This window comes from Myotis nattereri (assembly GCF_964212035.1).
Source record: "Myotis nattereri genome assembly, chromosome: 1".
NCBI classification, from domain to species: Eukaryota; Metazoa; Chordata; class Mammalia; order Chiroptera; family Vespertilionidae; genus Myotis; species Myotis nattereri.
Genome location: NC_138075.1, coordinates 207462375 through 207534463, shown reverse-complemented (window position 1 = coordinate 207534463; position 72089 = coordinate 207462375). Strand labels below are relative to the sequence as shown.

Sequence of the window (72089 nt, the reverse complement as noted above, 5' to 3'; positions counted from 1 at the left end):
TCAGAGAAGTGAAGTAACTTCCCCAAGACTACACAGCTGGTGAATGGCAGAGGCAAGATTCAAATTCTTATCATTAGGATTTTTCCTTAACACACTCTGAGAGAGTTCTTGTACATGTACATCACTGGGTTATTACAGAGAATATGAGAATTTGATACTAAGGAAACTTTGCTAAAAGAAGGTGGTTTGGATCAAATTTTACTATTTATTGGGGAATAATTTCTGGGGACATGTTTATGTTTTATAGTTTTTTATGTGTCAGAATTTGAACTTGGAATTTATAATTAAATTTGCAACTCTTAAAAATACTATCTGCTCTAATATAAAGCTATCTTCATGTTTTTCTTTCTTTATATATTTTATGGCATCGCTCTGGAATTGAAAGTGAAAAAAGAACTTCTATTTTAGCATGTTCTCTGCACCTTCAAAATTTCTTAGCTATTACTAGTAACTCCTATAAAAACAAACATGCGAGAAATCACTAAAGTGGAAATTCAGTTTTGAAAAACACAGCTAATCACAACAAAGAAAAATAGGCACTGGAAGGTACTTTCTAGAAGACAATATTAATATATAATTATTCTAGTAAAAACTATAAATCTGTTTAAAGCAACAACAAAAAAGTTAAATAACCTAATCAGATCACTTAGAGAAATAAAGACTTTTCTCTGCCCTACCCTAAGATCATATTGCTATTTAACCTGCTTTTAAACAAACACTAATTTTTAAACATTTTCTATCCTCTAAGCAAATGTTTTTTGCTTGGCTACATGACAGTGTTCAAGACATGCCTACCACAGCAGCATAAAAAACCCATGGCAACGTTCCAGGAGAAATTCACCCTGCATAATGGGTTCCAGCAGAAGCTCAATAGCTTTCTGGTGAACCTGCTGGCTTAGGGCGCTCTTGAACAGGATCTGAGAGAACAAAAGAAAAACTGATAGACATTTTCCTTTCTGCTAGTCTGGCAAAGGAGCCCTCCGCTCCTTTTAGCAAACTTTCCAAGCTTGGAAAAATGAACGCGAGTATGGCTGCCCTGGGCTGGTTTTACTACCTTTGATTCCCTGAAATTCAAGTATAATTATATTGTTTGTCTCTTCATCCAATAAAATGTGCATTAGCATTTGGTTCACTTTGGAGTGTATTTGTTTAAGTGAGTGTATTCTTTCAAATGACTAGCCGTGCGGTTGTAATGACGCTGCTTTAAGATGATACATAAACTCTTAGTATAATATCAAAAAGAGGGAGAGTAGAGGGACAAACCTCTTCAAAGCACTTCAAAAGTGGGTTCATCATTGGACAACGCTACTAACTTCTCCAGATATGTATGCAAGAATTTCACCGGGCGCAAAAGTAAAGACTTTAAAATCCATTTCCCTACTGTAAAGTGAAATAGATGTACATTGTAATATTTTTGTGCAACTTTTTCTTAGGATGAACATTTCCCACTTGAAAAAGAAAATGGTTGGACCTGTTACAGGTCTATGAAACTGCCATGATACATTTGGCCCTGATTCTCTCCCCGGGCATGGGGGAGGCTGGGTTGGGCTGGGCTGGGCTGGCACAGGGCGTGTACTGAGAGCCTGTTTGACCTTAAATGCCCTGAGGGGAAGAAGGACAGGATGGTTGGAAAGGTAAAAACTTATCTATTTGACGTTGTTGGACAACTGCATCCTGCTGAAACCAAACCCACTCTGCAAAAGAGACACTGTAGACCCAGATGTCACGCCTGGGAGAGAACTTAGCCCTGGGGAAGGGTTAAGGCACTAGGATTGCCCTTCCCCCGCCCTTCCATCACCGTCCCTCAGCCTGTTCCGTGCAGGGCTTTTCCTGGTTCCCTGAGCCTCTTAGAGCAATGCAACTGGAAGACCGTTGGCTCAAGACTTAAAACAGACTTCTGATGGTATCACGGAGACACACCGACAGGATTAAAGAGAAAGGGCTCATCGCACAGCGTGAATGGCTAAATATAAACATTTACAGTGTACTGTGCGGGTCGTAACATTCCTTTGGCATTTCTTCATTCACGTTGTGCTGGAAGCCTTCAAAAACAATGGGAGAGACCCAGCTCTCAGGCCCAGGAAGTCATGTGGTCTATCAGGAGAAGACTGTTTTCTGCAGCAGAAAGCTGGGCCGCTAGACTCCCAGTTATCAGAGCAAAACATCAGAAGCAAAACCAGCACAAAACAGATGAAACTAAAGATATCTTTGACTGGCACCCTTATCCTGATCTCCCTTCCCTCCCCAAAGGTAGCCCTGATTATGAATTCAGTGTGTCTCCTTCCAGTTCCTTAAAAAGAAACACACACATGCACACACAGACACACACACAAATACAAACATGCACAGCATAAATGAAGTTATTTTATGTGTGTGTGTCTTACAATTTTTATATAAGTCTGTGATATCCTAAAAATGCTTTAACTTAACAATAGTTTGAGACTTGTCCATGTGGCTACATAGACTTATTTCATTACTTTTGGCTGTTGAATAGTACTCCATCATTTGAAACCACCATTTTCACTTAACCATTCCCCTATTGAAGGATATTCGGTATTTACATGTTGACAATGTGATGCTTTCTCCTAGCCTACTTGATCTTTCCTTTCTCAGAAGTTTAACTGCACTTTGTTTTCCTTAGTTGTTTCATTATATGAGGTCTGTCTCCCAGACTAGGAGGTAAATGTCTAGAGAGCAACCTCTATGTCCAGCATCTAATATGCATGAGATAATAATTTGGTAAGTGAATGAACTTCGGGTTTTTCACTCCCTTACAAAGCTTGATAGCAGGTTTGAACTCACAGAGGCTCAACAAATTCTATGTGTTTATTTCCTTCCCTTTCTTAAAAGAGAAGTTTTGTATTTTCAAATCAGGTTCAAGTAAAATTCACTTCCTTTCCCATCCTAGATTTATGGTGGCCAACATCTCCTACAGATGTTGTAAATCCTAACACTGGTGATACAACAAAGGTTATGCCTTTTAAAGGAGAGAGAGAGAGAGAGAGAGAGAGAGAGAGAGAGAGAGAGAGAGAGAGAGAGAGAAAGAGAGAGAGAGAGAGAAAGAGAGAGAGAGAGAGAAAGAAGAAGAAGAAGAAGAAGAAGAAGGAGGAGGAGGAGGAGGAGGAGGAGGAGGAGGAGGAGGAGGAGGAGGGGGAAGAGAATGAATGAAGCTAATCCCGCCTTGGGTGTGGCCCTGTGGGGCCGTTCTGGCCTGGAGGCAAAGCCGAATACAAAGGACTGATTGTTTTTGCAGATGAAATCTGGAAAACAAGTACTTTTCATTTCTTTTGAAAATCTCAACCTGCCACTTTTACTTTGCACTTTGAAGTTGCTGATATCAAAATCAGTTTTATTTCTTTCTCTGGAAACCTTATTATGGACACCTTAGCCTTCCTTAAAAAAAAAAAAAAAAAAAAAATGCCCTTTCTAGGGACAATGGAAAAAGTGCAGTCTCCACACCCACTAACCAGAGAGCTAGTCTGAAACCATGAGACCTAACCATTACATTGCTTGTTGAGGAAGGAGGAAGGTGTGGAAGCATTAAAGCTGCAGGAGCAAATGGTACTGGGGGACCTCCCTGTGTTTGTGTTGTGCCATTTTTTCACCTCATGAAGTCATTTTAATTCTTTCCTAGTCCAAGACACCTTCAGCAGCAGTTTTTGGTTTTTCTGAGTCTGATCACTTTGCTTTGTGTCCCCTCAAAATGTACATATGCTCATATGCATGCAATTCTGCAAAGAATTCCAAGGACTTTAAAATCCCCTGAGATCTAGCAGAGCCCAGAGTAAGAGAATCTAAGCTGAGGTGGGATTGCCAAGAATCCAGATGTTTGCAGAAATAGCAGAAGTGGCAGGCACTATAAGTATTGACAGTAGCTGCAAAATAAAGGCCATCTCCATATTTAAGTATTGGGAGGAAAACTGCTAATGCCGAGTGGGTCTTTTCAGACACAACTTTATCTATTATGGAGAGCAAAAGTAGCAATATGTCATCAATATACCATTGCCTTTGAATACTAAGAATGACTCTGTGTCTAGAACAGTGGTTCTCAACCTTCCAAAAGCCGCGATCCTTTAATACAGTTCCTCATGTTGTGGTGACCCCCAACCATAAAATTATTTTCGTTGCTACTTCATAACTGTAATTTTGCTACTGTTATGAATCATAATGTAAATATCTGATACGCAGGATGTATTTTCATTGTTACAAATGGAACATAATTAAAGCATAGTGATTAATCACAAAAACAATATGTAATTATATATGTGTTTTTTCGATGGTCTGAGGCGACCCCTGTGAAAGGGTCGTTCAACCCCCAAAGGGGTCACTACCCACAGGTTGAGAATCGCTGGTCTAGAAGCTAAAATACGGGGAAGACACAAGACCATACTGATGAGAAGGAGATTTTCCCATCAAAAATATCTATACCTGTAACCAGTGCTAGAAATAAGTGAGTAAATAAACTTGTCCATCAGAGCTCTTCCCCTTGATTTCTTATTACATCCGTTACATCGTTTCTTTCAGTAGGCACTATACACTCAAAGTCATTCTTAGTCCTTCAGCTTCAAAGACTTCTTCATCTGTTGCCTTCCTTAGATGTAACCTACTCCAAACCCTTAGCTATTCCAAAAACCCATACACAACGGGTCCTCCACTGACATCATTTCATTGAAATCGTTTTGTTATAACATTGATGAGATGCCATAGGAACTTAGCTCTTATTTATATCAATTCGCCAATGATAACACAGGTTTTGTCACACATCGTTTTGCTTAAAGTCGCAGAACCTATCCACAGCAATGTTAAGTGAGAACTAACCATACTCATAAGATTACTGTCACCATACTGACTTTCATATTTACAGAGTGATTGCTGTGTCGCACTTAAAATATACTATGTATATGTATTAAATCCTTACAACCACCCTGCTGCTGAGATAGTAGTATTTCCATCCTATATAATAAAGAAGGAATATGCAAATTGACCATCACTCTGCCACAAAGATGGCAGTGCCCACAGCAGAGGCGTGGGTTTCTGTAACACAAGGTGGCTGCACCCACAGTGGAGGCCAAGTTCCCGTAACGAGCCTTAATCAGCAATCATCAGGGACCTGGGGCTGCGCCCCCCCTGCCCCTGTGGGGCTTGACAGGGGACCTCAGGCTGTGCCCCCCACCTAACAGGGCTTGACGGGGACCTCAGGCCACTCCCCTCCCCCCCCAGGCAGGGCTTGACGGGGGACCTTAGGCCATGCCTCCAGCCCCAGTGCCAGACCGGGTAACCTCAGGTCACACCCCCCACCCAGTGGGGCTTGATAAGGGACCTCAAGGCTCGACCTCGCCCCGGCCTGGGCTGGGGGACCTCAGGCCATGCCCCCTGCCCTGGCACCGGGTCAGGGGACTTGAGGCTGTGCCCCCCGTCAAACGGGGCTTGACAAGGGTAGGACAGGCCGGGTCTGGATCTAGCCCAGTGCGGGGGTGCTGGCCAGGTCTGGGTCTTGCGTGATTTTGAGGCACACGTGGGTGGGCGGAGACTTGACTCTGGGTCCCGTGGTGTGCCCCAGACCCTGACAGGAGGAATATTTTCATATACATTTTACTAATTTTCTTTCATCTCTGGCACTTCTATTATAGAGAAAGGGCAAATAGCAATATTAAAATATTTCCTCTAATTAATCCCCTTTTAATGTGCACAAATTTTGTGCACCGGGCCACTAGTTTTAAAGATAAGACAACTAAGGCTCAGAGAGAACTAATGTACTAAAGGTAACAGAACAAAGCATTGGAAGAGCTGGGTTCAACTTTAATTCCAACCTTATCTCAGTCCCTTGGCTGGTGCCAGAATCCCATTTTTCCACATTCTTAAAATTACTTAATTTGCAGTTTATATGTGTTCTTGGTCTTCTTTGGCTCACAGAATAGTCAAGCAGAAAAAGAAGGCAGAGGCAAACGTGTCTGACCCTCACATTTCACAAAGAAGGACCATGACATTCAACTAGAATGGGTTCCTGGTCCAACCCTGGCCTTCCCTTTTCTGGTTCTGAGAGGGCAGGGACCACATCTTCAGGAAGTAATTTCATGCTTCCCCTAGCATAGCTCTAAGTGCACCAAAAGTCTTAGCAGAAACTTAAGTCCAGGACACCTGAATGACCAGAGCAAAGGAGGGCCAAGCTCAGATGGCATCTACATCAAAGGGAACAGAACAATCCAACATGCACCCCTTTCAACTCCCCTACAGGAAGCCAAGGATGTTGTCCGGTCTGCACAGTTACTGTAGCAATGAAAACGAGGCGTGTAAACTCCCAGCAAAGGAGGCCCAGGAACCCAACACCTGCATTCCAAAGCCACTTCTGCAGAGAGCAGTGACGTGCAGCCAAAAACACACACAGATCATTTCAAAGCCGTTCACTTCAAGACAGTATAAGCCGGAATGAGGAGTGAAAGGACAAGTTGGTGCTTGAAAGGTTGCCTTTAGGTTTGTTATCAAGCTAGAATGACAGATGTGTTTAAAAAGCCTTAAATCAGATAACTACTATGCTTTGCATTGTCCTCGAAAATGCAAAAATAGAAAAGAAAGAAATTATCTAAGGGCAATAAAGCAGGGAAGCAGAGACTAGGTGGGGTGTGGGCTGCAGATGATTATTACTGATGCTTATAAACTCTTACTGCCTGACAATAGTTGACAAGCCCTGTTAAGAACAGAGAAGGAAACACAATTCCAGTCTCTCTCCTGGAGAGAGAAATAATAATAGAGCAAGAAAACAAAGAATGTAACAGTTTAATTGGCATTTTATTTTCTGAAGAAGCAGTTTCGGTGGCCCTAATGCTTTTAACATTAATTTCTGTCACTTAATTATATGTTAAGGAACGTTAAAAACACAAAGTACTCACTTCAGCCGGTTTGGCTTAGTGTATAGAGCATCGGCCTGAGGAATGGAAGGTCCCAGGTTCGATTCCATTCAAGGGCATGTACCTCCGTTGCAGGCTCGATCCAGTCAATGTGTCTCTCTCACATCTACATTTCTCCCTCTCTGTCTCTCCCCCTCCCTTCCACTCTCTGTAAAAATCAATGGAAAAATATCATCGGGTGAGGATTAATAACAACAACACACAAAGTACCTTAGTTAATAGATCACATGTAAAAAAGAGAAAGCACACTGGTTGGATCAATGGCCTAAGCTTGCCTGAATTAGTTTTGACTGATTCACTTAACATGTTAAAACCTATCAGGGCTATTTTGTAAATAAGTATGCTTAAATACAAGGTGCTACATAAATGTTCAATGTAAGTACGTACAAATGCACATGTATATTGAATATTTGCATACATATATGTAAATGTACATACATATATATTTGAATGTATTGTGACCACCTGTGACCACCTGATACAGCCCGGTACTGAGCCTGCTGCCCAGCTGAATAAGTTAGTTCGGTGGGTCTCAACATGTAAATCCTGAACCTTTTCAGGGCATATTCACTGTTTGCTCAATCTGTAAACACGTAATTATTTAACTTGCCTTCTAAAGTAACACCACACCCTGGATATGATGCAAAACCCAGCATTACAAGATAAGCTCTGTCTCAAGTTTCTGCTCGTTATAGTGCCTGGAGTATTTGCTCATATGCTCAGGGACTGAAGCAGAAGTAAACAGTCAGGCCAGTATTGTAGGGACACCTGTGTTACAACATCGACTTTCTTACATTGTGAAAGCAATGAATGAAGTTCAGCAGGACTCCTGTAAGAATGCCGATTCATCCCACATCACGGTTGGTCAACCAGGACTTCGACCTTATCGCCTCCCTACCCAACCCACCCAGCTCAGTCTGCCTTCCTCGGGTATCAGATCTAAGCTCCAAGTCCTGGGTCGCAGCTGCCACACCTCACCTCCTGCTTGTCTTCTGCCGGCTGAGGTAGCCTCGCCCATTGTCCGTTTGCACAGCTCTCAGATCTCCAAAAGGCCTTTGCACAGGGCGTTGGACATGCCTGGACCAATAACTCTTTTTATCTTTAAAACTCTAGAAAGGCACTTCTTTTGTGAAGTCTTCTCTAATTAGACAGAACACAGTGTCCTGGACAAGAGGCTGTGGCACAGCTTTGCATTGTAGTTGGGTATGATTTTTCATCCTCCCCTCTCTACCAAGATGTGATATAGCTGAGTGATTAGGAACAAGAATTGGGAAGCCAGATGTTCAGAGTTTGAATTCTGGATCCACCACACACTAATTGTGCTTCAGTTTCCTCACCCATAAATAAGATGGATAGATGGATGGATGGAAAGAAAGAAGGAAAGAAAGAAAGAAAGAAAGAAAGAAAGAAAGAAAGAAAGAAAGAAAGAAAGAAAAGAAAAGAAAAGAAAAGAAAAGAAAAGAAAAGAAAAGAAAAGAAAAGAAAAGAAAAGAAAAGGAAAGGAAAGAAAAGAAGGAAGGAAGGAAGGAAGGAAGGAAGGAAGGAAGGAAGGAAGGAAGGAAGGAAGGAAAGAAAGAAGGAAGGAAGGAAGGAAGGAAAGAAGGAAGGGCAATGAGCTTAGGTCAGTGGTCGGCAAACTGGCCCCTTGAGTGTGGCTCTTCCACAAAATACCATGTGTGGGCACGCACGTACAGTGTGATTGAAACTTCGTGGCCCATGCCATTGTTTCATTTCTGAACTTAAAATGTTGAGCCCAGCCAGTGCAGCTCAGTGGTTGAGTGTCAACCTATGAACCAGGAGGTCTGAGTTGGATTACTGGTCAAGGCACATGTCCAGATTGCGGGCTTGATCCTGGGGCATGCAGAAGGCAGCCGATCAATGATTCTCTCTCATCATTGATGTTTCTATCTCTCTCTCCCCTCCTCTCTGAAATCAATAAAAATATATATTTAAAAAATAAAAACAAAATGCTGAGAACACCAATCACACCAAACATATGTAATCTTTTTATGTGTACTCAATTGCATTACCCACCATAACAGAAGGTTACTCAACTGAAAAATGTTTTCTTTTTTTGGCCATGCTATAGTCTCCTTGGGCCTTAGTTCTAAGGGAAAAGACAAGAGCTGGGGTTTCCAGATTTTTTAAAATTTAGGCCAATTAATAGATGTTTAAAAACATACTAACCATCATTTGTAAATAGCTTAAAGTGGGAGAGAGACATAATCTGTGAATGAGAAAGTACCACTAAACCAAATGCATTTAATCTGAGTTTTTTTTTTAATCTGCTCCATTGCTCATATTTTTCTTATTTTGCATTAGGCTGTGAAAATCCACACTAATTCATAGACTCTTGATTGAAAACAACTCCTCTTGATAACTCCTAAGTCCTTTCCAGTTTTAAAGTGCTATTATTTTTGTGATTCTAAATTTTAATTTATGTTCTATGTTTATTTGTTTAAAAAAGTGATTTGCGAGGAATTTTAAAATTTGGTCTCTCAGCCCAGCCGGCTTGGCTCAGTGGTTGATCATTGACCTATGAACCAGGGGGTCACGGCTCAATTCCCAGTTAGAGCATATGCCAGGGTTGTGGGCTGGATCCCCAGTGTGAATCATGCACTGGGGAGGCAGCCAATCAATGATTCTATCTCATCATTGATGTTTTCATCTCTCTCTCCCTTCCTTTCCTCTCTGAAATCAATATATATATATATATATTTAAAAATTCAGTCTCTCATACTTCTTTGAGGCTGCTAACAAGTGGATCCCAGAAAGAGGGTGTGGGCATTTTACTATCCAAAAGCCAATGGTAAGGGCCTCCTCTGGCCAGCCCTAGGCTATGTAATGGGGACACAGGGATCCAAAGCACAGCCTCTGCCCTTAGGGGGTTCTCACCTAGACACTAAAATAAGATGGCAGTAAAGTACAACAAGTTCTATAATACAAAAGGTATGCCTGGGGACATGAGCCTTGGGAGCAGTACCCTCCCAGTCTGAGGTGGGGATGGCTCCTGGGTCAGGTCCTCTGAAGAAAGTGATGCATACATTGAGTCTTTTTTTTTTTTAATCTTTATTGTTCAGACTAGAGGCCCAGTGCACGAATTCATGCATGGGTGGGGTCCCTCAGGGTGGCCTGCAGAGATTGGGTCTCAGCTCATGCCCCCAGCCTCGCAGCCCTGCAGCCCTGCCTGGCACCCCGCCTTGGCCTGACACTGCCCACTCACCTGCTCCACCATCCCGCTGCGGTCCCGCTCCATCGGGGGCCCATCAGGGCCAGCAGCACCTCCGCTGCCGCCCACTGACAGCACCGTGTCGCCGACGCCCACCATGTTCAGCGCCTCCCCCTAGTGGTGAGCACACGTCATAGCTAGTGGTCAAACTCCCCCGTTGAATGACTGCCGGAGGGGACAATTTGCATATTAGGCTTTTATCATATAGGATTATTACAGATGTCCCTCTTTTTCCCCCCCATTGCTCCCCTCCACCCAGTTCCCACCCCACCCCAGGCCCTCACCACCCCACTGTCCGCATCCATAGGTGCTACATACATGCATATAAGATCTTTGTCCAATCTCTTCCTGCACCCCCCTCACACCCCCTTCCCCCCAAGAATTGTCAGTCTGCTTTATGTCCAGGAAGTGCAGAGAACCCCAAACAAGAGGAATCCAAAGAGGACCACACCAAGACACATCATAATTAAAATGTCAAGGGCAAAAGACAAAGAGAGAATCTTAAAAGCAGCAAGAGAAAAACAGTTAGTTACCTACAAGGGAGTACCCATACGACTGTCAGCTGATTTCTCAACAGAAACTATGCAGGCCAGAATGGAGTGGCAAGAAATATTCAAAGTGATGACTAGCAAGAACCTACAACCAAGATTACTCTACACTGAGTCTTAAAGGACAGGCCCAGTGCTAGGCAGCTGAGGATGTCTCTACAGGCAAAAGAGCAACCTGTGTAAAGTTATTTGTATCAGAAATCATGGTGAATCCTAGGAAATCCACATCCTAATGAGCTATAATGAGGACAAGGTCTATGAGTTGAGGATTGTTGAAGACACTGTAGAGACAGGCAAAGAGGACCTACCCTGCTAAGTTAAAGACTTTGAACTTGATCCCCAACTCATTGGGATGTTATTGAAATATTTTAAAGTGGAGCTGTACCCTTGAAAGAACCTCAAGGTGAGAAATTCCTATTATCTTTATTTTTTAAGAATAAAAATAATATATTTTAAGAATAAAAATAATTGTTAAAACAAATTCACACAGTATAGAAGTGCATAAAATAAAAGAGGAAAGCTTTGAGCTTCACGCACCCCAGCCCCTCAATTAAATCCTACTCCTCGGCTTTGCCCCCCAGGGGGAGCCGTGATTTTGACCACAGCCACTGTGGGGCTCGCAACTGGAATATATCTCAGGACCTCAGAATTGGTCTCAGGGGAGGCACCTCCTCTGCCCTGTCACCCAGTCAGTGGTCTGTGCTTCCTTATTGTCCAGATTTCCTTGGAGAAAGACCAGAAGGGAGTCTCCATTGTTGGCAGTCACAGGAGAAAGTGCTAGGAAGGGAGCTGAGCTTGTCTGCTCTCCCCTCTGACTGTCCTGAGAGTAGACGGGTACATGAAGCTCTAGGTATGTGTTCCCAAGTAAAGAGCCAGGGGCCAACGCAGGAGAAATGCCCCATCACCTTCACAGAGGGCTTTGTGGCCAGGACTTGGAGAAGGAAGTAGCACTTCACCAGAAGGAGTAGGACAAGGGTAGGAGGCAGGTCTGAGCTCCACAAGCCTGAAGAACAAATGGAAAGTCGGATCAAAAAGAAATGTGCAGGCGCCATTGGGTTAGCCATCTGGGCAGCTGTATGGACCAGCTGTAATAGAACAGCTGCGAGGTTTGCATTGTGTGGGTGGGTGGCAGCCTCTGTTTAGCCCAAGGCTGCGTTTCCTGCTGATTGGTGGGCTTCTCTGCTCTTAATGTGGCATGTACCCATCCACCTGGGTTCCCCATCTAATCAGGGGGACAAGCCAAACTGCCTTCATGAGGTACTGCCCCCTGTCCCTCAATTTACTTGTGCCGGAGCTGGCCACACCACAGCAGCGCCCAGTTATCACTCTGCACCAGCCCACGGAGTCCTTAGACCACTGAAGCCATGGTAGCTCTGGCCTGTCCCTGGGCCAAGAGCTGTCTGCCTGTCCAGATCAGTGCGGAGGGCAGGTGGGGGTGGGGGATGAGGGGTGGGGGGCGTCACCAGAGCTATCTCCATGGCCGGCTTCCCTTAGTATTTCTGTAGCTGTCTCCAGAGTTGGTGGTGAACAGTAACAACTTGTTTTGTTCATTGAACAGGAGGAAGATCCCAGTGTCTGAGTGAACCAACAGTCCTGCTTTCAGCCACCAATTGCACAAGACACCCAGCACTAACAGTCCTGCTGCTACGAACAAGGAATCCTTTGACAGTTACCCACCCTTTTGTGCCTCATTGGGGAACACCAGTGACGCAGAAGCACGTGTGGACATTCAGGAGTTTGCACTGGGGAGTAGGAGGGGAGGGGCCAGTGGACTTTTTGTAAGCTTTCAACTCAACATGAAAAAATTAAATTTAAAAAAAATTTTTTTTTTAAATCCTACTCCTCAGGGTTTATCACTATTGTGAGTTTCATGTAATTCTGTGTATATGTTTTCTAAAAACACTTATATATAACAGACATTTTTGTGAAATCTCTAATAGAGAATATATTGTGCTACAAATGTCCATCTGCAACTTACCCTTTCCACTTAATTGACTGTTAACCTCATTTTTCTGAACTGCATAGTATTCCACTGTATGGTATGGGTATGTTTCAAATGTATTTAACCATTTCCCTGTTGGTAGTCATTTAGGCAGTTCCCAATTTTCTAGTCATTGCTGCAGTGAATATCCTTGACTATTTGCACACCTGTTTATTTTCCTAAAGGATAGTTTCTTAGGTTGGAATTACTAGGTCAAAGGATCTAGGCATTCAAATTTGAAAGCTATTTCTTAGTTGCTCTCTAAAAAGTTTTCCATTTTATGCTCATCTGGTCTACAAGATTGCTCATTTCCCCCCACAATGGCCAAGTTGGGTGTTATCAAGCTTTTGCACTTTTACTAATCTGATAGATGAAAGACCGTATCTCATAGCTGCCTCATTTAGTGAGCTTGACCATCTTTCATTTATTGGCTAAATAATTTGTTTTTCTATGAATTGTCTTTTTACAAACTCTACGGATCAGAGATTCTTAATCTGGGGTCCCACGGCCCTTGATATGTGGCATGAAATTTTCTGTATGTATTAAATGTGTATTTTCAGGATAAGACCCAAAGAACATTAAGAAACACTGATCTTGCCCAGTCAGCATGGCTCAGAGGTTGAGCATTGACCTATGAACCAGGAGGTCATGGTTTGATTCCTGGTCAGGACACATGCCCAGGTTGTGGGTTCCATCCCCAGTGTGGGGTGGGTGGTCAGGAGGCAGCTGATCAATGATTCTCTCTCATCATTGATTTTTCTATTTCTCCCACTCCCTTCCTCTCTGAAATCAATAATATATATATACTAGAGGCCCGGTGCACAAAATTCGTGCAAGGGTGGGGGGGAATCCTTCAGCCCGACCTGCACCCTCTCCAATCTGGGAGGTCTCAGGGGATGTCCTGCTGACGGCTTGGGCCCACTTCCCATGGTTCTCTGCTCTCTGCAGGGCCTGCCTGCTCCCCACCACGGCAATGGGCAAGCAGGCCCTGCTGGGTGCTGCCTGCAGGCCGCACTTGCCTGCTCACGGGTCGTCACAGCGACAGGGCCAAGTAGGCCCTGCTGGGTGCTGCCTGCAGGCACGGCGCACTTGCCTGCTCAAGGGTCACCGTGGCGACCGCCAAGCAGGCCCTGCTGTGTGCTGCCTGCGGGTTTTGCTTGCCTGCTGGGCTCACATTGCCAGAGTGACGCCGCCAGCATCCTGCCCTGGCCACTATGGGTGCTGCCATCTTTGTCATGGAGTGACAGTTAATTTACATATTACTCTTTTATTAGATAGGGTATATATGTATACATATGTATACATATATATATACACACACAATATATATTTTTTAAAAGAACCTCTGATCTTAAATGCTGTAGCTGCGAAGAGCATATGTTTAGTAAGAAGGAGGGCTAGAAATAAGGAGTAAAAAGAATGAGGAAGAGTTCTGTCACACACACACACACACACACACACACACACACACACACACACCCCTTTTGTAATCTTACCCTCACTTATACAGGGCCTTTCCAATAGCACTCCTTCATTTCCCTCCCCAGAAGACCCCCCAGCCACATAGAGGTTACTAGATCATTATAGCTTGGGCTCACTTCTTACTAATATTTGTGTACATATCACAGAGTGCTGACAAATAACTCAAGACACTTCTTTATTTATATCTTAGTTCATAGAAACATTCAAAAACTTTATTCAAACAAGCTATAATCTATATGAAAGCACAGAAAAGCTATTCACTTCCATTTTATCTCCTAAATATTTCTCTAACTTACCCACGTCTCTTCCTTTCCACTCCAACCATCACATCTTGCTTTGACCACTTCAGCACTCTCCTGACTTACCTCCCATACCTCTCTGCCACACTCCCTAGTTCACTGTTCACACTTTAGCCTAAGAGATCTTTTCAACATCCCTCACCTTACACCCTCTCATGGCTCCCCTCTGCTGGGGGCAGGGGGGCCTAAAGAACTAACCCTTTAATGTGTGCGCCCACCTGGAGCTCTATGATCTGCTCTGCCTACCTGCTCTCCACCTACCTCTTCTGTTATGCTAAGTACCTCTTCCCTCAGCCTGGCTCCAGCCACTCCTGGAACACTCAGGCATTCTCTCCCCCACACTGTGACCTTTGTAATTCTTTTTCTTCTGCTTGAATGCTCTCCATCCCACTCCTCTCTTTCTTTGAGTTAACTTCGACTTAGCTTTAAAATAACTTCTCTAACCTCCCTGGCCAAGTGCTGCTGTTTTATGCTTTCCTGACACCCTCTACTTTTTTTCTTAGCAGTTATCCCAATTACAGTTATAGTTCATTAACATCTGCATCCACTCTGGCCGGTGAGCTCCCTGAAGACAGAAATACTGTCCACTGAAATCCCGGTGCTCATAGCAAGGATGACACAGAGCAGATGATCAATAAATACTGTTGAAGGATGGGAGAGAAAGGATGCTACTATAAATGGTTCCTGTAGGCCTTTATTTCCCTCTACACTTTCCTTCAAATATGAGCACATACTAATTATGTCCTGGATACGGAAATTTGCTAACTTATTCAGATCATTCCAATTATTTATCAGGAACCTATTGTGCATGTACTAGGCACTTTTCCAAGAGCTGGTGGGGGGTGTAGACATCACAGAGAACAAAATAGACCAAACCTGTCTTTCTTGAGCTTACTTCTGGGAGGAGGAAACAGATAGTAAACATAATAAATAAGTAAAATACATAGTATATTTAGAAGGTGAAAGTGCTATGGAGAAAAATAAAGCAGGGCAAGTTGGATGAGAAGAGAGGTGTAGAGGAGCTAGCTCCCATTCATTGTATGCTAAAAAATTAGGTGGGAGAAGCCCAAAAACAGGGGGTGTGATTACTCTCAGGAAGTTTAAAATACATTTGAGAAATACACAGATACTGCTGCATACCAGCCTCTGTGCTGGGTAGACCCGAGTGAGTGAGTTGCAGGGTTCGCGGTAGCTCCTCCCACTCCCTGAGCGCTTCAACATCTTCCTCAAACACTTCCTACATTGAAATGTTACTCTTTTCCTCTGAACACTCTTCTCCATCCTGGCAAAGTTAGTGGGTCTTTCTTCCATGATCCTGGGACCTTTTGGTCATCTCTGTACTAAGTCTTCTCCCCGTGCAATAATGCTTTGCCTTTGTAGGCATCATCCCCTGAGAACACACAAACTCTTCAAGGGCAGGGACCCTCCCTCACCACCCAGCATCTGATCACTCCCAACACTTGGTAATACAAAAGTGCTCAAAGTATGTGAATGAAAGAATGAAGAATGAATGAATGAACCGAAATAGGATTGAATGAGTGTTGCTATGACAATCAGAATGCACCTTGCTTTGACCGACTGAGTTCTCCTGAAATTCTCCATGTTTGCATATGATAATCTTCCACTTCTGGCTCCTAGGAATATTGGAATGGTCAGATAAGCCAGAGCACATCTTTTTCCATTCTCTTTGTTTTAACTTATCTGGTCTATATATTTAAAGGGGTTTTCTTCTACGCAGCATGTACCAGAATCTTAATTTTTTATCTAGTCCGACAATCTTTGAATTTTAGTTGGAGTCTTTAGACCATTTGCATTTAAAATAATTATCCCTGGCTGGCATGGCTCAGTGGTTGAGCTTGTATTTTCCCATCTCTTAAATGAGTACACCTCACCTGGTTGTTATGAAGCTTGAATTTAAAAAGTGTTCAGAATTTCTCAAGGGTTTTCTCCCAAGAACCCCTCAGGAAGGAGGGGGGTGTGGTTCACATCTCTGTTGAACTGAAGACACACTCAAAACAAAAGCAACTTCTTTGAAATAGGTTTCATCTGGAAAGTTCATGCAAATTTTGCATTTTATACTATAATTTATACCTATATTGTTTCAATAGTTAAATGATGTTTTAAATTATGCACTGATAATTTGCTTAACTTTTTCCATAAAATAATTGAATACAATTGATCCTCTTAAAAAATGTACCATATTGCCCTTTGATATTCTATACTTATGAGAAGCAGGGATTTATGTGAAATGGCCTGCCATCTGACAGTGGGCCCTTCATAATGTTTGCTGAGTCTGAATCTGTCCACCAGAGGAGCAGCATGACTGAATCAACAGACAAAACAGATAATATGAGGAGGATGCTGTCCATAGGAGCAGTGGTGAGGCAGGCTTGCTAGTCTGGAAATAGATCAAGGGTACAGTTCAGAAACAACCTGTAACTTCATTTGAATCTAGATAATCAAAAGGAAATAATCATTGCTAATAAAATGTAAGATTTACATAATAATTAAATATTTGTTATTAATAATTATAATTATGTGTAAATAATTATAGTTATTTATAATAATGTGTTCTATATGTTATGACATACTATAATGGATTGGACTATCTACAGAGAACAAAAGATACTTAATTATCAAAAGATGACTCCTATCTTTGGTTATATTCTTAGAACCTAATGTAAAAAACAAAATACCAAAAACCTTCCACTCTCTATATTAACATCCAGAAATTGGTCAGTTCTGAACCTGAACTAAACATAAATATATGCCCTACAGGCCTACACATTTCAATTTCTGAGGTTTCAACTGAGTAAAAACGTTAAACACAGAATCACTAAAGCAAACCCCCCTACAAACGAATGTGTTCTGCCCTTAGTTTCCTCATTGTGAGTATTAAATGCAATGAAGTACATGAGTGTGTCTGATACAGTACCTGGCCCACTGCAACCAGGACCACCCACATTCTAGGCTTTATTCACTGCTCTATCATTCATGCTCACTTGTTATGGGCTGAATTATGCTCCCTCGCACCCCAAAATTCATATGTTGAGGTCCTAACCTCCAATAACCTCAGACTATGACTCATATTTGGAGATAGGGTCTTTACCAAAGTAATTTAAAGTAAGGACTAGGGTGGACCTTATCAGAAGAGGAAACTGGGACACAGACTAGTTTAGAGAGGAGACAATGTGAAGACACAGGGAGAGACCACCAGCTATAAGCCAAGGACAGAAGTCTGGAGCCGAGCCTCTCTCACAGCCCTATCAAGGAACCAGTTCTGCTGACTGCTTCATCTCAGACTTCCAATCTCCAGATTTATGAGAAAATAAATTTCTGTTGCTTAAGACACTTACTCTGTGGCGGTCCTAGGAAACTAACAGATCACTAGAATAGAAGCTCTGTGAGGGCAGAGATTTTTTTTTTTTTTTTTTTTGGTTCAGGGACAAACCCTAAGGTCTTAGAACAGAGCCTGACACATAGTAAGGACCTAATAAAAAAATTGTTCAACTCTTAAGAAATGTCCAGTCCTGCATTTGGCACAAGATATTTAGCAAGTATTTGAGGACTGAATAAATGATTCTATTTCCCAAATATCAAATCGGGACATAATCTGAAAAAAAAGTTATGTAAATGTATTTATATAGGCATGTAAGACTTTAAATATTAAATCACACTTAACAAATCACCTTAACTGAAAAGGGCAAAATGTCATAAAATTCAAGTTGGTCTTGGAAAATCCAACTTGGGTAGAGTAAGTTGCCAGTTGTTTGATGTCCCTGCTCCTTGGCCTAAATTAAAGTGCCATGTGCTACAGAGTCTCATGTGCCCAGGTCTGCACAGAACCCCTTTGCTGGAACCACAGTGGTCGTTGCATCACTTACAGACACACCATCCTTCCAGGCTCAACTCAAATCTCTCCTCACACATGAAGCCTTTCAGGGCATTCTAAAGCCAAAGTGATACCACTCTTAATTTGGAGTATGTTTAAATATATGTCTCATTTACTTCCTTATGCCTTGTTATCTTTGTGTGAAGATATCGGTCTAGTTTCCATTTTAGATTGAAAGTTCTCTAAGGACAGGAACTTTTTTATTTCTTTTTTTTTTTTCATCCTCACCCGAGGATATGTTCATTGGTTTTAGAGAGAAACTGCCTCCCATATACACCCTGACCAGAGATCTAACCTGAAACCTAGGTAGGTGTCCTGATTGGGAATCGAACTGGAAACCTATTTGGTGTACAGGATGATTGATGCTCCAACCAACTGAACCACCTGGTCATGGCTAAGGACAGGGACTTTAAAAATTACTTATGTCTACCCCTATCTAAGTAGGGGATCCAGCAAGTAGTATAGCTTTTTTATTAAATCACTAGTGGCCCGGTGCATGGATTCATGCACATTGAAAGGAAATTAATTAGAAGAAATATTTTAATGTCATTATTCACCCTTTCTCTATAATAGAAATGTCAGAGATAAAAGAAAATTAATAAAATGTATATGAAAACAATATGTAAATCTATATGTATAAAAGGCTAAGTGACCAACCATCCATCCATCCAACCATCCAATGAACCGACTGACCGGCCAGTACATATGATGGGCACTGACAATTTAAAAATAAACGTTGACTCGCGCATGCGTGATACATATAAAGCACTCACTGGTGCCAATTGCATGTGTGTTGATGGTGAATTTGGTTGTTTTTGTTGACATTCTGAAGCTGAAAGAAAGCAGCGTTGTCAACAGAATATGTCTGAAGACCAACTATTGGCAAACATACCATTTGAGTGATGATTCCATCGATTCAGGGGATGATGCTGAAAGGGAAAAATTTCCCATCGGATTTCTTAATAGTATTACTCCTTCGGGAATGCTGTGTCATAAATTAATTTTGAAAGTAGGTGCAATCATCATGCTACTGAGAAATCTTAATAGTAAATGAGATCTTTGTAATGGTACTAGATTTATTATCAAAAGATTTAGACCTAACATAATCAAACCTGAGGTATTAACAGGATCTGCGGAAGGAGAGGTTGTTCTGATTCCAAGAATTGATTCGTCCCCATCTGACACTGGCCTCCCATTTAAATTAATTCGAAGACAGTTTCCCATGCTGCCAACATTTGCGATGACTATTAATAAATCAAAAGGACAAACTCTAGACAGAGTAGGAATATTCCTACCTGAACCCATTTTCAGAAATGATCAATTATATGTTGCTTTTTCTCGAGTTCAAAGAGTGTGTGACGTTAAAGTTAAAGTTGTAATTACTTCATCACAAGGGAAATTAGTCAAGCACTCTGAAAGTGTTTTTACTCTTAATGTGGTGTACAGAGAGATATTAGAATAAGTTTAATCAGCTTATCAGTCATTGTTTTTATCAATGCTGTTTTCATATGCTTTTGTTGTTTTTATATCATGTTGTTATTATTTATTAATCAACTAGTGGCGCTGTGCACAGATTCATGCACATTGAAATTAATTAGAAGAAATATTTTAATATCGCTATTCGCACTTTCTCTATAATCGAAGTGTCAGAGATGAAAGAAAATTAGTAAAATGTTAATACCTCAGCTTCGATTATGATAGGTTGCAATCTTTTGATAATAAATCTAGTACCATTACAAAGATCTCATTTACTATTAAGATTTCTCAGTAGCATGATGATTGCACCTACTTTCAATTTTAATTTATGACATGGCATTCCCAAAGGAGAATTACTATTAAGAAATTCAATGGGAAATTTTTCCTTTTTGGCATCATCCCTTGAATCGATGGAATCATCACTCAAATGGTACGTTGTGCCAATAGTTGGTCTTCAGACATATTCTGTTGACAACGCTGCTTTCTTTCAACTTCAGAATGTCAACAAAACAACCAAATTTCTGATTGACAATGACAGATTGAAAACATGTGTACGACTGGTGCCAGTGAGAGCTTTATATGTATCATGCTTGCATGAGTCAACGTTTACTTTTAAATTGTCAGTGCACGTCATATGTACCTGCCGGATGGTTGGATGGATGGACAGTCAGTCACTTAGCCTTTTATATATATACTAGAGGCCTGATGCATGAAATTCATGCAAGAGTAGGCCTTTCTTCCCCCAGCTGCCGGCACTGGCTTCCCTCTGGCACCTAGGACCCGGGACTTCGTCCAGAAGGTTGTCCAGAAGGATGTCTGGTCTAATTAGCACATTACACTTTTATTATTATAGATTAGAGGCCTGGTGCATGAATTTGTGCATGGGTGGGGGCTGGCCAGCCAGGGTCGGCCAGGGGGAGGGCCCATGGGCAGTTGGCCGGCTGGCCCCACCCCCAATTGGGGTGGGGGAAACCGATCTGGGGCCAGGCTGGCCATGGGAAGGGGCCACAGGAGGGGGGGGGGGGTGCTGATCAGTGCACCGATTGGGCTGGCTGGCCACCACAGTGCGCGTCATAGCAACTGGTCATTCTGGTCGTTCCATCGTTCCAGTCCCTTGGCTTTTATATATATAGATACATGGGAAAACAGTATAGTCAGCACTCACATCCAACCCCAGCCCTGACAGTACAAAGAGCTAGAGAAGGTATTGGCTAATCTGCATCTCTTTAACAACTTAGGCACAAGTCCTATGAAGAGTGGGAAATGGAGAATTATAATTAATGTAGTTAGCAGTGTGCTGTAGCATCCAAAAGGTGTAGCACTACCATTAACATCAGCCTAATAAACATACATCATGCCCTATTTTTAAATAATGCCTATTTGATTAATGCTAGGAGTTTCCTTTCCAAGAATTCTTACTATTCTTTCTTGTGGCTGTTTTTTGATCAAATAGCCACTTACCTCAGATAGCCAAATCAGCAGCAGGATTCAGAAACAGGTTTGATCTCCGCCTCCTTGGGCTTTGGCAAACAGCTAGAGTGTGTTTATGCAATCATAGGTTTAAAAAAATAATAATACTGTATAGAGTTAATTACTTTTTTATTGTCAGTGATTTTTCTGATTCCTTTGCCATGTGGTATGAACCAGTGTAAGGACAAGTCTTTTCTCTTGATTTAATGCAAAGCCTTTAGGAAAAATGAGTGTGATATTCCTCAAGTTGCACTCTGACCACTTGTCTTCAATGACCTTCAAAAAACCCTACTTGTTATGCTTTTCATCTAATTGGATCCAAAAAATAATGTTAAGGTAATTGGAGAGGGAGGTTCCTAACCTCACACATAATCATGGGTGTAACCACCTTTGACTATTTTAGTAAGCATTCCTCAATTAATCGCCAGTCTAACTTTCCATTTTTATGTATGTAAGAGGACATTTCTAATGGAAACTTTAATTATAATATTTTAAACGTAACATTTAATTATAATATTTTCCTTGGGAAATTAGACTTTAATAACACTCTTTTTAGTAAAGCTTATATTTTCAGGCATATGGCTCAGAGATACTAAAGCAAGTGATATCCAATAAAGTATGAAATATAAAAATACAAATCAATACTACATAAGTCAGAGTACAGATATCTTTTCATACATAAAATCAAATGAAAAAAAGTCATTTATATGGCCAAGGAAATTAGTTGTTGGGATAATATAGAACTGTCTATTATGTCTAAAGAGTTGTAACAGGAACTATAAAAAGGCAAAGCCCAAAGAGCTTACAAACAACTACTGGAGTTCAAGCTAACTAGAAATATAAACTGTACTGGGGGCTGAGAAGCGAGCTAACTCTGGTGTATAAAAACAAATTTTAAATTTTTTTGGAAGGTTTCTTTTTTAGATTCAAAAAGAACATTTGAATTATACACTTTAAAAACAACAACAACAATGATACAGGAGAGGTTTTCTGTAAAGTGCTAAACAAACTCTGCCTTCCTTCCCTAGTTTCTAAAGACTGTGGAATAGAAAGATGGTTATCTAGAACTGAGGTAACATAATCAACAGCATTATTAGGGAGGGCATCTGACAGCCATCACAGTGTCTGAAATTAGACAATGCATCTTTGTCAGGTCATCTGTACCAACTGGTCTAGATTAAATTAACTGATTTGTGTGTGTTTTTAAGAATAGAAATGTACTTTTGCTTCAAGTACAGAATAAAGTAAAGGGAAATATATTAAGAAATGCGACAAATTTTGTCATCCAAACAACACTACCCCTTTGACAGCACTACCACCTAATCATACTACAAAGGTCTCAGGACTGGACTTTGGAAAGGTACTTCCAAGTGTGACAGAACAGGGAACCTTGAGATACTTGATACCTGGTGAGGGAAAGCAAACTAAGATGCTACCAAGTTTCTCTCCCGGACATGGTAATAAGGGATTGAGGAAAAACAAACAAAAAATCATAGGCACAGACCACAGGATGGTGACTGCCAAAGAGAAAGGGGGTGGAGGGAATTAGATGAGGGTTAAGGGTGGGATAAGTGAGGGTTAAGACGGAGACTTGACTTGGGTGGTGAACACACAATACAATATTGAATTGTACACCTATGTGATTTGATTAACCAATATCACCCAATAAATTCATTAACAAATTTTTAAAAGCACCTTTCTTCTCTCTTCCTGAATCTTGGGAACCCAAATCTTCTCAGCACCAAGTGAAAATGAATTGCATTTGAAAATTTTGCCAAACAAACAAACATATGGAAAAGGAGAGAAATTTTACTTCTCAGACATCCACGAAGTAGTAAGAGAAAACGAGTTTAGGATTCTGCTTCTTCTGAATCTTCATTTTTCTTCTGCACAGAAAAGGAAACTGATTAGATGAATGACTGTGTAGCTAAGGTTGTGTTCAATGAATTCTGAAAGTGTTTCCCTCCTTCTTTCAGAAAATGAATTTTCTCTCCTGTGAAGATACTGTGACCACTAGGCAGAATTACGTATTCAGTAGAACTAATGATTTCTTTTATTATGGTGTTCTAAGGTTTTAAAAAATATTTCTCACAAACCTGCAAAACTTACAAGGTTAAATCTCTTAAACTCAAGAGATTCCACAATGCTTAATAACTAATAGATCCATCTGCAACAATAATTAATAAAATTGAAATGTAAGTCTGAATAGTTTGCATAAAATTATTGACAGGTTAAAGTATTCTTTAAAATTCATTAAATAGAACCAGAAGTATGCAACAGACTGATGTATTTCCGGGGGAGTGGGGGGACGGGAAGAAATTAACCAAAGAACTTACATGTATATATACATGACCCATGGACATGGACAATAGTGCCATGAAAGCCTCGGGAGGGGGTGGGAGCAGGGTGGAGGGGGTCAATGGGGGAAAGAGGGGAACATCTGTAATACTTTCAACAATAAAGATAAATTTTTAAAAAATAAAAATAAAGTTTAATGAACTAAATATTATTACTGATGTGAGCACAAACACAGTGTACATTGTAGATTTTGATAACAGAGTAACGTTAAATAGGCACAAATCACCAAAACAGTCCTGTGCATAGTCCAGAGTTCCCCATATTTTCTTTTACCAGCTCCTGGAAATACAGTGTGCTCAAGAAAAGGGAAGGGGTGGTCCTGCTTCTACTCAATAGGCCAAGGTTTTGGGTTCAATCCTTGGTAAGGAGCAAGAAGCTTCCCTGTCCCTGTCCCTCTCCCTGTCCCTGTCCCTCTCCTCTCCCTCTCCCTCTCCCTCTCCCTCTCTTTTTCCTTCCCCCTTCCTCCCCCTCCTCCTCCTTCCCCCACTCCTCTTCCCTTTCCCCCTCCCTCTCCCTCTCCCTCTCCCTCTCCCTCTCCCTCTCCCTCTCCCTCACTTTTTCCTTCCCCCTTCCTCCCCCCTCCTCCTCCTTCCCCCACTCCTCTTCCCTTTCCCCCTCCCTCTCCCTCTCCCTGTCCCTCTCCTTCTCCTCCCCCTTCCTCCCCCCTCCTCTTCCCTTTCCCCACTCCTCTTCCCTTTCCCCCTCCCTCTCCCTCTCCCTCTCCCTCACTTTTTCCTTCCCCCTTCCTCCCCCCTCCTCCTCCTTCCCCCACTCCTCTTCCCTTTCCCCCTCCCTCTCCCTCTCTCTCTCCCTCACTTTTTCCTTCCCCCTTCCTCCCCCCTCCTCCTCCTTCCCCCACTCCTCTTCCCTTTCCCCCTCCCTCTCCCTCTCCCTCTCCCTCTCCCTCTCCCTCACTTTTTCCTTCCCCCTTCCTCCCCCCCTCCTCCTTCCCCCACTCCTCTTCCCTTTCCCCCTCCCTCTCCCTCTCCCTCTCCCTCACTTTTTCCTTCCCCCTTCCTCCCCCCCCTCCTCCTTCCCCCACTCCTCTTCCCTTTCCCCCTCCCTCTCCCTCTCCCTCTCCCTCACTTTTTCCTTCCCCCTTCCTCCCCCCTCCTCCTCCTTCCCCCACTCCTCTTCCCTTTCCCCCTCCCTCTCCCTCTCTCTCTCCCTCACTTTTTCCTTCCCCCTTCCTCCCCCCTCCTCCTCCTTCCCCCACTCCTCTTCCCTTTCCCCCTCCCTCTCCCTCTCCCTCTCCCTCTCCCTCTCCCTCACTTTTTCCTTCCCCCTTCCTCCCCCCCTCCTCCTTCCCCCACTCCTCTTCCCTTTCCCCCTCCCTCTCCCTCTCCCTCTCCCTCACTTTTTCCTTCCCCCTTCCTCCCCCCCCTCCTCCTTCCCCCACTCCTCTTCCCTTTCCCCCTCCCTCTCCCTCTCCCTCTCCCTCACTTTTTCCTTCCCCCTTCCTCCCCCCTCCTCCTCCTTCCCCCACTCCTCTTCCCTTTCCCCCTCCCTCTCCCTCTCCCTGTCCCTCTCCTTCTCCTCCCCCTTCCTCCCCCCTCCTCTTCCCTTTCCCCCTCCCTCTCCCTCTCCCTCTCCTTCTCCTCCCCCTTCCTCCCCCCTCCTCTTCCCTTTCCCCTCCTCTTCCCTTCCCCCTCCCTCTCCATCTCCCTCTCCCACTCCCAATCCCTCTCCCTCTCCACTTTCTTCCCCTTCCTCAATAAATAGAAAGAAAGAAAAAGGAAAGGGAGGTGGGGGGCAAACATGGGAATACACATGGAGACATAATTTGGAGGTTTTACAACAGAATAAAGCACAAATCAATGCATAAAAACACTGAGTACGTGGCATGCCTCCTCTGGTGTGAGAACACTTATAAAAAATAGAAATTTAAAATGAACAACCTGAGGGAAGAAAAACATGGCTAAAAGAACTAGTAGCTAAGTGGGGGTGGGGATGGGGCGGGGGACAGAGTCAGGGAGACAAACAGGATGCTGGGAGGTGAGAAATAAGGGTGGGGAGTAGTGGGCAATTTCAAGAGGAACTAACAAGGTCTGTTGCTTATAGTTACCCAGAAAACTTTAAGAACAATAACAGACAAACAAAGGTGGCTTAGAAAGAAATGTGAGAGAAGCTGGCACCCCACCAGCTGAGATGCTGGATCCCCCCTGTATTACGGGTGCCTTTAGGAGGCTAAGGTAACCTCCCATTATGTTCACGTCCACATCAAGTGCTGACTCCTCTGTCCCCGTCCTATCAACAGATCCTGCCAGAGACCACGGGGAGAGGGTGAGCGGACCTTGTGCTCCAGGAAGTCTGTTTCTATCTCTTGAGAAATAGGAACTTCGGCTCTAGTCAGTCCAGTTTGCTGGTCCTTCTGTTGTGTGTGTGTGTTTTAACCTTTTCTTCCTTGGACTGGTTTTTAAAACAAATACGTATTATTTTGAGGAAGAATTCCTGTTCCAAGAACCTGCACAGGTCCAGCCACTCAAGCAGCAGTTAAAAAGCCAGAGTCAATAAAGGAGGATGTTCACCCTCTCCCACCCCCGTCCCCTCCTAGAATCCCTCCCTCATGCCCCCACCCCCTCCAAAACTCACAAGCAGAGAACTAGGCTCTCAGTCCTGGCTGCTTTCAAAAGAGGCCCCCTTGCAAAATTGTGCTTGAGGTCCCACATTTAATGATCCACAGTGTGTGCCTTTCTTTCTTAGCTGTTTTTAAAAGCACACTTCCTTCTTATTACAAAAGTAATATACGCTCCTTAAAGAAAAAAAAAAAAAAAACAGAAGCCAACGAAAGGCTCCCCCTCACTCCTCTCACTTTGATACAATCATTCCTGTGATTTTAATAGTGTCTGCTGTTAGGAAATCTTTTTGAATTACAAGAGTGATGAAGAACTCTGTGCTGTCCATGTGATCCAACCATATGCGCCCACCCCCACCCCAATGGCATATTAGCAAAATTTCTAAAGCATTTGTGAGTGTGGACTGGCTTGACAGGTAGCGAAGCTGAGGAATGAAAGGCTGAAGTCCTCTTCCCAGGCAAGTACCAGGGAAGCCTATGCCACTGCCTCTTGACACGGAGGGAAGCTCTTCATAAATCACACACACTATCTCTCTGCTGGCTCAGATACTGAGAGGGAGTACGTGAAGTGTGTGCGTGCGTGTGTGTGTGTGTGTGTGTGTGTGTGTGTGTGTAGAGAGAGAGCGAGAGACGGTGTATGTATATATATTTCTACATATGTATTTACATGCACAATAGTTACTGCCTCCTGTATCGCACTGCTGAAACTTTATATTAGAGTTATATTTCATGTCATTCCATCTGCTCCCGTGCAACTTACTTGTGCAGTAACCTAACATGGTTTCCCAACATCTGCTGAAAAAATTTGCAACTCATCAGCAACCTTCCCTACCTCACCTCACACCACTCCTGCGAGGCTCATGCCCCAGGCCCTTTCCAGACCCCAAGATGTGGTGTAGAGCCCCTCTCCCTCTAACAGTGAAGTTCTAGCACTGATTTGACCTCCTCTTTTAAGATTTTAGGGTATTTCCTGACCTAATGTGATTTCTTTTGCAAGACAGTAGCTCCTTAAAGACAAGGACCAAACTGCACAGGAATACCCATAGTTTTCAAATGAATCAATTTACCTTTTTAATCCCTTTGACTTCCAATTTTCTAAATTTTACTCATTATATTCTTCATTGTGTAATAATTAATGAAGCAATTATAATATAGTGTATATTATCTTAAATTCTTTTCATGCAAGGGTCCTATAATATATATTCCTTGCACTCCTACACCCACCCTAGGCCCATGGGACATGTTTAATCAATACCTACTGAACTAACTTAAATCTAGGATGTAAGTGCCCAATACTGTTTCTGTAACAGAGAGGAGCGGGTCGGAAACATGAAGAATCAGCTTCATTCCAAAACAAACTGAAAAATGGGAAGTAGTTTATCTTACTTGGTGCGTTTCCCATTCTCTACTCTGCCTTCCAGCACAGGAGAAATCTAGGTAGTCCTCAACTTAGAAATGAATTGCATTCTACATCGTTATATGTATAGGTCATTGATTTAAAAATTATAATTCATTTCCCTTTGAAATAATATTATAATGTTTAAGATTCCTGACAAGCCTGCAAAAGCTAATTTGAACTCTCAGTGAAGCAGAAATAGTATATTTGCAATAAAAAGTACTGATGTAATAAATAAAAGTACTGATGTAATAAATAAAGTTATAATGTAATAAAACAAAATTACATTGATGTTTCTCTCTCTCCCTCGCCCTTCCTCTCTGAAATCAATATAAAATAACCAATAAGCAACCAATTATGAGTGATTATTTTTAACTTGAATAATTATGATTCAAGGAAAGCAGATTTAACTACAGAAAAAGGAAGCTATATCCAACCATTCTCTCCTGCTTGTTATCATTCAGCAGTTTCTTGGAGACTTTCTCTCATGAAATGAAGATGTGGCCTGAGGGCCTAATCTTGATCCCAAGTCTGGCCACAGTTCTGAGTAATTTCAGGATCCATGTGGAACCATGTTGAAAACTCTAGTCATTCTTTTCCTTCATCTCCTCACCTTCGAGGATATTTTCCACCCCCCTCTAGTTTCCCATTCCCACAGGCACACCCTGAGCCATGCTATTCCCAGGACCACATCACCTTTAAATGTTAAACTCACATATCCCCATTCTCTGACTATTTACCTCCTAACCTTCAAGGTGATTTATGACATTATTCCCAACATGCCAGCTCTTCAACCTATTTGAAATGTCCAGTTCACAGTTCCTGGCTAGAGCTCTTGAGTCTCCTGTTTCAGCTCTGCAACTTAAGTCCAAGATTCAACATTTCAACTATTTTTGTGCCCCTGTCCTTCCATAGCATTGTTCTATCAGACATAATCCAGGACAATTGTAATTGCTCATCTGCACTAGAAATGCTGAGAGTTCTTCAAGGGGGGGCAGGGAGGGGGGGAGATCATGTGTCCAGTTTGACCTTTATTATAACTCTTGGTCACCTAACTCAATATTACCTGGCAATCCTAAATTGTATGTATGTATGTATGGATGGATGGATGGATGAAGGATTATTTGTGGAAATATGTAGAAATGTTAAGGAGGATCTCTGAACCCTTTGTAATGTTTTCAAGCTGGATGGCACTTAGTCTAGCATTTCTATTTTTATTACAAAATATACGGCTTTGCAATTCTGAAAAAGAACTAAGTTGGAGGCATCAAAGTTCCTGATTTCAAACTATATTACAAAGCTGTAGCAAAACAGTATGGTATTGGTGTAAAACAGACACATAAAACAATGGAACAGAATTGAAAGCTCAGAAATAAACCCACACATACATGGTCAACTAATATTTGATTTAACAAAACAATGAATACCAGGTGGGGAAAGGATAGTTTATTTAATAAAAATAGTATTAGAGCCCGGCCGGCGTGGCACAATGGTTGAGCATCAACCTATGAACCAGGAGTTCATGGTTCGATTCCCAGTAAGGGAACATGCCCAAATTGCAGGCTTGATCCCCAGTGTGGGGTGTGCAGGAGGCAGCTGATCAATGATTCTTATCATTGATGTTTGTATCTCTCTCTCCCTCTCCCTTCCTCTCTGAAATCAATAAAATCCTATACAAAAAAGAGGTAACATGCAAAATGATCCTCACTCCATCATGCCATCACAAGAGGGTTCCCGTAACACAAGATGGCTGTGTCCACAGCGGAGATGGGGTTCCCGTAACAAGCTGTAAGGAGCGATCAGCAGGGACCTGAGGTTGTTTGGTGCCGGGCCAGGACGGGAGACCTGAGGCTGTGCCCCCCTGCCCAGCGGGGCTTGAAGGGGGACCTCAGGCCATACCTCCTGCCGGACAGGGCTTGACGGGGACCTCAGGCCACACCCCCTGTCCCGATGCCGGGCCAGGGGACCTCAGGCTGCACCCTCCACCCTGGCACCAGGCCAGGGACCTGAGGGTGTGCCGGGGGACCTGAGGCTGTGCCCCCCCCACCCGGCAGGGCTTGATGGGGGCCCTGAAGCTGCACCCCCCCCCCCCACCTGGCAGGGCTTGACAGGGGTGGGGCCAACCGGGTCTGGATCTCACCCAATGGAGGTGGGGCGAGCCAGGTCTGGGTCTCGTGCGATTTCGAGGTGCATGTGGGTGGGAGGGGACTTGACTCTGGGTCCTGCAGTGTGCCCCAGACTCTGACAGGAGGAAGATTTTCATGTACATTTTACTAATATTCTTTCATCTCTGACATTTCTATTATAAAGAAAGGGCAAATAGCAATATTAAAATATTTCCTCTAATTAATTCCCTTTTAATGTGCACAAATTTCATGCACCGGGCCACTAGTGTGTGTGTGTGTGTGTGTGTGTGTGTGTGTATTAAATTTTTTTAAAATAGTGTTAGGAAAACTGGATACTCATATGCAAAATAATGAAATTGGACCCCTATTTTATAACACTCACAAAAATTAACTTGAAATGGATTAAAGATTTAAATATAAGACCTGAAACTGTAAAACTACTGGAAGAAAACATAGGGAAAAAGCTCCTTGACGTTGGTCTTGATAACAATTTTTTGGATATGGCACCAAAACACAAGCAACAAAAACAAAAATCAACAAGTGGGACTACATCAAATTAAAAAGCTTCTGAGCAGGAAAATAAACAATCATCAAAATGAAAGAGCAACCTACAGAATGGGAGAAAATATTTGCAAACCATCATCCTGAATTTTATTCACACCACTCATCTCAGGAAGTCTTTTGCATGTCCTGGAAGAGGGTGCAGCAGCCAAGTTGGTCTTGCATCTTTAAAAGAGGCTTGCCCTAGCCAGGGTGGCTCAGTTGATTGGAGCATGGTCCTATACACCAAAGGGTTTCAGGTACAATTCCAGGTTGGGGTGCATATGGGAGACAACTGATGATGTTTCTGTCTTCTCTCTCTCTCTCTCTCTCTCTCTCTCTCTCTCTCTCTCTCTTTCTCTCCCATTTCCCCTCTCTCTAAAAGTCAATAAGCATGTCCTAAGATAAGGATTAAAAAAAAAGACAGAGAGAGACTCAATGCCCTCACACTTCTCCTCGGCCAACCCTAGGAAGAAGTGGCCCACACCCTCCCGGGTCACAGTGGTAGAGGAAATAGAAGCCCAGAGAGAGGTGGGTGTAGGAACCCCTCAGATGCAGGTTGACTAGGCAGTTGATGGCAGTCTCCACCTCAATGGAATAATTCTGATGAATTTGGGAACTCACGGTTGCTCAGCAATAAGGAATTAAACTAAAAAACCAGTGTTGGTTGATCTTGGAGGCTGAGGATGGCTGAGATGGTTCTGAAGGTGGTGACTGGAAAAGAAGCTGGAAGGTGGTGGGAGGCTGGAAGAAGGCATGTCCCTGGGTCTGTTCTGTCTAAATACTGTTGAAGCAAGGCAGATGTGGGGACTGCCAAGGGAGGGCACTGCATGGGGAGGGATATTTTAAATCCCATGCTCAAGGAAGTCATCCCTAAAGAGGTAATAGATGAACGGAAAACTAATGATGAAAAAAGACCTATCCATATGGAAATCTGAAACCTTGCTTTCCTCTCTTGGATGGCTGCTATAGCTCTGGCCGGTGTGGCTCAGTTGGTTGGGCATTGTCCCATACACTGAAAGGTTGTTGGTTCAATTCTGGTCAGGGCACATACCCAGATTTGAGACTTGATCCCTGGTCTCATGCAGAAGGCATGCAGGAGGCAGCGATGGATGTTTCCTCTCACGTTGATATTTCTCTCTCTTTCCCTCTCCCTTCCTCTCTATCTAAAAATCAATTTTAAAAAAAGATGGCTGCCATAGCTTCAAGCATCACATAACTTCCAAAGCAGGTCTGGGGGTTTTTCCTTGTAAGAGTTTCCTTTTATCAGGAAGAAAAATACTTCCCACTAGAGGCCTGGTGCATGAAATTCATGCACAGATGGGGTCCCTCTGCCTGGCTGGTGATAGGGGCTGATCAGGGCCATCTTGCCTAGTCCCAATCAGGGCCAATCTGGGCCAGTAGCCGGGGAAGGACCACCAAAGGGCTCCAGGGCATGTCTAACCCCATCTCGCCCAGTCCCAATTGGCCAGAAGCCAGCAGCAAGCTAACCTACCAGTTGGAGCATCTGCCCCCTGGTGGTCAGTGCACATCGACCGCTCGGTCGGACACTTAGCATATTAGGCTTTCATATATATAGATAAGTCCCAGCACACTTCCCTTCATATCTCACTGGCCAGAAGTAAGTCGCATATCTACCCTCCAACCAGTCAGGGCAAAGACACTGGGATTGCAAAGATTCTCTGGGAGCAATGATGCTGGGGCCAGGCAGGGGTATTCCCAAACCTAAACCAGACTGGCTTCCTGTCCTCAAAGAAAGGAGTAAAACAAGCTTGAGATATTTCATTTATCCAGAATTTACTGAACACCTACGCAAGTGCCAGGTACCGTGCTAGTGTCAGGGATAGAAAGACCTACAGACCACTTTCACCATAGCATTCTACTGCTTGAAAACATTTACCATGTTTCCCTCTCCCCTCCTCTTCACCATATAAAGGCACAGTTCATGGCCACTTGCCACCCTGAAGCCTACTCTCCTCTTTTGAGCTGTGAATGACTTCTTCTCAATTCACAGCTCACATTTATTGATTTTACGAATATTCATTGACCATCTGGGCCATGGGAATACAATTTTGCTAAAAAGACCAGGTCCATGTCCTCATAGAGTTTCTATTCCAGTGCCATAGAGTTATAGCCAATTGCAAAAAAAAAGAAAAGATGTTGCAAGTGTTGAGGCATGGGAGCTGTCAGAGTCCCAGGGAGAGCCTCCACTCTCCGGAAGGCAGGGTGAGGGATGGTAGTGAGAGAAGATACATTTTGTTGAAAAGGTCATTGAAGACAGTATTGAAAGGGTGAATATTTAAAGGGAAATGAGAGTAGAGGTCAGGAGTTGGGGGAGAAGGAGAGGAGGCTAGCCCACGAGGAAAAGGGAGCGTGTGCAAAGGGAGAATGAGTTGGTAAAAGGAAAGGAAGGCGCAGTGCTGCTGAAGAAGAACGGGAGGGGAGAACAGGGAGAGGGGACGCCATAATGACAGGTGGAGGCCAGGCCTACACAGTGGTGAACTCCTGGATTTGATCTGGAGGGAAGTCATTGAAGGGATTGACATGTTTAGGTTGCATTTTAGAAAAGGCATTCTTATTCCTTTGTTCCCTTTCTCACAGTTCAGCCACGCTACAAACAGAATGCCCTGCACGACACTATGGCAATAGGCTGGCCCAGGACAGTAGCCAAGGAGTGGGTAGCGACTGGGGAGGTCCAGGATTCAGTGAATAACTGGGCTGTGACTGGCTCAGAGGGGAGGAGTCAAGGAGGACTTCAGGCAGTTCTGGTTTGGGCACCTGGGGGATGGTAGTGTCCTTCCCTGGATGGATTCTTTTTTTTTTTTTTTTTTTTTTTTTTTTGCACAAGATGTGTTTGAGCTGCCTCCCACAGGGCACTGAACACCATGTGTTCGCTAATTAACCCTTTGGATGACTCTTCTCCGCCCTCCCCAACCCTGCATGTCAAAGCCAGTCCCACTTTTCTCAGATAGACCTATTTCACGCTTCCACTCTGGGTCCACACCCACATGAACAATTAAAAAACATGGTTTTTGTGCTTCAGGCTTTCATCACTCTGTCCCTTGAGTGAAGCCTATATTTTTTGAGCCCCAACCATGAGCCTAGGCACGGAAATGCAAAACAATCCCATCAGTCATCACTAATAAAGTTTTTCAGCTAATACAAATCTCAGGCATCCAGTCAGATATTTAATGATGTCAGTGATCAGTAACTTGCAATGAATAATTGACACAAATTCAACTTTTCTTTCTTGCATTTGTCTTTTATTTTATTTTTTTTTTAAAAAAAACACTCTCATCTCTTTACATTTTAAAGATTAATCTTGTGAGACAGCAGGATGGCACATGAATCAGTGTCAGTTCTGGGTGTTCTCCATGTGGGCTTTTACGTGCATTTCTTTACAATTTGTAATTTTACTACTTGAGGTTACCGGTACTAATTTTATATTACTGTATAGCTAAGTGACGAGGCTCAGAATATCTCTATCTCCACGTTTTAAGTAGTACCATGCCTGGATGAGGCATCAAAGTGAGACTGGTGAACTTAAAGGGCCTTTAAAACATCTTGAAGCAATAACAAGCCGTAGACTGAAGGAGGGCGTTTTTTAAACATTACACAGTCTAAAACAATTGAACCAATTTGTCCTTTGTTCTTTTTGATTTAATTCTTTATTACACTAATACTGTTTTAAAACACACACACACACACACACACACACACACACACACACCCCAAAAATCCCAAAGCACTGAACTCGGGAACCATGCTATCCAAAGTCCTCCCTATGGCCTGGCGTGGACAGAGCGCGCGCTTCCGCCGCCCGGAGCAGGGGCGGCCACGGGGTACACACACTTGGGCTGGGACCCAGGGCGGCGACGTGCAATGAAAGGTTGCGGGGGCAGAGCCCTCCGCGGGCCCGAGTTCTCCCGCGGGGGCGGGGGCGCCTGGAGCGAAGTTTGCCAAGTTTTCAGGCCGGCCGGCCGAGCAAATGCCGCCGCCGCCGCTCTCCTGTGCGCTTCAGTGCCAGGCCAGGCCCGTGGGAAGTTTGCTTCGGGGTCAACGGGCCTTCAAAGAAAAGTCCTGGGAGGCGGGGTGCGCCACCCGGGCCGCCCATCTGTGGGGTGGGCGACGAGGGGGACCCCGCGCCCCGGGCACAAAGAAAGGGCGCGCTAGGAGGATGGGGAATGACCTTGGGAGCTCGGGGCCACGTTAGGGCTGCAGGCACCCCAACGCCCTCCCTTTCCCCGCCCCTCCTCCTGTGCGCTGCGGCCCCGGTCCCCCAGCTCCGTGTCCACCGGCGCCCTTTCTGCTTTTTCTTTAAGAGACTTGGAAGCACTCGGCCCAGGAGGGGCCGCCCGGCCGCGGGGGCCCAGCCCTTCCCGCCGCGCCCGGGGCCGCCCTTCCCGCCGGGGCCGGCTGCTGGATGGATGGCCTCGGCCGGCCCGGCCCCCCGCCTCAGCTCGCCCGCCCGCCCGCGAGCCCGGCTGTGTGTTTTGGAAGCGGCGCAGCGGGCTGCAGCCCGGTGACGCCCGGAGCGGGCACCGCCGCCCTTCCTTCCCCCGGGGCTCGGGCGGCGGCGCGGCGGGTCCAGGCGGGCGGGGCGCGGGCTCCCGGGCGGAGGGCGCAGGGAGGGGGCGCGGGGCCGGGCGCGCCGGACCGGGCGGGGGCCGGAGGGCGGGGGCTGCGGGGCGGGGGCCGCGCCGCGCCCGCCCAGCCCCACGGCCGCGCCGCGCCTCGCGGGACAGGTTGGGCCGGCGGGGCGGCGCCCGGCTCCGGGGAATAATGAGTGTCTGTCAGGCCGTCCCCGGGTGACTGGGCGGGGCGGGGCGGAGGCGGCGCGGGAGGCGGGGGCGGCGGGGGAAGGGCGCAGGGCGGGGTGCGTGTTTGCGCGAGTGACTCGGTCGACCCCTCCGGCGGCTGCCTCCACCCAAGTGGGTGGGGACCCGCCCAGCCCGGGCGGCCGCGGCGGCTCCTCTCCCCTCCCTGACCCTCCCACCCCAGGTCCCAGCCTCTACTTACCCCGCCAGCCCCGGGAGGCTCGCAGAGCGAGCGGCGCCGGCGTCATGTGACTGCCCGGAGTCGGTGCCAGGAGCCAGAGGGGAGCCGGGAGCGGAGCCGCGCGGACCGGGCCCGAGCCGGAGCGCAGCGAGCGCCCGCGAGCCGAGCAGCGCCGCCGCACGCGCGCCGTCCCCGTCCCCTGCGACCCCGCCGCCGCCGCGCCCGCACCGGGGCGCTGACATTGCTGCGTTCGCGGGGTGCAGGCAGCCCGGAGCCGGGCCTTGATTTCTGGTCTGCAGCGCTCAGCCCTGCACCTCGAAAAGTAAGTCCCATCTCCCGCACCTTCCCTCCTCGCCCGCCTCCGGCTGCCCCCTTGGGGGGCTCGTCCGGTTTCCTATTTTTCATGGGGTGCTCCGCGAGCGGGTTGGGGGTGCAGGCGCCAATGGTCTCGGGAAAGTGCAACAGCTCCTCGCAGCCGGCCAGGGGTGGGGGCGGAGAGGGAGACGAGGGGGAGGAAGTCCCCGGGTTGAGCGGCACAAAGTGTGGGATCGGGGGGAGCCACCATGAGGATCCGGGGGCGCGGGGGAGCGAGGCCGGCAGCTCCCGCCGCGGCGCCCGGCGAGGGCGCGGGCGGGGGCTCACCTGTGTGGTCCCCCGGCCGCCGCCCGCCCGTCCGCTCGCGAGCCCCCTGCAAAGCCCCCGAAATCTCAGTGGTCTCCGCGTGTGGCAACGTTGTTTGGAGAAAGGTAGCGCCGAGGCCGCGCTCCTGCTCCTCCCCCTCCGGGTCCCCCACCTCCCTCCCGCGCCCTCCCCCTCCCCGCCCTCCGCCCGCGCTCCCCGCCGCCCCCCTTCTCGGACGGGGCGCGCGGTGGCTCGCCCGCCGGAACAAACTTGGAAGAGCCTCCCGGTCCCTCTGGGAAGAAACTTGGGGCCATGGGGACTGGAGGCAGCATCCCCTTCTCGGTCCTGGAGCCCAGGAGCTGCCGGGGCGTCCGGATCCCCGGGGGCTGGCCGGGCGAGGAGCGTCCTCCTCGGGGCACGGAGGGAACCTGCCGCAGTGCCTGGAGCAAAGATTGCAGCGTGGCCGGAGGCGGCGGCCGCCCTCGGCAGCTGCCTGCAGTTAGGGACCAGAGCCGGGCTGGGAGCGAGGGCTTGATCCCCAGTGGCTTTCCTGGAGACGGCGGATAATTCATACCTGGAATTGCCATAGCCACCTCTTGGGCAGATAACCGGAGGACCTTTTTGGCTTTAAATTTCCCAACAACATAGGAGAAAAGCATGTGAATGGGACTTGTCTGGAATAAGGCAGGTTAAACGGAAATTGGAAATTGCACACCTTTTTTGTATTTCACTAAAACAAATATTTTGCACTGAATTTTTTTACTAACTCACAATGTATTTTTCCACGAAGATCACCAAGACACTTTAGAGATCTATTGATTATGTTCTCACAAGAGTCTGGTATATGGGGGGGAAAAGAGTCTGTAATTATTATTTATTTAGGTTTTGTACCTGTAATTATTAGCAAAATCAAGTGAGGCATAGGGCAGTTGTTCATTAAAGGTTTTTCCACAGAGCAGTTTTGTGATGTCCCTTTTTTGAGTGCTTGATGAATGAATCTGAGGAGCATTTTATTTTTAAGAGAAATCCATCTGAATGATAATCTGCCTAACCTGAGGGAAGACTTCCTTTCAGGGAAAAAGAACCAATCTGGTAGCATTACAGTATCCAAAATTTTGCGGTTATTTTTTTTAAAGAAAGAGTGGAGGAATAAGTTTCTTCCGGCTTGAAACATGGAACATGTTAGTTGACCTTAGGCTGTTAACAGAAACCTGAAATGAGATGTTTGATTAATTTAAACTCCCTAGAGAAACATCTCAATTTCTACAGTCAGTGGGGTTTGCTGCAGAACCATTAGAAGGAAAAAACGTGATGTACTATTAGTAAGTTCAATTTAGAGACACTGTGAGGGGCATTTGCTCGCATGCAGGAGAATGCAAGTATAAAAATTCTAATTTGACAATAACAAAGAAAAGTAGCTGCTTAGACTGCAAAACCTTGTCAGATATAAAACATAGCTTCGGAGAAAGGTTGTTGCTTTTTTTTTTTTTTTTTTTTTTCACTGCAAAGTTTCTAATTAAAACCCAATCTTCTGGTTGCTATAAGGAGAGTGATGCCTTTTTCTTTCTTTTTTAACCTGGAGTTATGTCTACACAGAAATTCTTAAATCTCTGATAATGGAAACCTGAGTTAAACAGTGCTAACAAAATAAAGAGAAATGATGGGAAAGGGAATATGAATGGATTTTACTATCTTAAAAATACCTAAAGGAAATATTTTAGCCTGTTTTATAAAAATTGATACTCTGTTCTACAGATTGTATAACAATTTTGGGTCATATTAAGTGTCTGGAACAGAATCATATCCTCAAAAGGTGAATTTCTGTAGACGTGCGTACAGATGTGCAGCTGTGTGCAAATATTTTTATGATTATGCAGTTGAAAAGGACAGTGAAAATGTGAGGTGACTAGCTGTCCACACTTTGCCTTAGAATTTAGTTATGTGGCTTAGGACACTTTTTCAGCTGTGTGGTATAACCCAATTGTCATCTGAATTCTTAACAGCGGTGTTTTATCTTCATTTTCCTACTGATGCTCTGAGGCTGAATAATAATTATTACCCTAACCCAGAATTTGATCGTGGCTAGAGACCAGCCATTGGGATGGGGGATGTCGAGACAAAAGAAATTGGTAGGGAGACTGGTGTTAATTAGGAAGGTCTCTGCTGCTTGAATATGATAAAATCCCATGTTCACTTATGTTTACTGTATGTGGAAGCTCCTATTTGTAAATAGGGCAGGTCCCCTGTATAAAGCTGGTGTTATTATTCACACCCATAGAACAAACACCTCCACCCCCCTGTTGTTGTCTTTAAAAACTCCAGCTGCTCATGAATATAGGGTCAGGGAGGGCCGGCTAAATGTTTCTCTGTGCTTTCTCTCCAGCACAGCCAGCAGAGCTGTTTCCTGTTCTTTGTTTCAAGGCTGGGGTTTGCGTCATACATTCCAAGTGGCATATGTGTGCTCTTTCCTGTTTCAGGCTGTTTTCTGGTAGATCAGTAGCCCAGACCAGGCCTTGGTCCCTGCCCCTAAACTCCCTATCCCCACCCAGGGAGTTATCATGTCTCTACACACTTGCTATTGCTTAAGATGCCTGTGTTATGTCATAATGAGAAGTCAGTTAACCTTTTTACATACACCCTTTGCCTCCAGTGTGTTTATGTGGGTGAATAAAGACTTTTACCTTCTTAAATTTATCATTGCCAATTGTGACTTGAGGCTTGCGTGCATATTGGTTAGAAGTCTAAAGGAGGTTTTGTTTTGTTTTTTTTTGTTGGTTGGTTTTTATTCTTGTTTTGAGGTGCATAGGGTGTTTGTGTTGAGATAGGCATTTTGCCCTGAAGCTGTCAATTCTGGGTCAGGATTACCACCTCATAGTTTAGAAAACCTATCCTTATCTGAGAGATGTGGCCCATCCTTGTTCACATGTAACAAGGGATGCTCAAGGCATCGGAAGCGCCATGGATAGAGAACTAAAGCAGTCTTGGCAGCCTGTGCTGACTTGAAAGTCTTGCCTATGTTAAGGAACAAATCTTTAGAAAAAGTATTAAAGCAAACAAGATATATTGGGGGGGGGGGAGGGGAATCCCAGGTTCATGGCTTTTTAAAGACAAACACTTGAGTACTAGGAGAATTTTTTTAAGGACAAAGATTTGACTGTCTTCTACATCTGATTTCCAAACTATTTTAAGAATAACCAGGTCAAAGAAAAGGAGAACTGGAAATAGGAAATTAATTTAATGATAGTCTGGAAAAAAATTTTAACCTTATATTTTGAAAACAGGACAATACCCTTATTTTTATTGTCTTACAAGAACAACTTTCTTATAACCGCATTTTGTTTTATTTTTTGTATATTCTGCCAGTTGTGGGTTAACTATTTAAAACCTATTTGAACAAATTATTTTTCTCTTGGTTCGTCAGAAACAATGTTTTAAAGAAATAGTTGGAAAAAGAAAACTTGGCAAGTTTCTTTTTTAAAGTTCTTATTTTTGGATTTTCTTTAAAATCTAAAGGAATTACTTACAATATTATTTAATGGAATAATTAAATAAGGCAGCAAGTTAGGCCATTTTCTTCCAAAAGTTGATGATAATAGTACTTTGCTTTTAATGTTTTGTTCCGCCACATTCTTGCTTTATGGATAAATATACAATATGATATTAAGAAAACTAGGATCTCATAGTAGACTACTGATGACTTTCCTTGAAAAAAGATGGGAGTTTTGGAAAGTTTCAATAAGATTTTTTTTCTTCTTTGGATGAAGCAAACTTGATTTATTAGCTGACTTGTAGGACAAGAGGCCTTTCAACTATAATTCATAAGTAACCCACATTGAAGCAAGTTTTTTTGTTTTGTTTTAGTTCCAAAGTTGTTAACAATCCAGATAGATTTGATAGATTGAGGTTGGTTTTTTTGGATTTTTTTTTGGCTTACCCCAAATCATTCTTCCCTCCTCATTTGTGGGAAGAGGGAGGTGGTTAATAGAGATTATAAGGAGCTAATATATTCTATCAGGAAAAAAAAAAAAATTCTGCGAGCTTCTAAATGCTAAGCTAAACAATAGGGGAAATGATAACAGTCTGAAAGTTACTATAATTACAAAAAAAAGGAATAATAATTTTTTCTCTTGACCATGTAAATCATCATTCCTAATTCAATTCCATTTTATCCTCTCCCCCTTCTTAATACTTCCAAATCACCATTTTTGCTGTAAAATAAACAGCTTTCTTAGGTGGTAATTCTTACTCTATTTTGAAGAAAAATAAATAAATATAAACAACCTCATCTTCTTAAGAGTAGGAATTACATTATTCTGGAAATTGGGTTTCTTTCTGAAGTGCTTCATTTATCATTGGTTCTAGCTTTAAAAAAAAAATCCCTAGAATCATAAAACAATTGTTACCTGCTTTGCTAACCTGTAATGCTCTAGTCAGAAATCATCTTGGAGTGAGGTGGAAAGGAAAGGTTATCATGGTTTTTAGCATTCTCATTTTCCAGCCTCTCTGTGCCTTTCTTAGACCCTGTTTGTCCTCTGAAGCAGAGCTCGAGACAGGAAACCAGACAGCAGTCTACCCCGATAGGGGAGAGCATTGTCCAAAGGAGGTAGCCCCGCTCCCCACCCCACCCCGAAACCCCACCTCTTTCCTTGAAATTTAGCAGTAGTAAGAGAGACATAATGCTAGAGCCACCGTTTCTGAACCAGAACTAGGACTGTTTTCTTCCAAATTAATATATATATACACACACACACACACACACACACACACACACACACACACATATATATCCTCTTAACTGGCTGTGTGCTTTTCCTGAAAAGTCACCATAATTCAATAGACCATTTTTTAAAATTATCACTATATTTTGTACCCCTCAGTCAGAGTGTTTATAGTAAAGTTCTTTCTCTTAACAAAACAGGTTCCTGGATCTTTTTGAAACTCACTCTATTGTGTTGCTAGGCCAAATACCTTATCATTCCCCCCATCTAATGATTAGGGGAGCTGGAGACAGAATCTAGCACAGGGGTGGGCAAACTTTTTTTACTCGAGGGCCACAATGGGTTCTTAAACTGGACTGGAGGGCCGGAACAAAAGCATGGATGGAGTGTTTGTGTGAACTAATATAAATTCAAAGTAAACATCATTACATAAAAGGGTACGGTCTTTTTTTTTTTTTTTTTTTTTTAGTTTTATTCATTTCAAACGGGCCAGATTCGGCCCGCGGGCCATAGTTTGCCCACGGCTGAAGCAAGTTAAGTGGCTCTTCAGCCCATGCATTCCTTGTAATCCTGGATCTGGCTCTTGCCCTGATTTCCATGAAGGGGGTGTTTTCTGCCCCCTTCCAGGAGGACCCTGAAGAGCCCAGATTAGCTTGAGGCATGCTCTAGATCAGTGGTTCTCAACCTGTGGGTCTCGACCCCTTTGGGGGTCGCACGACCCTTTCACAGGGGTCGCCTAAATACATCCTGCATATCGGAAATTTACATTGTGATTCATAACAGTGGCAAAATTACAGTTACGAAGTAGCAACGAAAATAATTTTATGGTTGGGGGTCACCACAACATGAGGAACTGTATTAAAGGGTCGCAGCATTAGGAAGGTTGAGAACCACTGCTCTAGATGGTTACCAATCTCTGGCAGGCTTGAGGATCTCCAGGCATGGCCTGGAGCTAGTCTCAACCCAGATCAGTGGAGTGCGGCCAAATGTAGATGTCGGAGATCCAGTGGACAGGGAGGTGAGTGCATCTACCCTGGAGAGCGACCTGGGAGTCACATGTGGGGTTTTTCTCCTTTGGCCTATAAGCTCTTTATACTAATTGCTGTTCTTGGAGTCTGATCACTGAAATCCACTCCTTTATCTGTTCCTGCACTTTATACCCTGGTACCTTCCAAAGCATTGCACCCCAAAAGGACTTTCATTAGTCAGTTCAAGTTCCTGTTCCACTTAGTTCTCCAAACAAGGGAGTTATTCTCTCCTGAGCCTCCAGAAGTTTTCACCTTTACTTTGGGTTTTAGGTTTTAGAAGGTGATTTTTCAGAGTAGTTTCACTGCGTGACACCTGGTAGGAGGCCATTCTGTGGCCCTTGCCCTTCCTTTTCTCCTAGCATGTGAGGAGTGTAGATTGACATCCATTCATTTATTCATCTCCCAAGTGTTCGTTGAACACCTACTCATTAGAGCTAATCTCAAATTATGTGCAGTCATTCTTAGTTGTGCTGCAGGATGGAGTCGGTCCAGAGTGCTCTAACCAGAAAGGCGTTTTGAAATCTTAATTGCCCGCTGGAACCTCCCTTGGCCCCGCCAAGCGAGCATGGGCCGGTGTGGCACTGCACACCACACGTCCCACACCCTCCGTTACCAGGGAGTGACCCCAATGTGAGATGATTTCACTTAAAAGTCGGTCCCACGGCACAGACTGAAGCAGAACAGAAAGAGCCCTGGTCTACAGGCAGACACGCTTTTGTTCTTGGCTGCAGCTCCAAGCAGCTCTGCAAATTTGGGCGAGCCATTTCACCTCTGTTCCTCCATTTCCTCATTTCTAAAATGGGGATGAGGACCTGACCCTTCCACCTTTGTACAGTGATTATGAGGATTTCCGTATTTACTTGAGTAGAGCTGCCAATTTTCCTCGGCAGTTTTATGGACCAGTTGCAGGTGCATTGGCTAGGAAGAATAATAGCCTAATTTAGGGCCTTCAGAGCGTGTCTTTTGATCTTGTGTCCAAGCATGCACTCTACGAGAGAAGGTAGGCATCAGGGACCAGTTGGGAGGGACTGAAATCGCAGCTACTGTAAAGACGCTGTCCCCCAATGCCCTATGCCCCATGGACAGATCTGTTCACAGAAATCGCTATCCCACTATTGCTGTTTGTGGTGTGATGTTGTCCTCTGCCGGAGGAAGGAGAGTGGGGAAGGAAGTAGCCTTGAAGTCAGGCTACTTTGGGTTCAAATCCCAGCTCTACAACTTAGCTGCTGTGTGATCTTGGACAGATTACTTTGCCTCTCTGTTCTAGTGTTCTCATCGGTAAAATGGGAAGGTCGTACCAACCTTGTGGGCTTTGAATGACACAGTCCTTGTAAAGAACCGCCTGCAGATTGGCAGTCAAAGGTGGTAAGGATCAACAGGAAACCCCTGGTTTTCCTTGGTCAAGGGAAGTATGCTCTTCAAAAAAAAACCTAGTGTTTTTTTTGTTACACATACACCCTCCCTCCCTCCTCATGCAATTGCCTCTTCTCTCTCTCTCTCTCTCTCTCTGTCTCTGTCTCTGTCTCTCTCTCTCTCTTCTATTTTAGGCTCTCAAACAGTAGAAACCTTGACACTAGACATGTTTAGAAGATCTCTCTGTGTGGGAAATAAAATATTCTTTGAGGATGAAACTGATAAGGTTTCTGGAGGACCCCTAACAGGCAAGATTAAGGTTAGGAGCAAAAGCTTTTTATTTTATTTATTTTTTTAAAAGAAGTTTAGTTTCCTTTAGGGTTAGGTCTGGTCTGCCTCATGCCCATTAATTATTTAAGGGAGATTCCAAGTGCATGCAAAGGGAAGAGCAAATGACTGTGGAACTCTTGCCATGGACTAAGTTCTCTTATATTGGCTCCTTGTGCCTGACCAAAAAAATGTCCTTTAGTGGACAAGCCTGATCTCCTGTGGGGAGGGAGGCCTCCCAGGGAGTATACTGCATGCTCAGGTGCTGGTCTGAGACCTACCTTTGGCAGGTGAAAAGGCCCAGCCTAGCTAGGTAAGAAGGCGGCCTCAGAGGTACCAGGGTGCAGTCAGCGGCTGCACAGAGTGGGGAGGGCCTTGAGCTGGTCTTTGAAGAATTAGGAGGATTTAGATAAGCCGGAAGGGGAAGGGGCATTCCTCGCGGGTTGCCCAGCATCAGGGCCAAAAATGAACAAAGGCATTGGGGGTGGGGGACGGGGCAGCCAGCATGAAGGGCGCTTGTTGGAGCAGGGGGGCAGCTGGTTGGTAGAGGGGTGCTGAGCATGGGTTCTTGAACCCACTCCCCAAGCCCTGGGAATCCCGTTGGAGGGAGGAAGGTCTGTGAGCTTAGGAACGACTAGATGAGTAGAGGGCTTTGAGAAAAGTAGGAGGCAAGGGGATTGGGATGGGTTGGAGGTGGGGAGGCCAGTGGAGGAAAAAACTCCAGTAACAGGGTCCTGAGGCACTGAGGGCCTGGCCTCGCATGGCAACTGCAGAAATGGAAAGAGGTTTCCATGCTGAATGACCAGAAAAAAGATCAAGTGGGAGGTGGGGGGCAGCCTGGCAGCCTTTTCAAGGCAGGAGTGAGGAGGAGGACTTGGTTTGGGGACATGTTGAATTAATTCTCTTACATAGCCGTGGTTCCAGTGCTTTTCTCTTCCCTTTTTGTTTACTTTGAAGGGAGAGGGCAGTATTAGCTCATGGTTCACATCCAAAGGTTCCGGGGTGCTATGAGATAAACTTTTAATGGAGAATTCGCAGGAGCTCAGGGAATTGCCAACACCCTGACGATTCTTTCTGGTTATTTTTAAGGTTCCAGCCATCACTGCTGAGGCCAGAGTTTCCAGGAACTAGCTGCTGGCTGGAGCCAATTGGTCCCTCCCAGCCTCCCACTCCCTCCAGGGTGGGGCCCCATGGGTGGAGGCCCCTGAGGGTGGAGTGGGGTGGGTCTCCAGTGATAGGGCACCAGCAGAGCGAGGCAGCCTGGCCTCACACAGCCCTTCTGGATTTGATTATATAACATTTCACAGAAGAGGACTGCGAGGGCTTGGGCAGCCTTATAAGATACAAAGATACGTGCACAGCAGGATTATGCATCATGGGAATTTTTCAGTGGGTCTTGGGTTGCTTGCCCTTAAAACTAAAATACGAAATTGTCAGCCTAAAGGAGGAAAACAAGCGTGTAACCCTAGTAGACGAGGGTTTGCTAAAGTTTCCTTTAAGAAAGGTATGGAATGCTACTAACCACAGGTGGCTGTGAACTTGAGAGTTTACCTACCGGGTCTGGGTTGGGTTTCCCCACCCCCACCCCTGCATAGCCGGACCTCCTTCTGCTAAAGTGTAGGGATTGTGCCTGGTTGTTACCTTTGCACCTGTCCTTATTTACATGCAAAATCAATTGCTTCACTCCGTCTTTCCGAAGTACAGGGTGTGGGCAGAATCTTATCTGAAGCCGTGTCCTGTTTGGACAAGTTGGACTCGCCTTGGCAACTGTCCATAGGGTGGAGCAGATGGGTGGAGGCAGGAAAGTAAAATTGGGTGGCTTGTTAGCCGAGAGAGGAGAGAGGGCGGATTGTTTGCTCACTGGATCATTATATTTAATCTGAAACTAAATAATTAACTTCTTTCCCATCTACAAAGCATTTCGATGCAAAATAACTAATTTATGAGGGACAAAGATTTAGAAATACTCCGTGGATTTTTTTTTCTTTTCCCTTTCGAACCAACTAAGAGAAGACTGAGGTAGGTGGCAATCATCAAGTGATATGAAAACGGGACGCATTTCCAGGTAGGTGCCAGCCTTCGGCGGTTCTGGAAGGAGCCTCCAACTTCAAAACGCCTGCTTACATCTGTTGCCTGGCCCCGCGTGTGTCTGGCCAGAGCAGCTGCCATACGTATTCAGCTCCTTGGGAGCTTAAAGAGTTTGGGTACAGAAGTGAAGAAAGAAAAGTTTCTTTGGAAAGGAAGTTTAGCTACAGGGATGTTGCCTGGCCTGGTCTGGTCCTCTTCCTGGCCAAGAATTACACACACACTCACACACACACACACCACGGAGATTGGTTTGTTAGGTTTTCTTTTTCCCCCTGAAGTTCCTTTGGGGAGTAAAAAAGTGGGGGGAGTAACATGCTTCCTCCTTTAACATCCAAATGCTTGAAAGAGTTAAAAGCTGGGGGTGTGGAGGGCAGGAGGGGGCACTTACAGAAGATGTGTTGATTTGATTCTACTGTTTTTCTTACACCTGGCTGAGGTCAGCTAGGAAACAGGTTTGCTTTGAGGGAGGGAGAGAATTTGGAGCCTTAGGTCAGGTCAGGCTGGGTTGGGAAGGATAATGCAGGGACCCTTTGAGGATATAAGGAAAGAAATAAAGCTATGGAGAAGGCATAACAAAAAGATGAGAAGAGAGAATGTCAGAGCAAATCCTGCTATGTCACTTTGCTTCAGACACACATTCTGTTTGCATTCATATTCTCAATCTCTCTCTCTCTCTCTCTCTCTCTCTCTCTCTCTCTCCCATCTAAAGAAGGGGCAGTCATTTATAAAGTTGTTTTTGTAATAAACATGCTCTGTCTTCTAGACAAGCAACTTTGAAAGGAGATTTGGTAAATCGTAACCTCGGTGTGTTAAGGGCTGTGTGTGTTTCTAAGCTCTGTAGCACACTGTGCCCTCATAAAGCACAGACGACTGAATAGGGTGATGACGTGCAACTATATTGCTTCTGAAACATCATGTAAATGATTCACTGAAGCTTTTTAATACATAATCATGCAGTTTTCCATTTTGGTAGAAATCTGACCCTTATTTCAACATCTGAAAAGTTAGAAATAAAAGTGGAGAGAGTACGAAGAAAACTGTGTTTCTTCCTTTCGGAGGAAAACCCAGCTGTCTTGGCCCTTCCCAGCAAAATAACATAGTTGGGAAAGATGACATTTGCTCCAGTTATGGAAAATTATTTTGGCAATGATGATGTTTCTATATTTTTCCTTTTAAGCACCTCAATAACTTAAAAAGTTTTTTGAAACCAGTTTTTGCCCTTTTGTTTCTCTTTTAAAGCAGTTTTGTTATCTTGGGATTGCTTAGTTTAGAATATATTTCTGGTAGGCAACATACAACCAAGATGTAAATGTGTTTATGATTGGAAAATAGTTGTGAGAAAAAACCGAACCACATTTGGGGCCTCCTCGTGTCTGTGATACCCACATAAAATGGTTAACAGAATTCCAGAGCCTGCTTAAAACCCACTAGGTTTAAAGACCCTGACTGTTGGCAAACTCAATTTGCTGCCTGTATCTTAGTCTATAATACCTGTTGGAGGGCGCCACCTACTGGTTTGACTTAAAATTGCTGCCAGTGTTGTGTAACAGATTTTCTGCAGAATTTGTGGTTTTTAGCATTCTTTAAAAATGATGGTAACATCCCCAGAGTACTGAGTTGCTGGTGGGGAACTAAAGCCACTAAGTTAAGAGACTTCAGTTCTTCCCGTGTTCTGGCTGCTTCTCAGTTCTGTGGAAGGCACGTTAGAGACCTTGCGGTCACTCTTCTCTGACCAAAGATAGTCTGTAGTAGTGGCAAAGTGGTCTGTCTACCCAGAGGTAAGCACAGTGGGCCCAGGAATACAGGCTTTTCGCAAATAAACCAAATCCTGATTTGTGTTCATATGTTTGGTTCTCTTCCTAAATCCGGTTCCTTTCTAGCTTAGCCTCCCCTCTCATTTTTTTATTGAAAGTTCTAATTGTAGAATTCACTCTAAAGTTGGCACACAGGTGTATATGAAGCTGTCACCTTCCCCCCCCCCCACTCCCAGGAAGCCCTTGTTAACCGGTTAGGGTCCATCATTTTCTTTGCGTGCCCTTTATCTTGTGCCCTATCCTGCAACTAGCACTAAAAGCATGACCGGTCATTTTAGAAGCCACCACGTAGGGAACAATGTGCTGTTCGATTTGATTCTCTTCCTAGCGATATTCGAACTTTGCACAGACTTTTTTGTTGTTGCTGTTTTCCAGTGATACATTATTTAGTTAGGAGTTTCGAAATGAGGTATTCTAATCCTCCCATTCCTTCTTCATTTATTAGCTGAAATACTTCCATAATGAGAAATACTAATATTCCCTCCATCACTACTGAGCTTCTCTAAGGCACAGTCTGAACAAATGGAAACATCCATTTACAGCTCTTTTAAAAATAAAAGTAAATCAGGTTTGGTTAAACAGATGCTTTATATTAGACTTTTCTCTCTCTCAAGTCTTGCAGTGCACTAATTTCCTTAAATTTAGATAAAACAAAAATTAAAGAAAGAACGTAACTTAAGTAATGTCTCAAAATGATACAAGAACGAGCAGGTTAATGTGTAATTCATTTCTAAATGGGTTCAGTGGTCATTAGGAAAATTGATTTAAGGCTTTATGGGCTAAATGGTGGCGTTAGCATTTGAACCAAAATGAACTCCAGAGCCCATCATCTCACGTCCACTGTGCTGCTCTCACTGGGAGGAGAGGGTGCAGGTGAGGTGAGGAGAGGCTAGGAAGCTCTTCCCGTGGTGCAGTTGTAGAGTGACCCGGCCCTTAATGAGATCTCATGGAGGACACAGGCAGCTGTGAGCTCTTACAGCGACTTTAATCTGAGGGTGTTTTTTAGGGTGTGTGGGGGGGGGGCGGGGGGGGGTGACCTCTAATAAAGCACAGAGGACTGAATAGGGTGGTGATACGCAACTATATTACTTCTGAAACGTCATGTTAGCAAAGAGGCAAATGCCTGATGGTGTTCCAGAAGTTGGAACCAACAAATTTAATGCTCTTGGTACAGGATATATATAAAAAATTTGAGTGCATATCTATTGATATAAACTATTTAAAGCTTGCTTTGTTTTGTCTTAATTCTAATTTTCTTTTCCTAAAACATTGTGGGTACAGATTTTAGGAAGTAGATTAAAGAGATGTCCTTTTACATGTGAAAGGAGTTGCCCCATGGGAGGGCTAGATGCAATTCATGAGTCTCCTGACCTGGGCTCTTTTCCTTAGACACCTGAGAATCTGAGGGCTTTTATTTAGAAGGATTTGCATCAAGATACTGTCAGAGGAGTGGGTGGATCTATAAGGATTAATTCCATTTAAAAGGCTTGGGGGAGGGGTGGCCAGCCATGGGTCAGAGCTGCCGAATTATCTGACGACATTGCTATAAGCACATCTTTTGTTTAAGGTCCAGTATAGGACACTGGACAGCAAGTTTTAGAAACATCTATCTGTACAGCTGCTACGCTGGGATCTGGTTAATAATAGATCTCAAAGCACAAAAGGGGTTTTCATCCTTCATCATGAAATCATCCATTTTTCACTGGTGGTTGGGGTGTGTTCTTGCCAGAAGACGTGAGGGTGGTAGCACCATTGATTTGAGCACCCTGTTATCAGATTGTGTTCACAGATTACAGTACATCCTATGATGTAGGAAAACAGGATTTTGAAGTCAGGGCCTTATGTTGAGTTAAAAATGATATTCACGGGTTGTCCTGAGACCCAGGAGAGGCTTTCTTCAAGGATGCAATGAAATGCAAAGAACAACACGGTATTTTATCATTGTATGTGGAGCTATCTTAGTATAACCCATAGGGCATGGACCCAGCAAACCACCGATTACTGTCAGGAGGTGGGATGGGGATGGGGAGTTTTCATGCTAAGACATAGGAAGTCATCACGAACCAGGGACTGCTCAGCTCTTTCAGGTAGAACTCAGTCTAGAACTTGTTCACTTTTCCACCCAAACCAAGTGATCTATAAAGACTTCACCTCTGCCCTGACCGGTTTGGCTCAGTGGATAGAGCATCGGCCTGAGGACTCAAGGGTCCCAGGTTCGAGTCCAGTCAAGGGCATGTACCTTGGTTGCAGGCACATCCTCGGTGGGGGGTGTGCAGGAGGCAGCTGGTCGATGTTTCTCTCTTATCGATGTCTCTAACTCTCTATCCCTCTCCCTTCCTCTCTGTAAAAAATCAATAAAATATATTTAAAAAAAAAAAAGACTTCACCTCTAACATGTAAACCAAACTTGGATAGTAAGTGCCTGAAGAGATCGCTGAAGATCTGAGTAGTAGCGAGGCGGTGATTCCCTCACCTGTGAAGTGCGGCTGGGGACTGAGCAGACTGAATGTTCTGTCCTGTGAGGGGGCAGTTGGCTTTATGTGGACTAGTGCTACAAGTGGACTAGTATAGAACAAAGAAGAAAATACATGGGTAACGAGCAGAATATTAGAAGCAGGGAAGGAAAAGACTGGACAAGGACAAGATGCATCTGGCTAAAGAGTGATTTTCTAATGAGAAATTTGCAAAAGAATGGGAACAATAACAGTTGGGGGAAGGAGGGACCTGAGGACTCAAGACCTGAATAGGCATTTCTTAAAAGAAGAAATGCAAATGATAAATTTTAATTCAGTAATTAAATCCATTTAGAGTAAAAATAATTTGCCATTTTGATACTAGCAAATTGGCAGAGTTTTGTTTTGTTTTAAGTGATAATACGCGTTGCTGGTAGAAATGTTGGGATTGGGAAACAGTTTCTGTTTTATTATGGAAATAATACAGTATCTTTGCTGGATGGTATATCATATGCTTTGGAAAATGTACATGCTTGTCACCCAAGACTAAAACTTACTTTAAAAATTAACGATGTGCAACCTAAGTGCCCAGGAAAAAGGGATAATTTACATAAACTGATGTGGCATACTGAATTTTATGGTATGCTTACCGAAAACAAACATTCTCCTCGTAAATTGTCAAGTGAAATCATGGATATTAAATTCTGTGCATACTATAATCCCATGTAAAAAATTTGTAAGGATAAAAACAAAGATATTGCCCTAGCCAGTTTGGCTCGGTGTATAGAGCGTCAGCCTGCGGACTGAAGGGTCCCAGGTTCGATTCCGGTCAAGGGCATGTACCTTGGTTGCGGGCACATCCCCAGTAGGGGGTGTGCAGGAGGCGGCTGATCGATGTTTCTCTCTTATCGATGTTTCTAACTATCTCTCTCTCTTCCTCTCTGTAAAAAATCAATAAAATATATTTTTTTAAAAAAAGATATTAATGATGGTAGGTTCTAGGTTTTCTTTTTGCTTGTCTTTTTTCCACCCTGATTTTTCTGTAAGGAAAAGTGTTTGACACTCATATATAATGTGAACTTCTGTTGAGTTTGCACTACAGTCTTAAGATTTACTGCTTGGAAAGGGCTTTACTATTGTTCCAGAAATGTCTGGGTTTATGTATTTGAGTTAGGAATGCCAGTTGGCTCTCATCTGGTTATGACCATGGATTCTGGTTTTAATTATACAAAATGGCATCTTTCATAGGTAAGGGAAACAAATTCCAGCCATTCACGGAGCGGGAGAGAGGAGGGAGCAGAGAAGGGGGGGGCGAGGAATATTATGTTTTATTTTTACTAGTTTTTATTTAAAGTAACCTTGGGATTTAGATGGACGCTTTGTTTTGTTTTCCAGGCCAAACACCAGAGCACCCTAGAAAGCTTTAACTAAAAGAATGCTCATGTTCGACCCAGTTCCTGTCAAGCAAGAGGCGATGGACCCTGTCTCGGTGGTAAGTTTTCCAAAATCGAACATTTTCTTATTTATTCCAAGTGGCAATGCTATTGTCATGTGTTATGTTATTCCTTAAGGTTACTCGTTACTAAACAGGCATTTGGCAGGTAAATTTTTCAGAGGCCCCGGTAGTCAGTGAGGTTCATACCCTACTAGCCACTGTGCATCCTTCCATAAATGGGACCTATGCTTCCTTAGGCCTGTGCCCCACATCCCTCAGCATACGGTCAGCACAGAACTTGGGCCACAGAAGTAGGTTTACAAAAACTCCTCAGTTTCCAGAGTTTTTAGTTGGAGCTCTCAGGCTTGTTGGTCAAAGCATTAAAAAAAAAAAAAAGTTTAGCTAGACTGATTTTTTTTTTTTTACATTAATGTGCACCCAGGGACATTTTTAAATTAATTATATATTTTTTAATTTTTGAATGACTTTGTTTTTAATAGAAAAAAATGAACAAAAGCACAATGATGAAGCCCAGAGGGATGGGGTCGGGGAGTCACAGGGCATCCTGCTCCCCAGGCTCCTCTGCTGGCCTGGAGCTGTGCTCCCAGTCTGCGCCTGCTAGCCCCCCTCGATGGCATGGCCATGGCGCTCACAGTCTGGCCTCCTCCCTCTTACCTGCCTGGGCCTCCCGTAGGGAACGACGCCGACCAGTGGCAAACCTCTGCACACAACTCCGGTGTTTGCTCTGGATCTCGATGGCATTCTCTAGCGTGGCCACGGCATCGATGGTCGATGTTCAGCTTTTGCTGTAAGGCTGTCTCGTCCAAGGGCTGTAGCTCCACGCTGCACAGAGCCGAGATGCAGGCCTAAGAGGCATCACAGATGGTGGTCAAGTTGTGGCCTCCCTCCAGGGCCAGCTGCTCAGCCCGGCCCCCTACTCAGGGACATTATTTTTCAAAACCTGTGGGCAGTGTTTACCATGGTGAGGAAGCAATATCTGAATGTACCTATAAGAAATCAGCATCAAGAATATGCAAGATCACCATCCTTATATAGAAGAATTTCTCAAACATGTTGGAGGTTTTCCTTTTTTTAATAGTGGAAGAAAAAGATATTCAATGGCTCTCATAGTGTTTAGGGTGTGTTCCATAGAGCTGACTTAAAAGATGAAAATAAAATAACAACCACTCAGTCCTTTTACATGTAAAAAAAAGTGTATTAAGAATAAAATGGTTTGCTTGAAAAACTATGACAACAGCGATATGGAGCTTTGACTGTGTGAGAGATGCCTGGAGAGAAGCTAGTGGAAGGAAGAGCTTGGCGGGGAGGAGGAATTTTATTTCGCTTGGAAGAGTCTGGGTGGGCGAGAATTGTGTTCCTCGTCTTTTTCAGCACCTAGTGCTCAGCTGGCCCCTCTGTGGGCCGGAATCTTCTAGATGCTGCTTTTGGGCCACCAGGAGACTAGTAATTAGTCCAAGTGTTGATGGGACCTGGGTGACAACAGAAAGGTGTGTCCCACTGCAAAGCAGGGAGGGGCTTAGACCTGAGGGGATCTGGTTTAGCAAATATGAAGTAAGAAGGCAATTCTCTCACTCTGTCTTGCTCTTTCCTTTCACGGGCTTGAAAAATATTCACGAGGGGGAAAACTTGGCCTGAGTTGCATATGAGAAGGTTGGTAATGACACGCTTGCAAAATTAGATCATCCTTATGCATGGGCTGTGGAGGTTCCTGCCAGAAATGTTTGTACAACACACGGGGGTCAGTCGGGGGCCCTTGGAACTGAGTTGCCATGGCTGTCACGAAGCCAGTGACGTGTTTATCACTGGGTGCCATGAAAAGTTAAGTCAGAGTGGCTTTAAGGAAATAACATTTACATTCCAGCATAATAACTGGATAACTGAGTGTCTGAATATGAAAACTGGGCAGTAAGAATTTTATTCATCAAAACAGCGAACTGACTTCTGATGTTATTCAGTGCTGTCATCGCATTCCTCAACCCTTCCCCCAACTATGGCATTGGTCACATTGGAGGAAAATTAAGGTGTAAAGTTTCTCCCATTAATTATATCCTTGAAATATGAATAGGTTTTTAGTACCGGAGAGTATGATTAGTTTTCTAAATGATGCAGAACCATCAATGACGCATTTTACTATTCAGTGTACTTCCAGTGCTTTTAAGCAAGCATGGAAATAGGAGGGCTCCAGAGCCTAATTTCAAGCTAAGAATGAAGCTGCACATTGCTAAGTTAGTTATGATGTGATTAAATGCAAGAAAACGCACTTAACTGAAAACAGGAAGTAAAATGCACTTGAAGATTAATACATGAACCTAGAATATATATAAGTGTTTTTGCAAATAATGGTCATTTTCTCCTTCATGCTCGAGTTTGCGACTTCAGCCAACTCTCACAGAAATTAGTTTGTTTCACCAACAGTTAGTGTCTGTCCTACAGTGAAGTTCCTTTTTAATTCAGTGACACCCAGTTAACTGAAAAATTTGGAGACTAGGGTGCTGTGATTATTTTCTTAACAAAATGAAATAAGCTTTTGTTTTCACTCTTTTAAAAAATATATATTTTTATTGATTTCAGAGAGGAAGGGAGAGGGAGAGAGAGAGAGAAACATCAACAATGAGAGAGAATCATTGGTCAGCTGCCTCCTGCCTGCCCCCCACTGGGGATCAAACCTGCAACCTTCAACCCAGGCACGTGCCCTGACAGGGAATCGAGTCGTGATCTCCTGTTCATAGGTCGAGGTTCAACCACTGAGCCACGCCATCCAGGCTGTTTTAATTCCACATAGAATAAAAGTATCTTATGGTGATTTATCTTCCCTCCCTGCCCCCCTTTTTCTTAAAATGAGAGCATAGCAGAAGCAATCTGCCTATTTGGTATTTTGCTATAATTTAGAGAAAGTGAGGAAATGTCATCTCTCACTTACCCCATATAAGCCTTCCTACCATCCTGTGCTTTGAGGCAAATAGTCAGGCTTGATACTGTCTTTTTGTTTTTTAACATATTTTATTGATTTTTTACAGAGAGGAAGGGAGAGGGATAGAGAGTTAGAAACATCGTTGAGAGAGAAACATGCACACCCCCTACTGGGGATATGCCTGCAACCAAGGTACATCCCCTTGACTGGAATCAAACCTGGGACCCTTGAGTCCGCAGGCCGACGCTCTATCCACTGAGCCAAACCAGTTAGGGCTTGTTACTGTCTTATTAGAAGGTGCAAGAAACAGGAGAGGAGTCCCTGCCTGCTCAGGTCTGTGCCTGGGTCTCTGCTACTTACTCTCAATGCAAAGTTCGCAAAACTGCCAGCAGCTGCCTGAGCCTTTTTTTAAAATTATCATTATTATTATTTGTAAAATTGGAGATTATAATTTATAAACCGTAGACATCATGTGAATGAATGTAAAATGTGCATGTGAAGGAATTGTTTTTACCCATTCATTTCCAAAGAAAGTTAAAGAATTTAACCTAGGAGATGAGAAAGAAAACAAATTTTTAAAAAGTATTCTTTCTTACTCTGTTCCTACAGGAAGGTTACTTTTGAAGAAAGTACATTTCTTTTCCTTTTTTTTTTTTAAATGAAAATTGTTATCTAACAGACTCCTGACAGACTGAGAAGCACTTAACAGCTCCTCTGCTCTGTTCCAGCAGGAACTGTTCACGGCTCTCCCGCGCCTGGTAGAAAGGGAGCTTTCTGCTTGTGTTTGCATAGAGAGGCATGACATTTGCAGTTTCCAGGGTGTGTTTATACACGCACCACACCTTTCTGCCCTGGGAGCCCCACCCTTCGTATGAAGATTCCTTTGACTTGCCATCGCCCTGTCACGGATGTTCACTTCTTTTTCGTATTCGTGAATAGTGAAATAGAGACTTTATCCACTTTAACTCCCTTGTAATGGAAACCTCACCAAAAGTATTCCCAATAAAATAAGGAACTACTGAAATTCTCCCTTGAGTATAAAGTGATAGCTTTGGAAAAGTGTCCCAAACCAACCCTTTTCGAAAAGTAAAGCCAGTACCACCCCCGGATGGAAGGAGGGGGAGAATCCCTTGCGTGAGCCCTGTCCTCAGGCTGCTGGGCTCCAGCACACGGAGCCTCCTTGGCTGAGCATGTGGAAGGGGGAGGGGAGGGTGGCATTGGATGTCCTTCAGTGGCCACAGGCGCTTTTCACACTTGCCTCTGATTCGGATTAGGGGCCCGGCGGCCGCGCCTATTTGCATTGCTTAGTTAGAAGACAGGAATGGTCTGGAACAGAAAGGGAACAACTGTTTGCCAGGGTGTGCACACCCGGAGCAAACCCCGCATCAGTCCTTCCACTGTGGGGCACCGGGTTGTTGCGAGCTGATGGCAGGAGCTTGTGCGCTCCACCCAGTAATCCAAAGGCTCTGATCGACATTGCTAGGAAATGTGCTAGTGAGGCAGTTTGAGGAGCCGCATTTCTTCACCCTTTCGGGAGGCGGCCGGGCTGGAAAGAGTTACTCGTGTGCTCTGCTGTGTGCCCAAAGGTGTCTCCTTACTTTTAGCCCTGTGGCCTCACAAACACCACACCGCAGTCAGCGTAGGGCACAGGGGTCATTCGCTGGAGAGCAGACGCGCAGCAAAACTGCATCGTGTTTAGAATACTTGGCTTTCTGTATGGCTGTCTCTTTTCCTTTATGGCGTGAGAAACCTGGGAATATTATTGACTTTGCCAATCTCCCGGGTCCTCAATTCCTACTTTCCTTAAACTCACCCACAGATAGAAAAATCCAGCAACGACAGCAATAAAAGCGTGTCCTCGTTTTGCTTCTTATTGAGCTGCCAATAACTTGGCGTTAAAATCTAGGTCATAGGGAGCTCTTGGAAGAATAGGGCTGACAGTAAGGGAGAAGCTACATTTTGGTGAGTAGAGTCAACCAATGCTGCCTCCCATCTCCTGACTTTTTGTTTCTAGTATCAGAGCTTCTGCACTTTAGAGAATTATATGTAAAGCAGATTAAACTTTAGAACCAGGGGACATCCTCCCCCCACCCCCCGTGTTTAATTACTTCCTTAAACCCTCATTGTACAGTTTGTAGTATTTTTTTTTGTTAGTGAGTCTTGTGCCTCTTTCAGTATTTCAGTTTAAATATATTTAATGTTAATATTGCTGTATGTTTGGAGCCCTCACAACTTGTGGGGTGCCTGGGTCTGAAGAAAGTTAGAAATAGTCTTTTCTTCATTTGATTCTCTATACATTAACTCAAAGCTGTTTTTAAAAACAACAATTTATATATTGTGGATTTCCTGATTTTATTTCCTTCATGTCTTTGCTTTTAAGCAGATTTATTAATGCATATTCTTCCCTCCCCTCTTTAAATTGTTTCTAAGTGATATACCAGATTTTAATACTAAAAATTAGTATTTTTATTCTATATCTGTTATTGAGAGCCATGCCGTTCAAAAGGCGGTCTGTGCACCTTCTGCCACTTCCCAGTCATTGAGAATCTACAGTTTAACAAGATCCCCGGTGAATTTGTGAAGCCCTGATTAGGAGCAAAGCCCATTTAGTGTACTCCTTGTATGAGAAAAGAGAAGAGAACCATAGGGCTGCAGGGTGTTTAAGCTCAGGCATAGGCTATCTCGTTGAATCTAATTTTGATTTTAGCCTCACAACCTTCTAGGAGGAGCTTTGCCATATCCTGATGGCACCTGTACTGCTAATATTTAGTTAGTAATATTTCTTGCCCTCTTTTATAGAATTGCTTTTGTTAACATAATTTTTTAACAGGGAACATTATATCACTACTGTTTAAAAAAAAAAGTTTTTTCGTATGCATTTAAATAAATGCCTATTTTAAAGCACTGCATGTTCACCGGGCGCCAGGCCGCAGGCGTCACTGTTCTAGACCAGTGGTCGGCAAGCCCATTAGTCAGCAGAGCCAAATATCAACAGTACAACGATTGAAATTTCTTTTGAGAGCCACATTTTTAAACTTAAACTATATAGGTAGGTACATTGTTATTAACTTAATTAGGGTACGCCTAAGGCTTACGAAGAGCCATACTCAAGGGGCCAAAGAGCCACGTGTGGCTCTCGAGCCGCAGTTTGCCGGCCACGGTTCTAGACCATACAGATTATGATGATATGGATAAAGAAAGGACGAAAGAACAAAGTACTTAATCTTAAAGATGAGAAACTTCAAAAGATCAGAATCCAATGAACTGAAAATACTGCCTAGGACCTTTCCCCTGATACTCCATGCTCGGTCAGCCTGCAGTCGAGGCCAGGCGTCTGCATTTCAAAACAGCACAAGTGATTCTGATGCATAGCCAGGTAGAGAGCCATCCAGCAAGACCCGGAGAGGAAAGGGTGGGATCTCTGTCATAAGCCCCGTCAAAAACCACTGCTATCCCACAATGACTTGTAACTCACAATAGTGGCCACTGGAGGGTCTGGGGAGGCTTAGAAATTAACAGTGCATTCAGTCATTTAAGTACAAGTCCCCATTGGTGGGTTTTCTCAGTTGAATCAGGAGCTAGTATTGCCTCAGAATCATAAACACATAGGATTTAAGAGCTGGAAGACTGATACACCAAGGTTGTGGGTTCAATCCCCAGCCAGGGCACATACAAGACTCAATCAATGAATGCATAAGTAAGTGAACAACAAAAACAACTCTCTCTCTCCTTCCCCTCTCCCTTCCTCTCTTCCTCTCTCTAAAACACAATAAATAAATAAAATGTTTTTAAAAGAGCTGGAAGAGAGGCACAGTACATTGCTTATCACTTTCACTGTAAAAGATTCAAATACGAGTGATTTTCTGCAGGAGGACTATACATGTGGTTATTAAAAATTTCCTTAAAATGCCTGCATGTATAGAAAATGGCTGGTGTTTAATTTTTTAAAGCATTCTACAGCAAATACTCATTTTTAAATTATAGTTAAGGAATGGAGCAATTTTAGTGAACTCCATGGCCAAGAACATGAACCAGAATATGCAATTGTGACTTATTTATATTTAAAGCTGGTAGATGAGTTAGGTCATCCTGATATTAGAAGAGAGAAGGGTATTTGAAGGTAAAGTAGGTCAATTGTAGAACAGATCTTAGATTTGGGAGGAAACAAACCATTTTGTCTCTCTTCCAATATCTTCTTAGCTTAGCTTTTGAGAGTGGGGAGCAAGATGTAGAGAACACTGGGCCTCCCTCATTTCGAGCACCAGGTGGCCTGATTTGAGTCATATTATATTAGCTGTTTCTTACAGTTCTGTGTCATCCACAAATGTATAAATCGGGTCATCTTCTACACCATTATCCAAACTGTGCTTAGACCATTGAACAAGTTGGGGCCACAGACATAGTTACCCTAGTGTGGGTGGCCTTCAGTGTTAGGCGAGGAGGGTGACCGGCCATCCTGGTTTGCCTGAGACTGAGGCATTTCCTAGGTCGTAGGACTTTAATACCAAAACCAAGATAGTCCCGGCCAAATCAGGGCTGTTGGATGTCCCAGGCATGGATTCGTCAGCGGCTCCAGCCCACATGCAGCTCTGTTTCTTCATGTTATAAAAAGCGTATCATGAGAAATGTTCAGTGCCCTGCCGCTGGGGTACTCACTAAAGCCAGAGAGGGCATTTCCTGCCAGTTAAGAAGCTCCCTCAGAAAAGCAGCGAGGTCACTTGGCTTGGCTGGTTCTTGGTGAACCCCAGCGCTGACTCCTAATGATTAAAGCCCATAGGCTTCTGTTTCATAACCTGTTGTTGGTAAGAATTTTGCATCTTAATTTGTGTTTGAAGCAAATGTACTTATTTGGCGGTTCCCATGTTGTTTTTTCCTTTCCAATAGTCATACCCATCTAATTACATGGAGTCCATAAAGCCCAGCAAGTATGGAGTCATCTACTCCACACCATTATCCGACAAGTTCTTTCAGACCCCGGAGGTCCTGTCGCACGGGATGCAGATGGAGCCGGTGGACCTGACCGTCAACAAGCGGAGTTCCCCGCCCTCGGCTGGGAATTCTCCTTCCTCACTGAAGTTCCAGTCCTCGCACCGGAGAGCCTCGCCCGGGTTGAGCATGCCATCGTCCAGCCCACCCATGAAAAAGTACTCGCCCCCGCCCCCGGGGGTGCAGCCCTTCAGCATGCCGCTGTCCATGCCGCCGGTGATGGCCGCTGCCCTGTCCAGGCACGGAATTCGGAGCCCGGGGATCCTGCCGGTCATACAGCCCGTCGTGGTGCAGCCCGTCCCCTTCATGTACACCAGTCACCTCCAGCAGCCGCTCATGGTGTCCTTGTCCGAGGAGATGGAAAACTCGAACAGTAGCATGCAAGGTAAATTTCAGAATCTCCAGTGTCTTCACCAGACAGCCTGGGGAGGGTGAAGAAAGCCGAGCCAAGCTCTTCAAAGGAAATATCCCAGTTAGAGTCTGCCTGAGGCATTTCCTTTTGTGTGTGTGTTTTTTGCCTTAAAGTGTTGATACTGGAAGAGCTCCCAAGAATCAGGCTGTCTGTTTAAAGCTATGAAATGATTACTTTCACTATATAATTGTCAACTTTGGGCTGGCAAGAATCTTGACTTTACATTTTGCTTCTTGGAATGCCAGTACGGTTCTAGGTGCAAAGAGGCATTTAATAAATACCTTTAAATCATGGTGATTACTCAGGGCTATTAAAAGCACCTTCTTTATTAGAGTGGTCATGGTCAGAAGACGGGTTAAAAGGAGATAATAAAAAGTCATAAGGAAGAATCATTTGGGGGCTGGTGTCTTTAAAAGTCCAGTTTCCTAGGTACACTGCTTACTGGCAAAATAATGGGCCAGAGAAACAAGAATCCCCTCAGATTCATTGCTGCTCTGATTTGCCAAAGGCAGATAAATAGTCACACATCAGTGTTATAGATGGGACCCTGTGCAATAAGCTTTTTTACAAGCTAAAGTTGGTATATTGTACACACAGTGACTTTTCTATTTTTATTTTTTTAGTACCTGTAATTGAATCATATGAGAAGCCTATATTACAGAAAAAAATTAAAATAGAACCGGGGATCGAACCACAGAGGACAGATTATTATCCTGAAGAAATGTCACCCCCTTTAATGAACTCAGTGTCCCCCCCGCAAGCATTGTTGCAAGAGTAAGTATATTTAGGTCTACCCAGCATTTGGGTAGCAGCATGCATCTCGGGACCTGGAATGGAAGCCCAAGCTTCCAAGATGTGGTGTGTGGATTGCCAGGAACGCCCTATAGCATGTGGCAGCCACGGGGCAAGATGAGGGGATCTCTCCAAAAACAATGCTCTGTTACACGGACAGCATTATGACAGTGACTTCCAGTTACCACTGAGTTGGTCACCCATGATTTTGCCACCTTACCACACATATTGTTTTTATCTTATTTGTTCCCTCTTCCAGACTCCACACATAGTTTTTCCAGAATCTTAATCCCACCGTGGATTGAATCTGGTGTTCTAAATATTCAAGGTTGAATCATGAAAACTCCATATGGACCCATGTCATACTCCTGCTTGTCACTTCCAATAGAGTCTCCTGTCTCCAGGATGAGGAATGTCTTGCATTAAAATCTTCAGGCCAACCACAAGTCCAAGAAAGTCACTCCCAAACAAGTGGTGGCAACAGAAATTGACCGTGTAGCTCAGAGAAGCCCAACCATGACACAGCTTATTCTCTAGTCACTTAAATCCTGCCTGCCCCTAGAATGTTCCGTCTGCTTTGGGACTGCCATGGAGGGGAAAGTTCAGGCTGTGTTGGTCAGCAACCAAATACCTGAACGGTGGTTTGTTGTTCGTCTAACTTGCTGTAATATGACAGTGCCACACACAGGTTAAATAATACCACTGATGGGATTGCCACTGTAGGTAACCTTGAAGCTTACCAGTGATGACGCTGGAAGCTGTGTTTGAAGTAGTTCAGAAACTGGTCTTTGGGTCTGACATCTTGGATCCCAGCTCCACTCCCTACCATATGTATGACTTCGGGCTAATCACTTAATCTTGTTGTCTCTTTCCTCTCTATTTTCATTATTGGCCATAATTATTCTTCTCACTCTAATTGTCTTGTGTTCTGGTGCTTTTCACATTGGATTTAGTGGCCAGCTTCTTAGTACTGAGGCAGCAATTGCCTCCCAAGTCACTTTTCTCCACCTTAAGCACATGTTCTGCCCACCTGGCTACTTGATCTTTTCCACCCCTCTCCCCTGAACAGTTAATAATTCTGCAACAGAATATGAATTCTCTGATTTTACTGGAATTCCAAATATTATAATTGTATCCACATTCAACCCAAGTAGATGCCCTTGTAGTAGCTCACGTATTAATTGCCCAGTGAACCAAATCACAGTCAATTTCTGTTGTTGTCATGTACTTGCTGGTAGGTGGAGAATGAATTTTCTTGCCCAGCCACATTGGTAATAGAGTGTCTGATGGACTTGTACATTACTGCTTTTCAAAATTGCATCCCCTCCACCTCCAAAGGAAACTTTTCCAACTTTTATTCTCCCATAACAAGCATATGGGAGACAGGAAATGGAGAACTGAGGAGCCAGACATTAGATAACTCGCCTGTAATCACACTGTTCACAGCAAGAGGGGCCTGGGCTTGATCTCCTGCACCCGGATGAGGGCTCTTCCTGCCATTTTTAACCCATATCTAGCTGATTGCATCTGCGCATGCACTCGAGTGAAAGGAGAAAACAAACTATCCAAAACGGATACATCGTGTAGGCTGCACTGCTGCTTTTATTTATGATGACGGGTGTCTCTGGCAAGGTAACTGGCAATATGACTTGCACTTGTAATTGTTCCTACACAGATGATGGAAAAGATGCTCTAAAACCAATTGCCCCCATAGGGAGCGATCCATTGACTGAAAGGGGTTATTCCAAAGCCCAGGTTATTACGAATTACAGTGTGAAGCATTCTGGTATTTGAAAGCAATATGCTGTGCCCTGAATGCTGCTGAAGATAAAATACTTTTTCTCTTCTTTCTTATTTTAAGTAATGGTCTTTGGATGATCTCAAGCTGGATGGCTTTTAATGATTAATGAGCAAGATGCTTAGTCTAATGCTGACCTAAGAATGCATTTTGCTTCTCAAAAAACTCAACAGATTAGCCACAACTGGGACATGTACTCTCCAAGTGATTTTCTCACAGATGTGATTAAGTAATGTCTTGGAGTGTGCCCAGTAGCAGCCCCCATAGGAAACCAGCTAGCCAGGAAGGAATCCTTGGAAACCAAGCGCCTAGTAGCATTATGATGAGGCAGCCCCAATATTTGCCTCAAGAAAACCTTTCTTTAGAGGCAGACTTCAAAACACAGCTTTGAAATCCATTTGCTTGACCATGGAGCTACGTGCTCTAAAATTATTTGTAAAGGCACTCAAGTGTATATCAAATTGCTTCTGCTGTATATTTGCATGTGTGAGAATGTATAACAAACAGCTTAAGAAGAAAAAATCAAACAGCTTAAGGATCAGGTTGTTCCATTTAGTTGTATATATGATTGGTAGCAAACTTGAGAGGTCGGCTTAGCTCAAAGCAATGACCAGGTCTCCGATATTTAATAGCTGTTCTAACTTCTTGGTTGTAATGTTCCCAAACGGCCTCTTTTAAAATGAGTAGTGAGGAGGCCAAGAAGGGTGAGATCCCAAGATCCTGATCTCTAGCCTCAGCCTACACTAACATCTGGCTCTTTAGAGATGGGGCTGCTCACCACCCTCAGAACGGTGGTGCCTTTCGAGGTAGATGTTAGCTGGTATAGAGATTTCCTTATCCGGTGTGGAGACATTAAAAGAACAAAACAACACGCTTCATGAAATTAAACAATGTAGGGGCTACATTTACAAATAGATTTCAGAACCTTGAATTATGAACAGCTACCGTTGAGTAGATTTACATCTGGAACAGATATTGTTCTCTTTTTTTAAAAAAAAAAATAAAAATATTTTTTACTTTAGAGAGAGGGGAAAGGAGAAGAGGAAGAGAGAAACATTAATTGGTTGCCTTCTATATGTGCCTCAACCAGGGACTGAACCGAAAACCCAGGTATGGGCCCTGGCCTGGAATCAAACAGGCAACCTTTCCGTACACAGGACAACATTTAACCACTGAGCCACTCCGGCAGGGCCACGTATTATTCTTAAATGCTTTGTGTACATTACAACCACCTTCAGAGATCGTATCATCCTCCCCATTCCACAGAGCGGGATAGCAACACCTTGCCCCCAGGGTCCCAGGGTCCCAGGGTCCCAGGGGCTATCTGTTCCAGAGCTGGGACTGTCAGCTGGGATTTAAGCTAGAGCACACAGCTCTTTAGCATACCTTTATGCACACAACAAGCAACTGGAAAACACATTCCTTAACTACTACACAGAAACTATTAGGCTGATTCGCAACCCATAAAATCTAACAATTGGGAGAGACTTCTAAAATCATCTAATATTCTTTCAGTATCCCAGAGCATATGAGATACATTTAATCATTTTTTTCCTCAGAATTTTATTTCCTGAAGGTCTCTTAGTGAAAATGAAACATTTTCAATCAGTGGAATTAAAGTTGAAAGTTAAAAATAAACTGATAACCTTTTCCTTTTTATTGAAGAATTTTAAATTGATAAAAAAAAAAACTATATCTGTTCATAAACTTCTCACTTCTCTATTTTCTCTGTATATTTATAAAATTTGAGTCTTGTCTTTTTCCCCCCTCACTAGTTCATGTTCACTTTTCCATGTATTTAAACTTGGCCATTTGTTTTTCTGTATCACCCCTTTAAGGATCAGGGTAGGAAGGTAAAGTGACAGTTTTCTTTGCTAATAATAAAAGTGAGAAAATGTGAGGTCATTTAAATACAGCTTTGATTTTCTTCTAGTTGCTTCCTAGCATGCCTGAAAAAGTTACTGATAAAAGACATGTATTTAAATTTTAACCAAGATAAAAAATCAAGTTTCATTTCAGGGATTCCCTTTTGATTTATATAATTAAATTTTATTATCTTTTTTTTAATCTCATTAAGTTCCTTTTTTCCTTCTCACCAATCTTTTTTCTCCCTTTGCACACTTGTGTAAAGCATTCATATGTTATGTGGAACATCTTAAGAACTTTAGGTTCAAATTTTTTAAAATACATATTTTTTTATTGATTTCAGAGAGGAAGGGAGAGGGAGAGAGAGGTAGAAACATCAATGATGAAAGCGAATCATTAATTGGCTGCCTTCTGCATGCCACACTGGGGCTCAAGGTCACAACTGGGGCATGTGCCCTGACCAGGAATTGAACCATGACCTGGTTCATAGGTCGACGCTCAACCACTGAAAGTCCACAGTAATGATGTTTAACATGATTTGATTTATGCAAATGCAGGATATGAGTCTGGGCGAGAGCAATCAGGGAGGTAGGGAGAATGTCAGGGGTCCCTGAGAGGGCTGACCTACAGTGTGGTTGCCTGAGACTTAGGAATCTGACCTTTCCCTAAAGAACAATAAATGAAAGTAAGGATGGCCTGTGAATAGTAGTAGAGTGTCCAGCATTACCTAGGGCCACAACATTCTATAAACCGGCAAATTTTTATTGAGGCAAAGAGACTTCTAGCACTTTGCACCTCCCTGCAGCGTAGCACCTAACTCTTCTTACTGTCATTACTTATCTACATGTCTGTCTCCCCCTAGAGTGTGAGCTCCTCGAGGGCAGGAACCCTGTTTTTATTCATCTTTGTGTCCCGGTGCCAAGCACAGTGCCTGGCTTATGGTAGGTGCTCACTCAATGTTTGTTGAATGAATATAGCAGTGCTTCTTGGGTTGATGAGCTAATTTCTTTTTGTTTATTTTGTTGGGTTTTGTTTGTTTTTGCCCAGTGTTGTTAATGCTTTTGGTAGAGTAAAGAAAAGGAAGAGCCTTCCACTCAACATTTTGCATTTAACGTTGCCTTTCACAGGAATCACCCTTCAGTCATAGTGCAGCCGGGGAAGAGACCTTTACCTGTGGAATCTCCAGACACCCAAAGGAAGCGAAGGATACACAGATGTGATTATGACGGATGCAACAAAGTGTACACTAAAAGCTCTCACTTGAAAGCACACAGAAGAACACATACAGGTATCAGAAATATAAGACTCACTTTCTTCCTAAGAATTAGACTACAAGGTTAAGTCAGAGGTTATTATAATGAATTTTTTTCAGGCATCTGAAAGTTACCATAGTCATTTACAGATGTCTCTGTCATGATAGATGAAGTATTTTGTTATGATTTACTTTTGTAATAAGGAGAATAGATTCTAGGTCATCGCTGTAGGAAGGTCAATCACTTGTCGTTCTGCACTCTGCAATGAAGGAGAGAGAAGGGGATGGATCCTCCGGTGGAACAGAGGGGAGAGTGCTCTTAACTGTGGGCCGATTTTACCAGGATGTGGTCTTCCTATGGGCTCTTCTATGGCAAATGTACATCAAGAATTATGTACAGAATTATGGCAAATGAACTGCAGTTCACAATAGTAAAAATCAGCTCTTTACGCAGAACAAATAAATGCAGCAGTTTATAGAAGCTGAATTTGGGTAAATCCTTGCTTCTAAAACTGAGGGAACATCTATGTGATTGCCTGCCATATTTGTTCTAGAATATTTTCCATCGTGCCCAGTCTCGAATACAGAGTGTGCAGCCAGATCTTATGAAAATTGTTGTATAGGTGAAGAAAACATGAAATTGTTCCATGGGCTCTTCAACATTTTGTAGCAAAGTATCTTAAGGAAATTGTGTAAAAATGTTGTAAATAATCCGATTAATTGTAGTAAGTACTGGTGATTAATGTTTACTATAGGTCACATCTGACCCAACCTCAGACTCTTCAGTATGAAATTCTAGTGTGATAGGGATTCGCCTCTGTATACATTGTTCTTAACTCAGGATGTAGATTATTTTTTTTATTCTTATGAGTCATTCTTATGAGGAATATTTAAACAGAAGACTCTGGTATTTGGAAGAAAAAAGGGCAGGAAAGTGTCTAGCACAGTGGAAGTGAGTTTTTCATTGAATTCTGGGAGAGGAAGCCAGGGAAAATCAACCTACCTATAGCCTGCATTTAGAGGAACACCCAATCACCAAACCTATGTCAAATAGATTCGTAAAAGCATCTCCAGGAGATTAATGGGACAACCCTGAGGTGGATGCTACCCGATTCCAGCCTGAGATTAAAAAGACCAAATTGAATGTTGGTGTAACAATTCAGATGTGGGCAAAATACCTCTTAGCATTTATATTCTGTGCTGCAAAGCAGAGAATACAAATTCTGAATATCTCATTGAAGTGCCAAGGAATGGTAGTCTATAAGGTTTCTAGAGAACAAGGGATGGAAATTAGTTAGTGGGGCCCATTACCTATTTTTACTAATTTAAACATGGAAGCCATTAACAGCCTTTTCATTTGTGAGGGTCTTCCTGATGGCTCTCCCTAGGGTGTTCTCATAAGGGTCTTCTGTCCTCACCTGCAAATGACCCTGACCCTACAGGAGGGGCGGGAGACACCCGGCTGTAGGGTGGGGAGGCATCACTATAGTGTTAGTACTTCCGGATGAAAGCATTATACTTAGGCATAGTTATTATCCATTAAACAAAAGCTAAGATGTTGAAATCTCCAACAGATATTTCAGTTGATAGAGACTTCAGATTTTTTTTTTTTTTTTAAAGAGAATTAATGTTTTCTTGCTTGTCCTGTAGTGGTTTATAAGATAATGTTACTGAGGGACAAATGGATAAACATACCTTGGAAATAATATATGTCAAGAGCTTTAGCTCAGACATTTGAATTTTACTGCCTTTACTAATTATCAGTCTTTTTCTATCAGAAAAAAAATAATAATAAGCTCTTTTCACTTTCTTTTTGCAGGAGAAAAACCTTACAAATGTACATGGGAAGGATGCACATGGAAGTTTGCTCGGTCTGATGAACTAACAAGACATTTCCGAAAACACACTGGAATCAAACCTTTCCAGTGTCCGGACTGTGACCGCAGCTTCTCCCGTTCTGACCACCTTGCCCTACATAGGAAACGCCACATGCTAGTTTGAATGTCTCCGTCTCCGCCTCGGCACGCGGCTCCCCACTCGCCCAGCTCTCTCTGTCCTCCCTCCCGTTGTCTAACTCATTTTTTACATGTACATTTTAATTTTGATTCAGCTGGTCTGAATCTCTGAATTTATATCAGTCAAACTTCCATATGGTCAGTAGTAAATATTCTCTAATCCTCCCTCCTTACCACGGGTCAGACCTAAAGAATGTGAACACTTTTTTTTTTCCGGGGATGCTAAGCAAACCCTTCTTACAGATAATTTTAATGTAATGAGAACAAGGGAACGTGTAAACAAACAGAACCAGTTGTTGGTTTGTCCATGTATTCCTCAAAAGAATGTCAAAAGTAAATGTGTTAGAAATACAGTATCCAGCCTGCTAGTCCTTGCCAGAGACAGTCACACCTCTGAACCCTGTGGTTGCAGTTTGTGCTGCACCGAGAAAAGACGGGTGGACCCCTGCACAGGTCAGCTAGAAGGGCAGCAAGATTCCAGGCGAGTACAGTCAGCTCTCCCATTATCCTTCACCAATCTTGCTTGTCAAGTTGGATTTATCACTTCATCGACATTAAGTCCTTTACCCTCCTTCGTGCCTGCAGCTAATAAGGAGGACTTTGCCACCAGTGGAAGATAAGCTAGAGTTGTTGACATAGGGAGGTGATCTGTCAGTTCAAGGGATGGAGGCTGTATTTGCATCGCATGGAGTTGGAGCAAAGGGGCATTGAGCAAGGGGGCAGAGGAGGAAGCCAGCCAGGGGTTTTCAGTGAGATTTCATCATTTGGTTAGCTGTGCAGTGCGTTCCTAGAACTTCGGTCTCTGCATATTCAACTGTGCAGGACCGTCCAGCAAAGCCAAATACTGATGGGGTTACACAGGTACCAACCTCCAGTCCTACAGTGTCCTTAATATAGATCATCAAGCATTGAGAGCAGGGACACCACAAAAATATTTGCCCAGTAATGGTAAAGAATCTTTTGGATGGGGGTCTGAATGGCCGCCTTTACCAAACCTACTGAGAGCCTTTTTGCAAACAGGGAAACGTTGAGTGGTAATTATATTCCCGTATCAAATTACTCACATAGCTTTCATACAGAAAGTCTGTGTGAGTGACAAGGTGCCAAACTGGCTGTCATTGATGTTCATGACACATATCACAGATAAGCATCTGCTAAGTAGATTCATTAAGACCTGAGTGACGCTATTTGTAAATAGTTGTGAAGCACACAGACCTTTACTGGGGGGGGACAGATTCCTAAAAAATAGAAAATCACAGTTCAGGGATTCATAGATGTAGCTCAACAATTCCCAAAGTTTACTGTCGGAGCTGGCACTCTCACTACCAAGTATCCTGTCAGAACAAACTGAAAATGACTCGTGTTCATGTTCAAGACAAATAGCACCGTTATTTGGGGGACATTTCTCAAAAGTAGGCTTTTGAGCATCATAGTCTAAATGCCAATAAAAATAATTCATGTGTAGAAATGCCTTGGTTCTGAATTTGAAGAAAGTGGCAACGGTGGTCAAAAGTGGGCACACGTGACCAAGTGCCCCTTCATAAAGGATGGAGAAGAGAAGAATGGCATCCTGAAGATTCGTCCGAGCCACAACTCAGGATCCAGTACAACTTTAACTGGGAGGAATACGCTGTTTTCAAAGCATCAGTGAAGAAGTGATTCTGGAGGCCTGCGAATTGTGTGGGGAGCTTACTTTGGCACTGTGTCAATGAAAGTAGTTGTAAGGACTGCACACCTAGAGGTCCCACTCAACAGCTCTCTGAACCAACTGAAAGGAAATGTACAGAAATGCAAAATAATTTGTTATCTGGCACTTGGTTTTTACTTTTTTTTTAAGCACTGCAAAATTCATTTAGAATATTAAAACATCCTAATTGGGCCTTTTCTTTGTTGTTGTGTGTTTGGTTGCAACTAAGATATGAATTGAGGGATTAAAAAAAATAGCTCTTGGGAAAGTAGGTATTGTCTGTATTGTAAATACTTCGACACATTCATGCCAAAGTGTTTATTTCTTGAAATGGTTCTTCCACAACACACCGAAGAATTAAGTTTGAATGCAAGGGACATTTTTTGTTTTGATGGAGAAAACCAGTTTATGTATATTCTAACCACAGAAGGTGGGAAGGGGGATGAGAAAGGGTAGAGTTGATCTTTCTATAATGAGATTTGAGTCAGTCCAATTAATAGAAAGCTTCATGGGTTCTGATGAAATTTAATGTTTGCTACGGCATATCAAAATTCTGTTCAAAAGTACAAGCAAACCCCTGCAGAGGCTATTACATTATACTTAGCTTGCTTAGATTATGTTAACAGTTGATTAACAAAGTTCCATTTTAACTGAAAGAACCATCCAGAGAAGCCATCATTCTCTGTTCCCTTGCTGGTCTACATACTTTTGTTACCAATTGGCTCTCCAAATCTTCCTTTTACATATATATATATATATATATTTGTATCTTACTATCATAGTTGAGAAATTTAGTTTCTTAGTCGTTTATAGCTGTTATTGTGGGAGACCTCAAATAAGATAAGATGCCCTTGAGTGTGTGGTTTTAGTGATGTGCCATCTTACTATCAATGGCAATTTTAATTGCAATATTCAAGTTGATGAGGATGATTTGTAAGCATGGAGCTAGTGTATAAATTGTTACAGAATTTATTCAGTTATTATCCAAGTGTCAGAAAAATTAAATCTGAATCCATCATACGTTAGAGTTTTAAAATGTGAATCTACATCGTAAATGGGCATTAAACATTCTGAAGCGCCTTGTTTGGAGAATGTCAGCAGCATAGCTACGTTCAGCTAACGAAATGCTAAACATGCAGAAGCTTCAAGAGCCTTGGGACAGATTTTCAGGGAACTACATATGTACATGTATATTTCACTATTAAACACCCACCAGCACTATCAGTGTTGCACTAATGTGGAATTTGAAAGACTAGTATATTGCTGATACTGTATATCTGCACATCTTTCCTGGTTAGATTGTTTTAAAGACAATCTCAAAGATCTAAAGTTTTAAAGTAAATCCATTGGTTTGAAAATATTGTCATCTTGAAGGAATCACTCTCATACATGAAGTTGCTCAGAGCGGTATTTATTCTCTTCTTGGTCAAGGTTAACAATTTCTAAATGATTGCAAATCCACTTATGAAATAATACATTTACAAAGCCATTTTCCATGCATTAAACGAGGGCTACAATATTATGTTTTACAAATACTAGCACTTTTTTTTTTTTTTTTTTTTTTGCTGATATGTACTTAGTGTTAGAGGGTCAAAATAATCTTTCTGCTTAGCATCTCTTAAACCATACCTGCAAGTATAGCAGGATTATTACATTTACAGTACTTTAATACTTGTATAAACTATGCAGAAATTTTTAATAAAGTGTAATATATTTTATAAGCTAATAAGACTGAATGGGTAAAGGTTTTTAGCATGCATTAGTATACTTGCAAATACTGAAACATTTTGGTAATCTTTCTTACTAAAGATGTGAATGTTTAATGTACCTTCTCTGTTTCTACTCTGTAGTCCAATGGGAATTCAGTAATGACATTTTGTCATGTCAAACTGTGAACATAAATTTGTACTGTACAGTCCTCATATACTATATACAGTATGCAATATATGTATTATATACTTGTTAATAAAACCATCAGAATATTAAATGTGATCATGTGATTACTATAGATGCAGTGATCACAAGGAACAAAACTTAGCAATGTAGCACGTGAGAGACCCTGCTCAGAAATTTCCAAGCAAATCCCTCTGATAGGCAATCATTGTTGATGGAGGGAAAGAAAAACAGATCTAATTGGAAGATGCACTAAAGAAATTAACTCAGCCCTAAAGCATTGTCCCTGGATTTCTGATTATGGCAACAGGAAATCTAAGCACAAACCATAAACCTGCAGACAACCGGCATAAATCTACAAACTCATCTAATGCATTCTTGGAGTGGTCAGTTATTTATGAGCCTTACCTGCTTCCAAAAAAACGTCAGTGCCTTGTATTAAGAGGCATGTGTTAAATACTTTGCTTTTTAAATAAGATAAAGGTGAGTCAGGCAAAAGACGGTGCATTAAAGTGAGTAATTCTGGATAAACATTTTTAGTAAGCCATGTCCATGGACACTGCGGTGTCTGCAGCATCACAGGAACAATTCGTTTCTAATGAGGATTTAGAGTTATTTTGTTAAAAGCAAAATGTAATTACCTTCCCTCTACCCACCCCCCCCCCCCCACCCCCAAACGCAACTGTAACTGAGATATTGGCTTGTTCAATCTCAAGCAGCTTCCTCCAGCCCGAAGTTCATCTTAGTAAAATACAAGATAATGTCTGGCTGGCACTTACCACGTGACTTGCCGTCACAGGCTGGGGCTTGGAAGGAGGTTGGGAGAAGGTTGAGCTCAGCCTTTCCCAGGAAACTGCTTTTATACTGAGATATGTGACCAGAAGCTCAAAAAGGTATTGTATGTAACATATGTCCTAAAGCAGTGATGGCGAACCTATGACACGTGTGTCAGAGGTGACACGCGAACTCATTGTTTTGGTTGATTTTGTTAAATGGCATTTAAATATATAAAATAAATATCAAAAATATAAGTCTTTGTTTTACTATGGTTGCAAATATCAAAAAATTTCTATATGTGACACGGCACCAGAGTTAAGTTAGGGTTTTTCTAAATGCTGACATGCCGAGCTCAAAAGGTTCACCATCACTGTCCTAAAGGCACATTGGCTTGGATTAGTAGATGATTGGCTGTAATGCTTACATTATACTTCCTATACCGGAGAGATGACCCTTGATGAGTTCAAAATGAGACCAACCTAGGAGATTGTATGTTAAAGCTGGATTCTGCCAAGGTGAGTGATGAAGATGTGACAAGCATAGATTTTATGAGAAACTATTGAGGAG

General features: G+C 43.4%; 1 protein-coding gene across 1 annotated transcript; it reads left to right on the top strand.

The window, feature by feature from the left end:
• Positions 1–35145: 35145 nt before the first annotated feature.
• Positions 35146–69049, top strand: KLF3 (KLF transcription factor 3). Its single transcript, XM_081113937.1, has 6 exons — positions 35146–35597; positions 51073–51169; positions 58929–59415; positions 60066–60216; positions 65026–65186; positions 66970–69049. The coding sequence occupies exons 2-6, from the start codon at positions 51113–51115 to the stop codon at positions 67149–67151; spliced, it is 1038 nt and encodes a 345-aa protein (XP_080970063.1). The 5' UTR covers positions 35146–35597; positions 51073–51112; the 3' UTR covers positions 67152–69049.
• The last annotated feature ends 3040 nt before the right edge of the window (positions 69050–72089 follow it).

Excerpts from the sequence above, each read along its gene's own strand:
- KLF3 (XM_081113937.1), top strand. The coding sequence starts at position 51,113 with ATGCTCATGTTCGACCCAGTTCCTGTCAAGCAAGAGGCGATGGACCCT. Across the intron at positions 51,170-58,928 it reads CGATGGACCCTGTCTCGGTG|TCATACCCATCTAATTACAT; the intron begins GTAAGTTTTCCA and ends CCTTTCCAATAG. Across the intron at positions 65,187-66,969 it reads ACACAGAAGAACACATACAG|GAGAAAAACCTTACAAATGT; the intron begins GTATCAGAAATA and ends TTCTTTTTGCAG.